The sequence below is a fragment of the Cornus florida genome, unplaced genomic scaffold, assembly GCF_030987335.1.
Source record: "Cornus florida cultivar Cherokee Brave unplaced genomic scaffold, ASM3098733v1 CherokeeBrave_3.0.0_Hap2_Chr08, whole genome shotgun sequence".
NCBI classification, from domain to species: Eukaryota; Viridiplantae; Streptophyta; class Magnoliopsida; order Cornales; family Cornaceae; genus Cornus; species Cornus florida.
In genome coordinates, this window is record NW_026775578.1 from 93,091,315 (window position 1) to 93,163,403 (window position 72,089).

Here is a 72,089-nt window from a genome sequence, read left to right on the forward strand (position 1 = left end):
AGTTTGAGGGTAAGGATGTAATTAATTCTTTAGTTGGCTTAGATAGCAACACATTTGATGCCGGTCCACTCAAAAGGATTCTAGAGTTGTTTTGATTTTCATGATCATTTTCTTAATGTGTGGAGGACTATATTTGTTTGCTTGATGTTGAGATTTTTGGAGATTGCTTGGAAAGGGTTGAAAAATTGCATACTTGAGGTAGTTTTCTCCTAATGCTTGTTTGCAATATTGGTACCTCCTTTGAAAGAATGAGCTTAATGTTTATGGGTACCATTTCTGGAAACCCTCACGAGACTTCACTCATCTACTAGGGGTGACCTAGGGGTTTAAAAGGCTTGCTGCATATGCTAAATGCAATCGTGCTCCCTACGAAAGTGGCGTTATCCATTTATTGTTTTCTAGATTCATACTTGTATAGTTGTTTATTTCATTCCTTTACTTTCTAGTTCATTGCTAGGGACTACCAATATTTAAGTTTGGGGGTGTGATGAGCACTGAAAAGTACGTATTTAAACCCCTTAAGCTTAGGCATTCTAGTACCTTTATCTATCTTACTTTACCGTTTTAGATTGATTTCGTATTATTTTCATTTTCAGGCACTTATCCTGAAAATAAGCTAACTCAGCCAAATAAGAGTTTAATTGAAGCAATTCTGGGATTAAACAAAGAAAGGAACAAAGTGGAGAAAGAAGGAAGCAAATGAAGCCAAAGGTGACAAGCAGCAAAGTTCGATCGATCCAAGTTCAAGGTTCGATCCATCGAACAATGATCGATCTCAGCACTTCTAGATAGATTCAAGCCTTGACCCAAAAGCATAAAGTTCCAAAAGTTCGATCGATCCAACACCATCATTCGATCGATCGAACACTTTTGTCCTTATTCAAATGATTGATCATATCCACAGCTGTACCACCCACTAACCACTTTTGTCCTTTTCCCATAAATATCTCAGATTTTTCTTTTTCCAAAAAGCTCAGCCAGTTAGATCGATCCAGCCTAAGTTCGATCGATCTCACTTACTTTCGATCGATCCAAGTTCAAGGTTCGATCGATCGAACTTCCTCCAGTGCGAAAAAGTTAAAATTCCATCTCATTGAAAGTTGTCCTTTATCCAATCATTAGGGAATATTGTGTGCACGACCCCAGCTCATTTTGGGTGTCATTTTGACCTACCTATATAACGATAAGGATTGCTTTTACAAAGGAGAGCCAACATTTATTTTCATATCATCTCTTGAAGAGCAAGCTTAGAGGAGGGGGAGGCTAGAAACACCATAGGAGTTCTTCATCAACAAGGAGCAGATTTCAACCATGGAGTTAGCCCTTGAGGGTTGGAGCATCATCACCATGAGTGGCTAGACATCCTCTTGGGGCTAGAGTTAGCCCCAAACATGCTTTTTGTATCTTAATCTTGTGTATCATTGAGGAATTAGTGTTGTAATTGATGTTTTGACACTTCGATATATATAGATCTTGTTTATTCAATGATTTATGTGGTTTAATGCTTTCAATTGATCATTTCATTCTATCCATATGTCTATGTATGCTAAAATAGATGTTCATGTGCTTGTCTCTAGATTTTGTGTTATTGATGCATGTCTATGTGTATTGATGCTATAGATTTGGAGATTGTCAAAACATAGTGCTTAAAGGAGTGCTTTTATGATTCTCTTGATGGTTCATGCTTATTGTGACGGTCCAAGTTTTGTAAACCCGGTGCGTCAGTTATGACCAAAAGATGACCCGATAATGGATCCGAAATGCGGAAGCGAAAGGTGAAACAACGGTCTCTAGAGATACAATGCGTCTCTAAGACACCAATGTGACCCTCAATGAGGTCATGGAACCCAAAGGAAAACCAATGCGGAAGAGTCGTTTCAAAAACGGACAAAAAGGAACCTAGGGGCAACGTGGTCATTTTGCAAAAAAAAATGGATTCAAATGCTATCGAGCACACCACAGGGAAGACAATGAAAAATTAATCAATTTAAAAAAAAAACTCACTTGATTTGGAGTCCGGATGAGGGAGAAAGGTCAAAAATAAAATCGACGTCGCGGCGGCCCGACGAAGGCCGTGATAGCTACAGTGCCGTCACCCACTACTACTACAACTGAGAGTAAAAACGGGCATCTAAATGGACTTTTCTGGAAAAACTCAAAGAAGAAAACCCCCCTAAAATCAAGTTTTCTACCCGACACTCAGACGGAAACCAAAAAAATGCATTGCAAAAAGTCCAAAATACCCTCAAGAAAATCAGGTCTAGAAGTCAAAAATCGTTCCAAGCTACTGCCCAAAGAAAGGAAATGGGGCTTTGGAAGGTTTTTAAATTGCCTAAATTGAAAATGCAATCTTAAAATACACCCACAAGACCCTCGGAAGTTTCGGATCGGTCGTCACGCTTTTCAAAAAGAAGTCGATGAATAGTACCAAGTATATTTGCACTAAAGTCGGCAAAAACCTGGCAGCAATGATTTTTTTTAAAAAATCTATTTTTGAGGGCCAAGATGGCAGTTTCTGGAAAAATACAAAGAACAAACCCCCCTCAAAATTGAGTTTTCTATGTGATTCACAAGGAAAAATGAAAAAAACGCATTTTGAAATACCCGAAATTCCCCTAGAACATAATAGGGTAAAACTTCCTAAAAATGCTACTTAGAGTCTTTGTTTCATCAAGGATGTTTTTGTTTGCCAAAGTGAGCATGCAAGCATATGTAATGTGATAAAATAGATGTGTTGCAATGGTCTATGGCCTCATCGCATGTCATATGCAAAATAGAACCCTTCAATGCATTAATCCACATATCTTCCATAGGCAACAATGAAGTTCAAAGTTAGCATACATTTCACATAAGTGTATTTGGCCCTTGGCCTCATTACAACCACATTCTAAGAGTGTCAAAAGGTACACTTAAGTGCATATTACATAACTTAGACAATAAGTACAAGTTTTATCAAAGTAAGCAAAAGTAGGACAAGATATGCTAACATATGCATATTCTATGTCATCAAAATATACTTCAAGAACTCTAGTGAGTCTACGAATGTTGTGCATCCCACACTAAGGCTTCTTTACCTGCAAAACACCCATTAACTTAGGGGTGAGTAAACAAGTTTACTCGTAGGGAATGCATGGGTTTATCTTTGTACCAAGTTACAATTCAATACCATTTAATTTATGCTATCAAGTGACAATAGAACTTTCAACATAACACAATGAGATGCAATTTTACAAAGTTAACAACTTGGAATTTAAATGCAAAATAAAACCAAAGTGGATACTTGGACGTCACGCCGGATCAAACCGACAATGTGGTTACTTTAGGGTTACTAGCCCATGGGTAACCTCCCTATGTGCGCACTATACTTATAGAGGGACTTTCCCCCGTACTAGAACCATGCCCTAGCCATAGTCATAACAACGACATCCCCAAGTTTCCAAAATCAACATTTTGTGCACATTACATATATGTATCAACATAACATATATATATACAATGTAAAGTCATCAACATGCACAAATCAATTTTGGAAACACAATACATGCCCTAAGTTCTCAACTAAAATGGCATGAAGAACATTGAATGATCATTATGCTATTTGCCACTAATTACAACAATATCATTCAACAATAAGAACATAACCTCACAAGTATGATATAAGTTAAAAATCATAATTTAAACAATTTAATAAAATAACTAAATTCCCTAGATTTCACTTCTCATCCAAACATGCTCAATTTAATATATGTTGTAGTACATGTCATGGTTATTATATAAATCACTTCAAAACTTGATTTAAGTCATGGGAGCATATAAATAAAAATTAATTAAATTAATTCATTAATCCCTCTAGATTTTAAAACAACTCTAAATGACCTAAAATTAACATAAGTTATGAATCAAGCCATGGTCATGTTATTTATCAAGTCTAAAGTGAATTACATACAAGTCACAATTAATCATTTATTTCTCATTTTAATACAAGACAAACATATAACTTAGATATCACTATAGGAACAAATAAAATCACTTGGAAGATAAATGATAACACCCCCTACCTCAATAGAGAATTGAATCTCTATAATCCAAGCAACCAAGCTTAAAATGGAAAACAAGTTTAAGGTTAATGAAGAGGGGAGTGAGAGGAAGCTTTTGTCTTCCAAGGTTTTATGTCTAAGGTGAGTGGAAGGAGGCCAAAATGAAGAAAAAAGCTATTAACCAAGCTTTTCTCCAATGGTGGCTAGGTTATGGTTCTTGAAGACAAGTGAAAATGAAAATGATAAAGTGTAAAATGGTGAGTGAAAGGGCTAGAAATCCTCCACTCACTATATGCTCTTACACTACCTCTCTCACACACATAATGCAAGACTAAATGGTGAACCTACACTTGTCATGAATCTATGGTTCATTGCTAGGCTTAATCTTAAGCCTACACTTGTCACCATCCTATGTAAACTTCCAAGACTTAATATTAAACCTACATTTGTCAACCATCCATGCCAACAAGTGTGCCAATCCTAGGCCAACAAGTGGGTGAATCTCCACTCTCCACATGTCATCATCCAACGCATCAAAGTGTTTCCACATAAATGTCAACAAGTGGACCAATGAGAGTGTGACACTTGTTACACTTTTCAGAAATTGCAAACAAGTCCTTTTTGAAAATATCTTCCAAATTAAATTGCAAAATGGTCCCTGAGACGAAAAATAATCACTTTACTTAATTACCCAAAAACCCCTCAAGTTATGCATAATTACAAAAAGTCTTGTTTTCATGGCTTTTACAAAGAAAGTAAGCATTTAATATGCATTTCTACAAAAGTAAAAATGTAGATGTCATGGAATTTAAATACCATGAATGCATGCAAAACCGGAATCAAATCCGAGCACAACAAGTAAGGTTATGCAAGGAAAAATGAAAGAAATGGGAAAAAGACGAAATAGGGAAAAGACAAAATAGGAAAAAGACGAAAAAAGAAAATCGCCAAAAATGGAAAAGGAGGAAAAAGGCCAGGTCATTACACTTATCTCTTGATGGATTGTGCCTCTCCCTTAATTTATTTTCATGCTAGTAGTGTAGATGTAGTGTAATTGTAGTGTAGTGTTAAATGGGAGGACAATCTATGCTGGTTATTTGATGATCCAAGCTTTTGAATGCAATTAGCATATGTCTCTATCCTTGTGTTGTATTTGGATTGTGAGCTTAATGAAAGGATTAATGACTTGTTTTGATTTATTGTGCCTTTCACATGTTGTTTAGACAATATATGCTTCATTGCTTAGATATATTGTGCCTCTCACATGATGTTTAGACAATACATGCTTAACTAGTCATCCTTACTTGTTGAATCAACCAAAAACACACACACCAATATTGCAACACACCATATGCCCTCATTAATCATTTGTCAATGATATAGAAATGCATTGCTTGATGGTAATCTCTAAACCCCAAGATCTCTTTCCCTCTCTCTTACTTACTCTTAATTGAATTATTTTGCTATTACTTAGTTTAAATTAGTTGCTCTTTAATCAACCAACCAACCAATTGTTTGATCACTTGACCTATTAGGCCTAATTGTGATTCCACGACATTGCTCGATCCTCATAATCCCTTGGGACGATCCCTACTCACTCTTGCTACATTAGTAGTAGTGTTGGTGGTGATTTTTATAAATTCAAACTTGACCCAAAAGGCTTTTCTTGAACCGCACATTCACTACATCAATTTGGCATGTAGGAACGGCCACAATAGTCCGTTAATACTCTACCTACCTTTATCTAGTAGAATCATATAAAAGCAGTGTAGCTAGCATGAAAAGTTCATTATTGCACTCTTGTCTTGATATGTTCCTATTGGTCAACACCAGGATTCTAGTTTATCTGCAGTTTCCTCCCTTGTTTCTATTCTTCCAATGACGGTTAGAAGCCAAATGAGGATAAGAGTAGGAGAAGAGAAAAAAGTTGGTAAATCCGGTATGAACAACAACTTTGAAGGTGTAGATTGATAGGAAAATGAAACCCAAATATTCCCTGATTTAAGAGTTCTAGCCTCCCATATGCTTCAAATCATCTTTGTGCGGAAAAAGAAAAAGATAAAAAAAATTGCTTAAATTCATATGCAGATTTCCAAATGGGTATCTGATGAAACAATTTTGTTTGCATTGCATTAACATCACTTTGTCATTGCAGGTCAAGTTATACGCGAAGTTGTGATTAATTCAAGGGAAGAGGTTGCTGAATGCAAGTGGAAAGTTGTGAGACGTAGGGTTATGATTTCAAGTGCAAGGCAGGCTGTTTCTGGAATACTGACTGTTGGTGTTGTTCATGGAGTTAGATATCTTGCAAATAAGATGCACAAGGCTTGGAAATCATGGACATAAACTTGAAATATTGACTGTTGGTGTTGTTCAAGTGCAAGGCAGATTGTCTTTCCTATTTTGGGTTTTTTCCTCCTTCCAAGTGGGTTAATTTCTTGTGGACTAAAACCTTGACAAGAGAAGTACAACATCAGCTTAATCTAAAACTAAGGCTAAATGGGCTTTGTTTAGAAATGCACTGTATTTTTGGCAAACTTTTGAGAGGAAATGAATGATTCCTGTAGGAGTTTTGTATCTTTAATATAAGGATCATTTTTTCTATTTATATCTTTAATATATGAATCGTTTTTTTCTTTTGGGGGTAAGAAGAATCATTTTTTTTCTTTAATTTTGTAAATTATATAAGCTTTTTTTTTTTTTTTTTTTTTTTTTTTTTTTTTTTTTGTTAACCTAGCAATTTATTGAGAAAATACTAACATATTCGGGTTATAATGATTTTTTAATACCGAGAGTGCTTATCTTCTTAGTATCTTAGTCTGAATATTTATTTGGCAAAAAAACATAAAACCCCCCCCTCAACTATCAAAAATCAGTATTTTACCCCTAGACTACAAAATTGGGCAAGTCAAGGCTACAATGGTCATATTGCAGGGTAATTATGGAATTATTAACTAACGCGCTCCATCTGTTAGCCAAAAATGACTGCCAGGGGCAAATTGCAAATTTCTGATAGTTGTAGTACTGACTTGCTCAATTTTATAGTGCAAGGTAGTATAAAATATCGTATAAGCAAGGACTATCATTTCAAAAATTAGAATCACCTCTTAACACATCATTTGTACAAATATTCTTCAAACTTAACTCAAATTTTAGCAATGCTTCAAAGTCGGGTAAATTTTTTTTTTTCTGTAATTGTCCTCTAAAAGTCCGACACGTATTAATAGATACTTGGATATGCTTCTATACTCTTATTCATTGCCCAATCAGTTTATCATCCTATCCGAAGATATTGTATACTATTATATTTATGAGAAAAGCTTCAATTGCAACCAACTATAATAACTACCAATGTCCTCATTGACACAACCTCTCTCCCATCTCTCTTTATCCCTGCAACCTTCACATTCCCTCTCTTCCCTCCAAACCCAGCAACCGACTTCTCAAAAACACACTCCTCAACCCACCACCACCACTTCCATCTCCGCCAAAACCTCTCTAAAACCCAGATCGGAATGGATCGAAGCCCTTTATTCCCACACCCGATTAAATCAATTCCGAGAAGTTGTTTTCACGTATAACGAAATAACCATGGCCGATGTCCAACCAAACAATTTTACTTTTCCGGCAGTATTAAAGGGTGTCACCGGCCTTCAGGACTTGAATTACGGCAAGTAGATCCACACTGCCATTACCAAACTTGATTATTGTTCATCTTCGGTGACTGTGGGCAATACTCTTCTCCATATATATGCAAAATGTGAAGATATTGGTGATGTGCTCAAAGTGTTTGATAGAATTCCACAGAAAGACCAAGTGTCTTGGAATTCGATGATTTCTGCTTTGTGTCGGTTTGAGGAGTGGGAGCTTGCATTGGATGCATTTTGGTAAATGCAATTAGAAGGAATGGAGCCCAGTTCGTTTACATTGGTGAGTATGGCACTTGCTTGTTCTAATTTTAGTGAGAATGATGGGTTGCGGCTCGGGAAGCAAGTGAATGGGTATAGTTTGAGAGTAAGTGATGGGAAAACATTTACGAACAATGCGTTAATGGCTATGTGAAATACCCCTAATTTAAAAGGATAGTCTCGGCATTTATTTATTTTTTTGTTGTATTTTTGCAGGATTATTTGGTTTAATTATTTTATTTAATTGTTTACCTGTGTGACGTGTATTTAATTGGTATCTATTTATTTGTTTAAATTGCATTTTATTTTATTTAATTGATTATTAAAGGTTTTAATTTAGGAAGTAATTTAGGAAGTATTTTAATTAACTATTTTTCATAATTGAGGGTTTAGTTTCTTTAACCGACACAGGATTTAATTAAGTTCTATAGGCCGGTTAGGATTTGGTTAGGGCTTTAATTAATTTAGGGTTTTGGTATAACTCTATAAATATATGGGTATACGTCTGCCGCCTATTCACCATATTCCCGTATACAGTAAAGAGAGAAGTTGAGAGAACAGAGCATCGTAACAGTCTGTCAAAGAGAATAACAGAGAGGACCAAGGGAGGTGTTTGGTGGATTAGATCAGAACCAGAGGAGGCTAGAAGGTAGTCAGTGGTTGTCGGAAAGCTTAGAACAACAGCGACAAGGTTCTGTTTATAAAACTGTACAGGCAAGTTCTTATCTTCCTCTTTCCCTTTGGCTTGTGTTCTGTGCACCTAGACAGTTTCTAGGAGATTAATTGGCCTTAAACTGAACCATGCAATGTTTTGCTTGATCGTTTTAACTGTGCAAAATTTATTTACAAAATAGTTATAGCACGTCTGTTTTCTTGACTCTGTTTTGGCATAACGTCCCACTGTTCTAATTTTTATTTTGAATCTTACTGAAATCAACCAAGGTCTAACTGGTCTGACTGGATACTAGATATAAATTAAGACTTCAAATTTAAATTGGAGAAAAAATAGAGGGGTTGGGATAAAACTGATGTTGCAATTTAGTTTCCGGGCCGTTCTTCAACAACGCTAGTAAATGGCTTGATTAAACTCTGTAATTGCTTTCAAAATTATTGTAAACAATCTTGGGGAATGTTTCTAGATTAAATTAAGACTCCTAGGACTGGTTTTAAAAACTAACAGAGTGTTAGGAATAAGCCGGAGAAGGAGCACAAGAGCTGGAACAACGCACCAGGGACGAAGGCTCTCAAAAGAGGTGAGAGCCGGCTCCATAGAAGTGGGAGCCGGCTCCCACAACAAAGTAGAGCCGGCTCTAGGGAGTCCTAGAACCGGCTCTAGGCTGGAAATAGAGCCTGCTCCAAATCTTGGAGCAGGCTCCCTTTCTATTTTTGATTTATTTTAAGTTTTTTTTTTAATTTTCTACGTATTATGCGCACTGATGGAGCATGGAGACGATTGAAATGAATTTGGAACTTTACAGAGGGATTAAGGAATGAAGTTTGAGTGTTATTAAGACTCTAAATTAATTAAAGTTTACTTCTAAATTGTCGGGACAAACAGGGTAAAATTAAGGCACTTCCTATGTTGTTAACAAATGGAAGTTGAATTAATTGTTGAATTAAATTTCAGCAATTTGATGGAATATAATGTGTTTATAAAACTTGTGTTAGAATGCATTCAAGTGCATGATAAGGTCTTTTAATTATTAATTTTGATCTATGCATGCTTAGGAGGCTAGCTGCTGAGTTATTAAATCGTTTCCTGCAACTATATGGTTAATGCTTGGATTTAAATTGCCGAATTATTAAACAATCTTCTGAAATTGTTATAGCAATTTATTGGATAATAATAGGATTATTTAACCTATTCACATGCATGATGGAGTCCCTGACATATTAAATTTGAACTATGCATGTGTTGGATGTTAATCGTTAGAATAGTTTATTCTTCGATGCATTTACATGGATTACTACTGGGTTTTATTTGCTAGATTGTTAAGATTCCTTCTGCAACTATTGGATGGTGGTTTTTGGTCTATAAATTATTGAACTGTTATATATGTTGTAATTTACATGGATCTGGAGGATTGTATGTACCGGTATGGGACGGTGACATACTAGGGACGGTTTAGCTCAAAACGTATAAACCTAACCTAATGGATTAATGGAATGGATTGAAAGATATCGAATCCTAATTGTGACTAAGTCAGATCAGCTGTAAACAAGTTAGATGACTTCCTGGATTAACGGATGGTAGTTAAGTCATATCAACTGAATAAGTTGAATGACTAACTAGTTGGTTTATTGTATGACAGTTTAATAAATAGTTGAACTGCATACCCTGGATTTGGACGGACTTTATATATATGTTTATGGTACCACGAGTTGAGCTTGAGTCTCAGACTCGTTGGTTAGGGTGCGTATATGCAGTGGATGCGTAGCTGGTTATAATAGGTTGAGGTGTACCCTGTTAGGTCTAGGTACTCATGCCCACCTGTGGGTGCGTATTCGCATGTTGCCTTCTATTCAGGTTGAGACCCCTATTATAGACTAGTGAATGTCCCTTAGTGTGGATATATTTATACGTATGGACTAGATAGATATTGTGAGGTGTCTACGGTGTATCTGCGTATCGGGTCACTGTATGGATTGCAGTTAGATTAGAACTTGCTCGTGGGTCTGACTCACTCCTTTATTATTCTTTTCAGGTACAGGACGGTTCCAGCCTTAGGGCTTGATCGTGCTTGTCGAGGACAGTCTCACTTTCATCTGAACACGTAGGACTTCTCTCGATGTTTCTAGCATTATCTATTTTCAGTTTCATTCTCAGTTGAACTTTTAGTTAGGGGTCCATCAGTGGATTCCCAAGTTGTAACTTTGAAGTTTTAGAGGATTGGAGTTTCAATTTTCAGTTGTACATGGAGGATTTTATAATTAATGTTTCTTTCAGTTTTATTCTATCTTTATTGTTCTTTTTGTCATCTGTGTTCGTTTTAAAATACTTTAATTGTTTGATATTCCCTCGGGTTTGGGCCTGGGCCTGATCAACCCGTGTCTCGGATCCGAGGGGTATCACACTATGTATGCCAAACAAAGGAAATTTGATCACTCGAAGCTATTTTTGAGTTGTTTGAGCATCGGGATATGGTTTCCTGGAATACAATGATAAGCTCATTCTCTTGAAACAACTGCTTTTATGAGGCATTGAATTTGTTGCAGCTTATGGTTTTTGAAGGAATTAGACCTGATGGGGTCACAATGGCGAGTGTTCTCCCTGCATGCTCCAATTTGGAGTTGTTAGATGTTGGGAAGGAAATTCATGCTTATGCCTTGAGAAATGATGATTTGATTGGGAATTCGTTTGTCGGTAGTGCTTTAGTCGACATGTACTACAATTGCCGACAGGTTGAAAGTGGCCGTAAAGTTTTTGATGGTATCTTAGATAGAAAACTTGGGCTTTGGAATGCTATGATTGTTGGTTACACAAAAAATGGCTTTTATGAGAAGGCCTTAATGCTGTTCTTGCAAATGGTGGAGGTCTCAGGACTTTTTCCTAACCCCACAACAATGGCAAGTGTCTTACCAACTTGTGTGCACTGTGAAGCATTCTCTGACAAAGAAGTTATGCATGGGTATGTAATGAAGTTGGGTTTCGAAAGGAACCCGTATGTACAAAATGCACTTATAGACGTGTATTCTAGGATGGGAAAGATAGGAACTTCAGAAAATATATTTAATAGCATGAAGATTATAGATATAGTTTCTTGGAATTCAATGATAACAGGTTATGTTATCTGTGGACGTCATGAAGATGCACTTATTCTGTTGCATGCGATGCAAAGAGTTGAAGAAGTAAAAGAATAAGGAGAAGGATTATGAGGATGAAAAAGGAGTTCCTTGTAAACCAAATTCAATAACACTCATGGCAATCCTTCCTGCCTATGCCACCCTTGCAGCATTAGCTAAAGGGAAAGAAATTCATGCTTACGCCATTCGAAATGCTTTGGCATCAGATGTTGCTGTGGGCAGTGCATTGGTTGACATGTATGCAAAATGTGGTTACTTGAACTTATTTAGGAGAATTTTTTATGGAATGCCAAACAGAAATCTGATCACATGGAACGTGATCATCATAGCTTACGGGATGTATGGGAAAGGAGAAAAAGCCGTAGAACTTTTTAGGAGTATAGAGCCGTAGAAATTTTTAGGAGTATAGTGGCAGAAAGAGCTAGGGGTGGGGAAGTCAGGCCAAATGAGGTTACATTTATTGCAATTTTCGCTAGATGTAGTCACTCTGGGATGGTAAAAGAAGGCCGTAACTTGTTTCATAAAATGAAAAATGACTATGGAGTTGAGCCTACAGCAGATCACTATGCTTGCGTTGTTAACTTGCTTGGTTGAGCAGGTCAGCTGGACGAAGCTTATCAACTCATTAAGTTGATGCCTCCTGATGTTGACAAAATAAGCACTTGAAGTAGCATGCTTGGTGCTTGTCGAATCCATCAAAATGTGGAACTTGGGGAAATTGCAGCGAAGAATATCCTTGAATTTGAGCCAAATGTGGCTAGCCATTATGTTCTACTCTCTAATATCTACTCATCTGCCGGACTCTGGGAGAAAACAACAGAGATTCGAAAGAACATGAAGGAAATTGGAGTACGAAAAAAACCCGAGCGCAGTTGGATTGAGTTTGGCGATGAGGTTCATAAGTTCATGGCTGGGGATGCATCACATCCACAAACCGAGCAGCTTTATAGCTTCATTGAAATGTTGTCAAAGCGAATGAGAAAAGAGGGTTATGTTCCTGACACTTCTTGTGTTCTACACAATGTTGGTGAGGTGGAAAAAGAGAATCTACTATGTGGGCATAGTGAGAAATTAGCAATAGCATTTGATATCCTCAACACGCCTCCCAGCACCACCATTAGAGTTGCCAAGAACCTTAGAGTCTGTAATGATTGCCATGCTGTTACCAAGTTTATTTCAAAGATTGTGGAGGAGGAGATAATTGTGAGGGATGTGAAGAGGTTCCATCATTTCAAGGATGGAACTTGCTCCTGTGGGGATTATTGGTGAGGACGCGTCCAAACCAATGTTTTCCAACATTAAGGGAAAAATTTTCAGGAGATTCAAATACTAGCAAGCTGTAACATAACACTGATCACTTCATTTGTATTATCAAGATTAGTATGTACAAATTTATTTATTGGTAAATAGTTTTTGTAGCTTTAAGTTGTGAAATATAAGGAATATCACATATTGGGAGGGCTATTGGAGTAAATGCTTTGCTATAGCTCTTTGTTTTTTGCAATTTGTGAAATGTGGATGATCAATAATGCTTTTCTCAAAATTTGGATCTCAGGCTCAATTCTTTTTTATTTTTGAATAAATTGAAAGGTAGCAATGGTGAACTGTTCAATAAGTTACTATACAGTAAGTAATAGTCCTTCATATATTTTGTTTGGACAAATTGAAACCCTTGTTGTTGCACGACCACAATATCTACAAAAAATAAAAATTTAGAGTAAAAATATAACTAGTTTTTGTTATATTATTCCTATAAAATCCTTTGATAACATTTTAAATAATATTCGATAGTCGAAATCATGAGTCGTAGTATCGGTCACGGTTACGATATAATGGACGCGGACAAAGTCAGTGTAAACTGGTTGATACAAATCACGTATCAAACTTGAAAAAGGGTCGCGGCGAACCATGGTCCAAATAATTGGTTAATTCTGTTATTACATTTTATAGTTCATTGATACATTCTTGTTATAAAGCACATTCTCTCAAATTCTTAAATAATGAGCATCAGATGTGTGTCGAGATGACGAGTGCCACATTGCCAAGAATCTCGGATACCCAATAATTTATCTTATATCAATTAGTGAATAATGACTAAAAGTGAAGCACATAATACACACACACACACACACACACACACATATATATATTAAAAAAAGAACCCCTTTGATTAAATTTTCAAATAACTACCACTTCTAGCTTCTCCTTTTTCAAGTTGTTCCCTAATGTGGCATTGAAATACGAACTCTTTTTTTTTTTTTTCCAGTTAAGGAATTTCTGAGAATATATTATGAAAAAATAATAAAATTATTACTCCGTCTTTCTTTCTACAAGCGTCAAAAATAAAAATAAATAAATAAAAATAAAATAAAAAACAAGCAGAGGCACTTGTTTGCATCAATCTTATAATTTTTACTTGCGCAAGATGCGAAAAAAATCTCCACAACTATCAATCCCTCTTGTGGCTTTTGACAACTTTTCCAAATAAAAATAAAAAAGTTGGCTTTTGGCCCCCTCAACTTACATAAATACGTGGAGTGGACTATAAAAATATAATTCCCTCGGAACATAAGTGAGTATGAGTGGGACAATAAATGAGTCGAATGTTTGTCTGACAGTTCAAACTTAGTTCGATAAAAGTTCGGGTGGTGTTAGTTTGATTAGTAAACGAACTAATTTCAAACAAATTTTTCAAACTCGCTTCGTAAACGATTTAATCTCAAACAACCATTAGCTCGGCTCGAATACGTTCACAAACAAACTCATTTAAAAACTCGTTGGAACTCTGAGGAATGACACTATATATTTCATGTAGTTAAAAAATATATATATTTTAGCCCAAACCAGTCCAATCTAACTGTTAATTTATCCCTTTTACGTTTAAAACAACCTGTGTGCATCCCATAATAGGCCCGTCTAACTAAAATGCCCATAGCCCATTTTGCAACTAGTTAATCCTATTCCTAAATCAGTCTCGTAACCACGACCTAACCTGAACATTCCCAACCGGCAAAATCGGCGACGATGAGGCAATTCCCACGACGCGCAACATTAACCAATAACCACTGGTCGGCGACCAAAAATCTGACAACACTCAAACAATTGATTTCCATGTACGTTGCTCTATATCTCTTTCTTTTCTTCTCTGTTTTTTCAAATTTAATTATTCATGAATTCCAATATAATTTACAAAACTTTTTTACGGAGGAGTTCAATAAATTTATTTTTTCTTTCAAGGTTAAAATAATAAATAAAACATAAAAATAGATGACAGTTGAAAATTTTAACACATAATTGGGCTTAGGCTTGCGTTCAGTCAGTCACATGAAACTAATGTGCTCAACCTACGGTTCTAAGTACGAGCCCACATGATTTTCCTAAATCCTAACCTAATGGATTTGATTTGGGCTTGGATTGAATAATACTCCACTTTTAAGTTCAGCCCAACTTTGAAGCCCTAGTCCAACCAAATTGAAGGTCGGCTCAACCGACCTTCAAACCCTCTCTCCAACTCCCCAATTCTCAGCGTCGCAACGTCTCTCCCCCCCCCCCCCCCCCCCACACACAATCAATTTGTAGTGATTGAAGAGCGTTTGAACGATGTGAGTGCTTGCTTCTTCACCAACTATTATTCCTTTCTTGAATACTCAAAAGCTACTTTAGAATCACAATACATTACTATTTGTTTTCTCTCTCTAAAACTGAATATAAAAATTTTCTCTGTGAAGGTCTCGAATCTGTGTGAAGAATTTGCCCAAGTACGCTGCCGAAGATCGCCTCAGAGAATTCTTTTCTCAGAAAGGAGAAGTCACTGACGCCAAGCTCATGCGCACCAAGTATATATTCTCCAATTGCTGTTCTGATTTTTCATTATATATATATACACACACACACATATATGTATATATTATGTATATATGTACGGTGTGTTATAGAACTTGTTTGGGTAATAATAAATGTTTGATTTTTGAATTGTGTAGAGATGGAAAGAGTCGGCAATTCGGATTTATAGGGTATCGAACTGAGCATGAAGCTGAGGAAGCTTTGAAATACTTTAACAATTCCTACTTTGATACTTTTAGAATTACTTGTGAGGTGTGAGTCTCAATTCTCGTTGTTATTAATGTAGTTTTGATAAATTTCTTCTATTGTTATTAATGTAGTTTTGATATATTGTTACTGTGAATTTTTTGCTACCCCGGTTCCCACTTTTCTACCCCGGTTCCCACTTTTCTACCTTTTTTAACATTGGAGAAACGAGAATGAATATAGTAAATTGGATGCGTATAGGTACAAACACACACACAAACATATACTTAAAAGACTGTATTTTTCTAATTAAAAGTCTATTAGCGTGATATGGCAATTCTTGAAGCTCAAAGAGATGAACACATGATAGTTGTTTGGTAATGGGTTTAAGTATATAGTGAATATTTGGAAGCACATCAAGTCGGACAAAAAATAGTGACACTCAGCACTCTGTTTGAGTGTTTGTAGCATGCCATGTGAGAACTATTAAAGTCTTTTGTTTGTTGTGATATATTGAGTGCGCAAATAGATGCTGACCCATAAGAGAATGGCTTTGGCTTGAACTACGAGGCTAGTAAAACCCATAAGCTTTCTTTCAAGATAATTTTAATGTACTGAATGTTGAAATGAACTTATATTACACATTCAATATGTATTTTCCTTAACATTTTAGAAGTAAATGTTGTTTGCATATTGCCAGATTGCTCATAAAGTGGGGGATCCAAATATTCCACGGCCATGGAGTCGGCATTCTTTGAAGAAACAAGAGAAATCAACGGAAGAGGGAAAAAAGGTTACTGGCCCTAAAAGTCTAGGCCTTCCAAATTCTAAAGGAGAAAAAAAAGATAGTAAAAATATAAATGAGAATACTGACCCTCAGCTTCAAGAGTTCCTTCAGGTAATGCAGCCCCGAATCAAGTCAAAATTGTGGGCAAATGATTCGTTGACGGCTCCCCCTCTTGAGCAAAAGGGAAAATTAGAAAGAGGGGATGGCAAAGAGGAATCAACTCTTGTGCAGGCTGAGTTAGATGAAACTGATGAAAGAGATGATGGGTCTTCAGATGGTGAAGCAGCTGAGAGACCACACAATTTGGCTCATGATGAAGTTATCTCGGATATGGATTACTTCAAAAGTAGGGTAAAGAAAGAATGGTCAGATTCAGAAAGCGGTGATGATGAGAATGACAATGATGAGGATGATGATGACAACAATCATGGTGGCAACAATTCTCTCCAGAAAAGCCATGGGGCCCAGGATGTTCATAAAATAGATCCTAAGGGACAAAATGATTCCCTTGAAGGAGATGCTTCTGAAGAGGAGGTGGAAAAGGGATCTTCTCAAGAATTTGATGATGAAATGATTGAATTGGATAATCCATCACCAAGTTCAAAAGATGGGAGAGGAAATGTTTTAGAGACTGCCCGTCTTTTCGTCCGTAATCTTCCATATACTGCCACGTAGGCTCCTTGTCTTATGTTACATATTTTCCATACAATGTGAGATGAATTAATTTTTTATTCTGCCAACCAGTGCTGATTGATTATTCTAAGAACTTTGATGGTTTTTTATGTATTTCAGTGAGGATGAGCTTGAAGAGCATTTTAGCAAGTACGGTCAGGTCTCACAGGTACATCTTGTTATTGATAGAGACACCAAACGGTCCAAGGGAATTGCTTATGTTCTTTATGCGCTTCCAGAATCTGCAGCTAGGTATTGCTTCTAGGTTAAAGCTTCAAGATTTGTAATATCCTCATGTTTAGGTTGACGTTTGTGCTTTGATTTGCAACCTTTATGAGCTTATTTCCCTGATATTCATGCCTCAAATTGTGAGGATTTGGATGCTGCACTCTGAGGATCAACTTATTTCAGTATTGAGACTTGGTCCCCAACTCCCTGTAAACCAACCAGAATTTATTTTGCCAAAATGCTGTGTTAATAATAAGCAGCTTATGTGCTATGTATTGGTAAAATACACGAGCCAAGCTGCTTCTTTCCTCATATACTTCTTGATTGATGTGGTCATAGACTTGGTAGTTTGAAAAAATCTTATCTTGTGTTGAGGAATATGAATACAAATGTCTTAAGTTCTTACATGCTTCCTAACATGCTGGACAAGCATGTCTAGATCTTGGCCATTTTCTGATGTGATCTACGTTGTCTGTGCTTTTACAATAATCATCATTGTTTTTTATTTTTTATTTCAGGGCATTAGAAGAGCTGGACAATTCAATTTTTCAAGGCAGGTTATTGCATATTATGCCAGCAAAGCAAAAAAGTGCTCCTGAGAAACAAGAGTAAGTGGGAAATATGTTAACCACTTTTTGCCTTCCAAGGTTGCATTTTTATTTAACCTTTTTTCGCCTTCCAAGGTTGCAATTTTGCTATGTTTGTGTGTGCGTGTGGTTTAATTCAAGCAGGAGCTTATATATATATTTTTTTGATAATTAATAATGAATTAAAAAAAGGCCTTCAAAAGGGGAACGCGTCCCTTAAACAAGCAGGAGCTTATATATAATCCTCAACCACTTTATAGGATCAATTTTTCTGTGAACCAATCTTCGAAGACGTTAAAGCAACAGAGGGAGGAGGAGGAGAAGAAATCTGAAGCCAGTGGAAATACACAAGCATGGAACAGTTTGTTCATGCGCCCTGATACGGTATCTTTCAAGTCAGTTATAGTATTGGGAAGATTAATTTCAATGTATTTCAGATTTTCTTTTACGTTTCCTAGTAATGTCATGTGGAATTGAAACGAAACATAAAATTTGACGAATTGATGGTATTATTTATGGACCAGAACCTCTGTTAGCAATTATCCTTTCAGTTATGGATTTGCCGGTTGTTGCTTTATCACTGTTATGTGGAGTTGAAACAAAACATAAAATTTGACTGTATTATTTATGGACCAGAGCCTTGTTAGCAATTATTCTTTCAGTTATGCATTTGCTTCGTGGCCTGCTCTGAGATTTCAATCATATTTTGATATTATTTTTGGACATTATTAGGTTGTTGAAAACATTGCTAGGAAATTTGGTGCAAGTAAAAGTGATTTACTTGACCGAGAAGCTGATGATCTTGCTGTACGTATTGCTTTGGGAGAAACTCAAGTTATTGCAGAAACAAAAAAGGCTCTTGTAAATGCTGGAGTTAATATATCATCTTTAGAGGAATACACCGCTGGGAAAACTGAAGGTGTGAAAAGAAGCAACCATGTTATTTTGGTAAAGAACTTGCCCTACGGTTCTTCTGAAGGCGAGCTGGCTAAGATGTTTGGGAAATTTGGGAGCTTGGACAAAATTATTCTCCCTCCAACAAAAACATTGGCCTTGGTATGCGAAACTATATTTTTACTTTTCTTCAGATTTATATGACTTGATGTGCATATGCAACATTAAATGTGTATACTGCTACTGAATGGATCCAACAATATATATTAAGCTCTCAACCATCTACTATATGTGAGGCTTCTCTTGCATGTGGAGGGACATACAAGTAGAATACAGTGCAAACAAATACACAGTAAAGGAAAGATCTCCTGCTGGAGAGACTTGAACCTAATACCTTCCAAAACCAGAGCATCGTGATATCATGCTAAACAATAAACCCAATAGCTGAAGCAGCCCAACATATATAATAGAGCTCTGAACAGTAACAATTTGTGTGAAATAGCCTTCAATTAATAGATACTAGTGGACTAGTCGTTTTATTTGAATAATGAACTATTTATTTAGATTTGGATTCACAAGAGTTCTAATCTAGGAAATCCATACCACTACTGAATTCATTTGGAACGGATAATAATTTTGCAAAGTGATTCGTGTTGTTTGACACTGAGTGGATGTGCTTTGCAGGCCTTTACAATTGACATACTAGAGTTGTTTTCTTTGTTTCTTTGTTTATTGTTTTCTTTGTTTATTGTTAAGGGGACATGAGATTAATGCATTTCTCCATTTGAAATTCCAAATCTAACCCTCTAAAAATTTTAGGATATAAATTGTTAATTTAGACAACTGTTCAAATTTGAAAAAATTAGGAGATCCATTTTTGTCACATTGACCTTTCAAAAGAAACACTTCTTTTGGGACATGTCAGGACAGGAGGGGATATTACCATTAGTTGCATAGCTTGAATTGTTTCTTTTGCCATCCCAAAAGGGAGGCATGCCTTTGTTAACTTACTAAAAATGATAAATGAATCTAACATTCTGATATTAAAATGCCATTTGAATCCTGTGAGCAGTCACTAGCAAATAATAATTAAGGTTAGGTTTGTATCCAGTCTATCCCTCCCAACTCTCCCAATTGATGAAGGCCACACTAGGTAATAATGATACTCTTAAAAGTTAAAACCTAATGGTACTTATTAAAAAAAAAAAAAAAAAAAAAAAAAAAAAAAAAAGAAGTTAAAACCTAATAGTATATGATTTTAACATGAAATTTGTAACTCACAAATCTCAAAAATGAATTATCTCTATGCTGCATGGATTAAAACACTTTGAGGACATGACATGTTGAATGTGTTTATGAATGTATTGTTTTTAAAATATGGTCCAATTTCCTAAAAAATCTATATAAACCTTTGGTTTGATTTTTCCATACAATTATATTTTCTATGCTCAAGAAAATCATACGTAAAGATTCATCATTTACGTGTTGACTATGATTATTGATATATGGTAGGCATGGTGGTTGTCTTGGGATGATGTTTAGCTTTGGGTGAAGAACCTTGCTTACCCAACAACCTTACTTACCTAACAACCTTAGTTGACTGATAGTTGATATGTGAGACATACTTGACAATTGCCTAGGAATGTTCAGCTATAGCCTAGGTTTGGTCTAGCAAGCTATGTTTTGGGCCTCTAATTACCAAAAAATAGTAACACCTAGCAATTCATGCTCCATATGCATGTTCCAAAAACATTGAACACTTTCGTATCACAACACAGAGTTTAGCTGTCTGAATTATTTCTTCTTATCTCTTCTATTTGTTTCTCTTTAAGATTAGCATCAAAAGAGCATATAAATCAGGAACTCAACGTAATTAGGATAAACCAACACAATGCTTTTTACATGTCTGAACGTACAATATGTGGACTTTCAACAGTTTTGTTTTACATTCCTCATAACTGGGTAGGAAAAGCTGTAGCTTTTGCAGTAGAACTTTCTCCATTATATTCTGACTTTATATTTGAATAGGCTACCATATCTTACCACATTCCCATTTCCAAAGCATTCCATATACAATAATTATCCGTGTTCCAAGTAACATTGGTTGGCCTTGTAGATCATTAGGGTTGGAGATACTTGGCCTTTGTCCATCTTGCCATTTAAAAAATCAGTGTTGATGTATTGATAATCTGGAAGCTGATTGTAAGAATTCCTTCTATCCTTGTTTCGTTTGGCTAGATTAGGGGAAGGATTTCTTCTTCTTTTTTTGTCTAAAAAGTTGATGTCTGTTTGATGAGTATTTTAATTAATCAACATTTTTATTGCTGCAAAGTGAAAGCAAGTGTCATAACTGGTGGAAATAATAATAATAATAATAATAATAATAATAAAAATATTTGGTATTGATTGTTAAATTGTATGTTTCTATATCTTATGGTATTTTTAAACATGATATATCAGGTTGTATTTCTTGAACCCACTGAAGCACGTGCAGCTTTCAGAGGTTTAGCTTACAAGCGTTACAAGTAAGTTTGTCTTTATTCTAATCACTAGTAATGACCACAAATTGTGGTATATATTATGATTTAGATTTTATGATCTTACAATACAAAAACACGTAATTGATCTAGATTCCATTTAAAGAGTAAAACAAGTTTTAAAAAAATAGTACAGAAATCTTGTGGATTCTCTAAGAGATTACATGAATTGTGGGATCCCAAGTCAAGTCCTGATTCTACAGTTAACTACTAAATGGCCTTAACGTTATATTGATGTTGTGATTCTTTTATTGCTTGCGGGTCATGGACACTTTTAGTACTCTCTTGTAGCCCGATGTATAAGGGCGTTTAGGGTTTGGAGGGGGATAACGAGAGACACTGAAATCCGCAGAAAAGAGTGAGAGTGAGAATTATGGTTTGGGGGCTGAAGCTTGTAATCTCCTGATTTTTGCATAGTGAACCACATAGACTTTGTGTTCTTTGTGTGTCGTGTTTACTTTTTCGTCGTGATTCGTGATTTGTCCTTGGTTCGCTGCATTTGTTGTAAAAGTTATTCTTATATTGGCCGAGTCTTGAAGACTCTCCTAGATGTCTCAAGTTAGACACTTTTGTCAAAATTTTCTACCCATTTTGACTTTTAGCAACTCTTATATACGTTACTTTATAAACCAATTTGGCCAATCAATATCTCAGTCTGACTAGTATGGGTACAGTGTTGTTTCCTTTTCCTTTTTTTTATTTTATTTTATTTTTTATTTTATCTTATAAGTAGTGTCGATGTTTGTGTGTGTGTGTGTGCATATGAAGAGCATACGTTTTTGTGCTCCAAATATTTGTTTTAATGTTACTATATTCATGACTTTTAGTTATTGTTAGTGTATTCTTCACTCTTCAGAATCTTAATATGCAGAAATATTATTAGAGCTTATCCTTGTTGTATTGTAGAATTTTTAGCCCCCCATTAGGAGTGATGATGATATGAAATGTAGATTCCCATTTATTTTCATTTGGAAAAGAACAGCGCATTCATGTAACTGAAATGAGAATGTTAAGATGAATGGTAAGTATGACTAGAATAGGGAAGGGTTACTAATCAAAGTGTGAGGAAGATATTAGGAGGGACTCCTATCAGTGATAAGATTGACTTAGGCAATGTGAACATTTATAACAAAGTCGGGGCAAGTCTCCTCTCAAAACATTCCTCCACCATATCCCATATTGCCTTTGATCGGTATTTAGCGCCTATGGGAGACCAAGATAGGGAGATCGGAGGCAGGCCACCTTGCACCCCAAATCTTCTGCGAGTTCCTCTTTGTTGATCACCGCTCCCACTAAAAAAACTTTTTATAAGTTCATCCCAAGTCTTGAAACTGTTTAAAAGCAACCCAAGATACATTTAAGGATTCTGAGCTGCAAATGATTGGCTGCACATAGGAAAAAAGTGTCATCAGCAACTGAAGGTGAGATTAATTTGCATGGAAGATAAGAGACAAAAAGTTAACATGGGATAAATTTATGAGAAATGATTTTTTTAAATTAAATATAATAAGAGAGAAGGCTTTGTAGTAGTGTTTACACCCCAATTTTCAGCTGCCGCCATCCAATAGGAAAGTGACATGTGGTGAGTTCCATTGGAACTTGCTACAGCGAATTCTTGCATTGATAGCCACCAGAAACTCGACACTTGGCTATACAAGAGTGAATAAATCACCTGCAGCTAGAGTCTCTGGAAAAATTAAAGTCCTAAAGCCAAGAACGACTCAGATGTTGTCACATGGTTTTAAGGATTAATTAGATACGGAAAGGTTTCTGTGAAACGTGGACTACCAAAGGCGAGGCATGTGACATGACCCAAAGGAATCTGAGTCTTCAAGTGCCACGTGGCAAACAAGGGAGTTCATATAAGAGGAAGACTTGAGTCAAAGATCGACTCTGGCAACTTTCATAGATTATGTGTCAACCCCAGAAGGCGGCCACTTACCTTATTCAGCTGTTTAGCTCCTAATATCAAGCAAACATCCCACCAGAGAAGTAAACATGCAGAAATTTTAGGAACCAACCAAGGAAGTTACTCCAAACGGGTCACTAATGGAGAAAATATAGGGAATCAACTGAAGGCTTGCTAAATATCAGCTAGTGATGAAGAACTGCCTTAAACGTGCGACACCCATTAAGGAGTTGTCTGAAACTTAGCCAAGTGTGATATTTTCCATCTGCAGGTTAAGGAAAATGGCTAAGAACGTGCAACATGCTTCAAACCACTAGAGCCACTTCTCAGAAGCTTGTAATCATGAGAGAACATGATCTCACACGAGTAAACACTATGAAAAGACTAAGGAGTTCATGGGACAAATGGCATGATCTGGATGTTCCACATTGAAGATTCCAACTGCTGAGGATAACTGATGCTGGAACTGCTACCTCCAGAGCTCTATATATAGGATACTTTGATGTATATTGCAAACCCTGTTCAACACACACAACTCAACAATACTTTACTTCAATTATCTTTCAATTCCAGCAATTGTCTTTCAAGTATCTTTACATTCTTTCAATGTACTTCAATTATTTCCATTAATGTATTTTACTTTCCAAGCCCTGTACTTTCATTCCTTTACTTTCAGTTCTGCACTTCAATTCCTTTCCTTTCCAGCCAAAGAAAAATTCTTGAAGTACTTTGTTCCAATGGCAAAAAAGAACCTCGAAAGTGGTCATTCCAAACCTTCATTCAATCGCTTGATCCATTCCATCTTCCATTTCGAAAATAGTCTGGATTTTCACTTGTAACTTTCAGAGTTCCTGGCACGCCCGCAGTTCCTCTAGAACTGAAGAGTTTTTTGAGCCCAAACAAATAGGAAAGAATTAAAAAGAGAATTCATGTGGCCAATCCAATTTATATATGATTAAGGCAAGGAAGATGATGATGAAGAATTGTAGACCCCCCATTGATCATACGTAGGTTCCGATTTCAACAACCTTGCCCCTATTAAATTTTTTTTTTTTTTTTTTTTGATAAGTAAGAAATGCATTGAAAGCGTTCAAAAGGGGAACGCATCCCAAGAGAACAAACACAGGGCCAATACAGCCCTTTAAGCCTTCAAAGAGGCCAAGAAAATAACAATATTGAGATCTAAAATCTCTACCCAAAACCTAGCAAAAAAGAGTGGAAAGAATAGAGAACTTAAGACAAGAAATAGGCCTCTCCTTGCCCTCAAAATATCTTTTATTCCTCTCCAGCCAGATGCACCACCACACACAAAGAGGCGTAGCCCTCCAAGCATCACGAATATAGGCCCCCACAGGGCACCCTCTCCAAGCCTCAACCATCTGTCTAGAGGAGCGAGGCATAACCCAATGAAACCCAAACAAACAAAGCATCAAGTCCCAACATTCCTTAGCCACGGGGCAATGAAGAAGAAGATGGTCCACTGTCTCTTCATCCTGATGACACATGTAGCACCGATTGACAACCACCTGATTTCTCCTTCTCAAATTGTCTTGGGTCAAGCAAAAAAAACCACCTTGAGAGGAGCCTTAGAGCGCCAAACAGACTTCCACGGGAAGGATCCTCCAGGCTCAGCTGTAAGACGCCTGAAGAAGGAACGAACATCAAAGCGACCTTGCGAATTTGGCTTCCAAATCCAACAATCAGAATCACCAGCCATGACGCCCTGTCGATACAGCGCCTCCAACAAAAGAGTGACATCCTCGACCTCCCAATCCTGAAAAGGACATCTGAATTGAACATCCCAAACCAGTCTCCCATTATCAAGACAATAACAGTCAACCACCTTGGCCTGTTTATCCGAAGCCGTCCTGAACAGCCGAGGGAAACCGAGGGCAAGAGAAACCACCCCACACCAAACATCCTCCCAAAAATTGATCCTCCTGCCATCCCTAAGTCTGAAACGGACATGAGTGGAAAAGACAGCCCACCTCTTCCGAAGGCACTTCCAAACTCCCACACCCCTCGGGCTACGCACCTCAAGAGAGCACCACCCTCCTCTACCTTCCCCATATCTACTTGCAACAACCCTCTGCTAGAGCTAGTGCCTCTCCACCCCAAACTTCCACAACCATTTCCCAAGGAGAGCTTTATTGAAATGCACCAATTTATGAAGACCCAACCCACCATTACGATTCGGCCTGTACACTTGCTCCCACCAAACCAAATGAAACTTAAACTCCTCCCCTCTTCCCCCCCACAGAAAGTTACGTTGCAACTGTTCAATTCTCTTGGCAACACGGGGGAATCTGAAAAAGTGAGATGAAATAAGTAGGAAGGCAAGAAAGGGTACTCTTAATCAGAGTAACCCGCCCCCCTTTAGAGAGATATTGCTTCTTCCAACCAGCCAATCTCCTCTCAAACCTGTCCACAACAGGATCCCCTCTTCCCCCCCACTGATTTTGTTTAATTATTTAAAAGATAAAACAAAAATTAAGATTGCATTACCATATATAATCTTAAACTTTTGAATATTAAAATGGTATGGGGTGAGCACAGTGAGACTTCAACTGTGAGTGGTAGTAGGAACCTCTACAATTTAAGCGGAAAATAAAAACGATAAAGAAATATAGTTCTGGGGTTGGCTGTGTGCTCAGGTCAAGTGCCTTCTATTTAATTACAGGATTGGCTTGCATATCTGGTGTCAGATTTTGCCAACTGTAATGATGACTTTGTGCTTGTGGAAGCAAATCAATAGTTACTTTGCTCGCTTGATGTGGAGTGCTAGTTAGCTTACACAATGGTCGAGGAACTTTAGGTTAGTATCTTTCTGAATGTATAGATCTCAGTTTAAAGAATTTTATGGCATTCAATATTATTGTGTGAGATATGGACTTATCGTTCCTTATCTAGTAAAATTTGCCTCCTTCAGGGGGGTGATGGATGAATGCTTTAAGAGAGCCCAAATCGGACTGTCTGGAACTTTCTTGTCTTTCACTCTCCTGCAGGCATGCCAACTTGATTCTCTATCTTTCTGAATAGTTAGATCTTGGTTTAAAGAATTTTAGGGCATTCAATATTATTGTGTGAGATACGGACCGTGTATTCTGCTTTGCCTTTGGAAGCCTCATCCTGTGGTTAGGATTGATTCAAGGGTAGAAAAGAGGTTTGAGTGATGATATCTGGTCATAGAAATTAAAGGCTTATGAAGTTCAGTGGAGTAGAAGATCCTCAGACTCACTATCGCAGTCCCGTGGACATGACACCTAGAGTTCGATGCATCGCACAATCCTTGAAAGAGAATTATTTCTGAAAATTTTATCTGATCCTGTTTGCTATTGATTTGGAAAAAATTACCTAATTAGATATAAGCTTTTAGGTAACCCTAACTCTACTGAGACTTGCTCAGTAATTACGATCTAGAAATTGATCTGTAAAACCTATAGAAACCTACTATATTCCAAGCATTAAGATCCAAAAACTTGAGCTTGACTCAAAACTTCACCTATGGACCACCACTATGAACCATGTTCGATAACTCTTGATAATACCAAGATATCCTCAAACTTCAAATTTGAAGTTAACATATATAAACTGAACCATATATGTATTAACTTATAGTTGATATTAAATAAGACTAGGTTCAAACTATATAAGATCTCAAGTGGCTTTTGCTTTCAAACTATCCCGATTGCCCATAATCTGCATTCTCTAATAGAATGCATCAATTCCATTGTCTTGTACTTCAAATTATTTATTTTTTTAAATTTGTTTGCATTTAAAAATCTCCCATCCAATATCTTACTTATCAAAAAAATTAAAAAATCTTTTATCCAATATCTTATTTTGAAAGATAAAATCTTTTATCCAATATCACTTACCATAGATGTATATATGTATATATGTTTGCTTCGAGTCTCTCTCCGTCCCTCTTTGTAACCTTCCTTTCCTTGTTTATATTTTTACATTATTATCTTACTTCTAGATACTTTTATGTCTGCTACTTATCGCATCAACGGTATTTGCTAGTTTAGGAGTTGTGGATATGCGTTATATTTTGTTTTTCATTTTGAATTAGGGATGCTCCACTGTATTTGGAATGGGCACCTGGCAATATTCTGAGTCAAAATTCAACATCTGTGGGTGATGCAAATAATTGTATCATTGTTGGTGAAAATGATGCCAAGAGGGTATTATTAGAGCAACATGTGGAAGGAATAGCAGATGCTGACATTGATACTGACAAAGTTGAGGTTAGACATTATATATCAATTCCATCCATGCATTTCATACTCTGTATCGTTTTACTCCATAAATTTTCTTGAGCAGATTCCTTTATTTATTTATTGTCTTTTATATCTTCATTTCGTTAGGAGTCCCCTCTTAATGGGCATTCTTATGATCTAATTGTTACTAAATAGTGGTATAGTTGGACTGTATAAACAATCACAGTTATGCTTGTATGTTCTTGCACAGATATGGACACTTTTTTCTAATTCTGAAAGATCAGCAACTGTAATTATTGGGCTTCATTCCTTAGTTATCATTATAAACCATTGATTGCTCAAAAATACAGTCTTTTCATATTGTTGTTTATGTACTTGCTAACTAGTAATATTTAATGCTTTTAGCTTCTTGAGGTCTCACCGCTATAAACCTTATTGCAGCCTCTACGCTGTCTTCTTTAGTTTGTTTCAATATGATATCTGCAAGATGACTGGTAACCTAACTAGTAATATTTAATGCTATTGCTTCTTGAGGTCTCACCTCTATAAACCTTATTGCAGCCTCTACACTGTCTTCTTTAGTTTGTTTCAATATGATATCTGCAAGATGAATGGTAAATTTACTTTTCGAATATCTTTATTCAAATTATTCGTTAGTTTATTTATTTTAGTAAGAACTACCTCTTAACTTTATGGTGAAATTTCCTATGACATAAATCTCCACCATGATGTAGCATGATCGAGAATTTGACAGCTATAATCAAATATGGACCCAATAACACTCGGATCAATGCCCAAACTTGCAATAATCTGATTTTCGTCAGAAATCTGTGTTTCCTAAGAAATAGGCTCAGTTTTCCTGAGCCATGGGGCTTAATAACAAACCTTGAGAAAGGGTAGATGAATATAGCCAATATATATATCTGATCTTTTAATTCTCCAAAAATGAATTCATCGATGTCCTCGTTACATCACATGCATGTATAAATAATTCTAGTAAATTTGGTTATCTAGTTGTGGGCTTTGAAGTTATTTCATTACAAATAGTTCAAATTATAGTGTTTTTTAGATCTAACTAAAAGTATAAACTGGGGCTGTGCATTGGGAGGACTTGAGTGGTTTTGGCCCCAGAGAACTCTTTGGTCTTTATTGACACAAACTAGCCTAAGCGTAGCCTGGCCTGTCCTGAACTCGGGCCTCAAACAACCAATCCAAGCTCAGGCAAAGGAGAGTATGTGAGACCAGGCCTGACTTTACATTGAGTATTGCAAGGGTGGGCTGGTCAGAGTTGGGATTTTACATTTTAGAACCCAAGGCAGCCCTAAAAATCTGAACAGGACACGATTCTTTGCCCAGACCGGCCTCATGGGCTTGTATCACAACTCCAAGCCCTCCCAAGATTGGGCTGGGTTTGTAGACCGGCCCATAATTGCATCTAATTGAAGCCTAGTGATAATTAAATAAGATGAAAGAGAACCATCAGAATAAGACTCATAAAACTTAATCCTGTCATTGAATTTTCAAACCTAAAATACCCCTAATCTCTGAATTAACTAAATTGAACAAATCAGCCCTTACTTTTTCTTTTTCTTTTTTTTTTTCTTTTTTTTTTAAAACTAAAAAACAATTACTCTCTCTTTGCACCTAAAATAATCTTGGATCTTGATCGCCATAAGGATGAGTGAGTCTTCTGTTTCTCTTCACAATGTTAACTAAGAATTTCAATGAGGCTATGCTAGGTACAGTGGAAAAGAAAGGAAATGAGAGGACATTGTTAACCATTCATTGTGTTTGGTTCATTTGTAAATGAAAATAAAGGAAATGATAGTAATCATATTTGGAAAGAGAAAGGAAATGAAACTATTTAAATAAAATTACTATACTACCATTTTTCATAGATTTTGTCTTTTATAAAAGTAAGGGCAAATTCGGTATTAACAAAGTTTTATTAAAAATGTTAGCATTTCCTTCTTTTTCCTTCTATTTCCTCCCATTTTTGGAACAATTGAAAAACTAACATTTCATACCTAATTTGTATCATTCCAAACCCCTATATTTCCTTTCTTTTTCCTTTAAAAAATTATATCAAACACACTATTTCATTTCCCTTCATTATCTTTCTTTTCTTTTCCTTCTTTTACCCTTCTACCAAACGGGGCTTGAGAATCCTATTTTTTATCATTAAGATTGCATAAATCCATTATTAGGGATGAATTTTTTCTGTCCTTTTTTTTGTTAACCTCTTGGAAAGTGAGAGTGGATTCTTCAGCCAACAATAATGTGTTATTATTGTTAGAGTCCTTTTATAACATTAGAAAGTAACTAAAAAATAAAAGAAAAAATTATTATTTTTTAGGTAGACCAACCTAATATCTATTTTTTTTTAATATAGTCTAATCATATCTTGATAGTAAGGGTAATATCGTAAGAGGAAATTTCTCTTCGAGACAAGTATTTTTATTTTTTCACTCTGACTTTCCAAATTATTTTGGTTTTTATGAAATATCTTCTTCTTTTTTTTTTTTTTTAAATGCCTAGTAAAATTTTCACTTAAAAAAAATGTGAACTTTTTTTCCACTTTATACTATACTCCGTAATGAGTAATGACTCTTGCTCCTAAGTGAGGAAGAGATCATCCCTGACACACAAAGTGTTCATTGGTTCCCTAGTGAGTAATATACTCACTTTTAATGGTAGTTTTAGGATCTAACACACACACACACACACACACACACACACACACACACACAAAGTGTTCATTGGTTCCCTAGTGAGTAATATACTCACTTTTAATGGTAGTTTTAGGATCTAATTTTACGGTAATTAGTTAATTAATCTTTTCTTTTCCTTATTTTAAGAAAAAAAAATCGAATGTATCCGACTATTTTATGTGAATGATAATGACATTATCACAATGTCACTTACTATAATAATATCATTATAACATCAATGCTAACTAGTATCGAAGTTATTATTAATTTTGTTAAGAAACTACTTTTTATATTCATATTTAATGGTATTAAGCTATGAAGCACCGGCACAATGCTTACCCCCAATGTGCCAGTATTCAACACGTGTCTCAGGCTTGGACACGTATTCGACACCTCAAATCCATATCTTAACTTTTTTTAATAATATATATATATATATATATATATATATATATATATATATATATATATAAACGAACACGTCAACGACACTCTAAACATGGCTTAGTGTGTGTGTGTGTATATTTATAGAAAAAAAAAAAAATATGAGATATAGATTTTTTTTTTTTTTTTCCTGACAATAGAAGCCCTACGGCATCTACAAGAAACAAGACCACAAATACAACCAAAACAAACCACTGACTAACCACAGCACCATAAAAAAAACAACAAAACCCACGACCGCAAACTTACAATGACGATCCTTATCAAATTTACAAATATGAGCAAACACACAAAAGACACCTGACAAAGCAAACCACCATAGGAATAAACCATGTGACCTAGTGTAATAATTCCCATACTGCAACAATAGCCACACAAAGAAGGAAGCAAGTTCCAGAAGCGTATGGTAGCATCTCTGCGTGTCGGCAACGCCATAGACACCTAACCATATTTCTAACCCTATGTTGGACAAGAACATGACATTAGAGGGATTGATATTTTATGGACCCAGCCTTCTAGTAAAAACCAGCCTTGCGTTGTTCCCACACACTAACAAAGAAAAGGTTGACCCAGAAGCCAAAGTCAAACGCTACAGAAGACGACAGAAGAAACAAGGGGGACCAAGGGTTGCACGGCCACCAATCAGACCAACCGTCGGCAAACCACCAGCAGGAAGAGCCATGTCTGGAACAACAAAACACCACAGAGAATGGAAAACAACATAAAACCTATGCTCCGAATGATGTCTAGCCTCATAATTTTTTCCGGCAACAACAATCCATGACCCATAGTCAATAGCGGCTGGAGGAGAGGCAGCATGGAGCAAAGCAAGAGAAAGGAGCAGCCAACCTGCTTCATGAACATGTCCAACGCGCAACAACCCTAAATGTGAGAGAAACTCCGACACGTAGGACCAAGAAAACAACGCACCACAAGAACCGGAAAAACCCTTCCCAAATAGTGAACCCGCCAACAGATAATCAGTATCAATAGCCACCCCTATCCCAGAACCCGTGGCCACTGATGAAAACCCGACACTGACAAACAATTGGCGAGACAAAAATATAACTAACAGAGAAGCCAGAAAAAACAACCAAATACCTAGATCAAAAAGGAAAAACAGTGGAGATCGGCCAAGACACCATTCACCTTTCAAAACACACAAACTAGAAACTCGTAGAACCCAAAAGATCATCGAAGCCGACCATCCACCTGAAATTTGTCCGGACCTAAGTATGGAGTCCATCCCATAAGAACACCACTGTGGAGAGACGATAACATGAGGAAGGAACAAACACCAAAGAAACACCAAAGAAACCCAGTAAGAGTAAGCTACGTAAACAAAGAAAGAGACCCAACAAAAAGAGAGAGAGAATTTATATATACACAATAACGCCTGTAAGTTATTTCAAAAATAGCTAAGAGATTCCACTGTAAGCTAAGATGGTACGTAGTAATCAATAACCTGAGATATAGATAGATTTGTATATATTTGTTCTTAATAAATAATATACAATAAAAATGCTCACGGAGAAGATTCAACTATAAACTGATATAATACAATTAAGTTTAGGACTAAAAAAATAAACCCCCCCCTGTTATTTACAAAAACTACATATAATCCCCTCAAGTATTAAAAAAACCCCTAAACTAATATAAACTATCATGTCGCCCCATTTCCATTACAAAACTGTTAAGTGACTGCGAAATGACAATACTACCCTTTATAGTATATTAATATTTTATTAAAATGAAATTGTGAATTTTAAATGGCAATTATGCCCCCGTATGAAACGATGTCGTGTGGGTTGTATAATCTAATAAAACGATTTTATGCCTAAATTGTTGTGCTGTGTTTGTGTTTGTGCGTGTGCGCTAAGTGTTATGGAGGCGAGTGTTGAGTGTAATCATTGAAAGCGCGAGTGTTGTGTGTGTGTCTTGTGTCTGTAATCGCTTAGTGGTCGAAGATCTTGATGGATTCGAAGTGGTTCATGTCACTTTTCTTGGACAAAATGGTGCCAAGTATAGACAAACTTTCACTCATTGTCCCTTTGCTGTTAAACTCATATGAACATGTCACTTTGACAGCAGCTGGATAGCCACAACCACATATTATGTTGTTATACCTGAGATCTTGCCGTATAACAGATTGTGTGGTGGAAGAAGACATTTGGGCTTCGGCTGATTGTGGTTTAAGGCTTCAAATAATCAACTTAGGGCTGATACGGGCTACGATTTAGGGCTTTAAATCATCAATTGGGGACTTCAATCGATCAATTGCGGCTTCAATGAAGTACTATAACTTCTGTTATTGCCGCTATGGAGGATACCACACCATTGAAACGAGAGAGAAGAAGATAACAAAACTGAAGCTTTGATCTGTAAAGGCCTGTGCAATTTGTTTTATACTGAGAATGGCAATTTCATCATTATGAGAGAACAAGGGTATTTTGGTTAACATAATGCAGTATATGGTGCACGTGATGGTCACGTGATAAGATCCCAATAATTTTAGACGGTCAACTAACGGGGAGGGGGTGATATGATATCCTTTTAAAAACATGAAAGGGTAATATGATAGTTTATGTACTTGAGGGGGTTAGTAGATAGTTTTTGTAAACAACATGGGGTTTTATGTTTTTAGCCGTTAAGTTTATAGATTTGTTATTCTTTGCCAAATATATGTTCTTTTATGCCACCTTTATTTGATAAAAAGATGAAAAACCTCAAGAGTTGCAGGAGATGAGGGTTAGAGAAGGACGACCGAAGAGAGGAAACACATTGAATGGGAGGGCGAAGAAGGGGATAAGTACAATGGAGAAGGATCCTCTACTTGTTCCCCAGTTTGGGATATACAATAACATCTCAACCTTTTTGTAGTGTATATCCCGAATTGGAGGGAACAATATCATTGTTCCACTGGAAGGGATCCGGTCCAAATACAATACAACCCAATATTTTTTTACCACCTGTTTGGTCCTAGATTTAGACCCTTCAACTCGAGTCGTGACAAACTTTGTCACCCCTATAATACAACAATAAACGAGTTCGGGTCATAAACAGTTCGACACTATTAACCCGTTTAGTTAATCGCATCGTGTTTGGATTGAGGTGGTTCAACTCATTAACCCGTTTATATCCATTCAACTATATGTGTCATAAACAAATTTATAATGAAGTTCTCTAAACTTATATTATAATTTACTCTTTTGTAGACTAGAACCTATTTAGTAATTTGATTTGATTGAAACTTATATTTTTTTTAGTATTTATTATTTGATTGACTATTATTAATAATTTAAATAATATAATTTTTTTGTTTTAGTAAATAAGTCATTAACTAGGTTAAAGTGTAACTCGTTTAATAAACAGGTCAAACTAGCGTTGAGGGTTCATGACATGAATATTATTAAACTAACGAGTTGACCTATTTAGTAAAATAGTCAGGAGACAATTATGACTCACAAACACAAATTCCCACCCTACTGCATTGCTAAATTTTTAAGATTTGCCTATCAATTGCTGTCCCTCCTTGCATCGTCCAGTGCTTCTTAGTCGTAGATATTAAGAATAAAACAATTTGGCTACTCTTTGCATCGCTCCTCCTTGTATTCCCTCTTCCGTGGACCCTTGTATGTATTTCAGTTAGTCTGCTGCCACCAGATACTCGAATACAAACCCAACAAAGGTCTAACAAGTTTGGACCCTCCTTCGATTTAATCACAATCGTCAAATTCCAGGTAGATTCCCTCTACTGGGTTTTTGCATAGCATAAACCTCTTTTGATTCAAAAGTTCGATACCCAGATCAAACAAATGCTGACTGTTAAACCCTCTGTAATAACCTGAGATGCAGCTCAAGTGTTTGATAAAATTTCCCTTACAGAGCTTAACTCTCTCTCAGCTCTTGTCTCCCATGTTAATGCATATACATACATAAACAAACTAAAAATTGGATAGTGTTACCAATTGATGCCCAAAAGGTATGATCTCCTCTACAAAGGGGAGCTTGAGTGTTTGAGCCCAACTAGGGGCTATATCGTGGGCGTGTGTACAGTTGCTTGAACTTTTGGGGAAAAAAAAGGGTTAGTGTTTTTTTTTTGCAGATTCTATATGTGCAAGTGTGTTGCCACCCATTGCTTTGTTATTTACTTTTATTTTTTATTTTTGTCTTTTTGTTTTCTTTAAGCTTTAGTCTTGTTTGGAGTTTAGATAGCATAAGAAAGAGGTATGTTCTTTATTTAATATGACTGTTTATTGTTTAAACTTAGTTGGAGCGTTAAGCTTGTCAGGAAGTCTATTTGGGCAGTTTGGCTTATAAAGATGTCAAATTCATGCCGTGACCGTTCACTTGGTCTGATCATTGCTATTTTTAATTAGGATTGTCAATTTCAAAATCATTGGTACATAAAAAATTTTAAAATGTCATTCAGTATGTTGCACTGTGTTTGTTCCATCATTCTATATAGCTTTCACATGCCGTAAAATTTAAATGTCATGTACTTCATGCATTAACTGTGTGCCATTCAACATAGCAAAAATGATTGAATTGCAGTGAAGAGGTGAAGTGCTTCTTCATGGGTCAAGAATGTTGGATATGTTTTGATGGTCCTTATTTTAAGGAGTTACTGGAATTTAGTATTTGTTTGTATTTTTTTGAGAATCTGGGCTCAGAGACGGCCATTGTCATGCAACAAATAATATTCTGCTTATGATATGACTGTTTTCATGCAATTACAGGGTGTTGCAATGGAGGACAAATCTGAAGAGCTTGCGAGTTTGCTGAAAATTCTCCCCCCTGTAGAATTTTGCTGTGTCTATGGCTCAGCTCTCCATCCAAATAATTGTGACAAGGTTATAATTTTTTCTGCATGATTGACTTTATCTTCTAACTATCATAATAAATAAAATAAAATAATAATAAAGAAGAAGAAGAAGAAAAAGAAGAAGATAAAAGGCCTTATCGTCTAATTTAGTTTCCTTTTTCTTTTCTTTTCACTTTATTTTAATAATTTTATGTTTTAACTATCTGAAATTTTACCTCGCTTTTGGTTTTCCAGTCATCGATGGTAGATTACATTCTAGGTGTAGCAGATCCTCTGCAATGGCATGCTGAGGTAAGTTTTGGATTGCATAACTTGTTTTTTTTTTTTTTTTTTTAAAATAAAAAATAAAAATCTTATTTCCGTCATTGAAGAGAACAAAAGTTCCATAGATTCTAATTGTATTTATTTATTTTTATTGGCACCAAGAATCTGAAAATGAATCGAGATCACTATGCCTCCTGGATGGTGCACCTTGGCGGGGCAAGGCTGGTGCTGCTCCCTCTCTCTCTCTCTCTCTCTCTCTCAAATTGGTTCTTTTTTATTCTAAGATTAAATATTTGGTTGGTTGTGTTAGATTACTGATGTTGCAGATGAAATTGGTGTTGGAGTACACTTCAACCCATTTGTTACCAGGAATAACAAGGTATTAAAAATTCAGCAAGTTCAATATCTAGTGTATCTGCATGCACACGCATAAAACCTATTGTACATCAATGATTTCGTTTGTCTGTTATATATCTTGGTATAAATTGTGTTTCAGGGTGTCTTCTTAAAATCCTTCACCCTTGAGCAATTTTTGGCAGATGTTCAAGTATGGGGTTGTTCGAATGGATGATCTGATTCGGGACATACTCAATTGGGAGAGGTTCTATCTTAGTGGTCGATTACAAAAACCTGTATGTCTTCTCTAAGAGTGCTATGTTATCATTTTCTTTCTCCTTTTTAAACTTTGGACTTATCTTGACTTTATTTCTGAGGAAAATGATAGAAAAGAAATGTGTTTTGTTAAACCCTTTTAAAGGAAAGAGTGAAATCATATTATGATGTATTAGTTCCCCCCTTGAATATTTAATACTCTTATGTCTTTACATGATGATACTGTAAGTTCCTTGTGAGTTGTGAATTATATTTCGATATGAAAGAAAATCAGAAATCCTTTCATCTAAATTGATTTGGACTAATCATGATTGTGCCTGCCCCTCCCTCCTTCCTTTCCTGTTTTCAGCCGTTTATTAGAAGCCTTTTTTGGTGTATGGGAAATGCATTATAGGAATAGAATAGTTGAAATATACATAAAGAATAAATAAATTCGTGAGCTTATTATGTGTATGGCATTATATTAATCAAGTATTCACAATTTGACTGAAGATATGCAATTTCTATATTTTCTAAGTTGTGTTTGATAAAATACAACTCAGTAGACATATGCATTGAAATTAAAATGATAATTTTTACATCCATGGATTGCAAAAGAGAGTGAAAAGGAACAAAAAAAAAGGTATCTACAATAATATAAGAATATATAATGTTAATACTAATACCCTTATGATATCGTACGGAGAAATTTATAGTGTTTTGTAATATGCTAAGTGTGCTTGACTTCTTTACATGATCATTCTTTTGGGGCCTTCTAAAATAAGGGCTCACTTAAAAGAAGAATTAGATCTAAGGTTGGGGATGTAAGGTTGAATTAGTTTTTTAATGATGACATCACTCTAAAGCTTAGGTATCTGGGAGATGTAGAATGAAACTTAATGAAAGAAAATAAGCTGCCATCATTCTAAAACTTAGGCATTACTATAGAATGTGAACTTCATGAAAGAAACAAAGCTACCTAAGATCGTAACAATGAACTTGGGTTTATGATTGAGAAGATAAGACTAATTTCTATGGATGGAATAAGGTTTCGATTAGTCAGGTTGAAAACTAATTGAATCAAAAGAAAAACAAAAAAAAATTATACCAAGGGAAAATCAAGGTTTTAGTGCTAGATTGGTGATCGACACCCTCAGAGTACAAGTAGTGATTTAGACTTATTGAAAATAAAGTAAAGAGGAGAGACATAGTTTTACGTGGTAAACCCAACCAGAAATAACCATGGGACCTAGTCTAGATAGGCACAATGAACTATATGAGAAAGAAGTTACAACCTCTTTGACAGTTCCCACACCCTAGAACACCCATAGTTACCTCTTGACACAGACTGACACCAAACTTCCCACTCAAATCTTCAGGCCGTTTGTCTGCTAGTCAATATACTTCACTCCTCACAAATCTACTTCTTTAGTGATTGTCCTCCTTTTGCTCGAAACTTTGATCGGTTGATTGGATTTTAATCGATGAATTCCTCCTTATTGATCACTCATTCACATATAATGGTGTCTATGGAAACCCTAAATTGAGTAATTGGGAAATTCTACTCACTGAAGAATTTTCTCTCTAGATGTCTAGAGACTTCAAAATCATACCTAGTTGACTATAATTCCGTATTTGTAGCCAACATAGGTAGCTCATAGGTTTTGGTTGGTACTCACACACACATGCCTCTACCGAGGCTCGAACCCCTGACCTCCCTTTGGGAAGTCGGAGCCTGGTACCGCTAGACCATTGGCCCATTGGTTAGGTAGCTCATTCGTTTGAGTAAGGTGAATCTGTAAAATTGTGGTTTGAGAGAGTTTCCAAAGATACATGTATGTCAGGTTAAATCAATAGACATCCTCAGGAGTTGCCTCAACGCTCTCAGTATTTGAACCCAACAAAACCAGCAGTTCCTCGATCTTCAGCCTCTAGAATGTGCTCCATCGATCAACCATCATTCTGTTGTTCAATTTCAAATTCAGTTTTGAATAATGCCCTAATCATTACCTTTGAAAGCCATTGATAAAGAACAAAATTAAAATAGAATTGTGAGGCTCACCACGATCAAAGTAAGTCAATTTAGGTCTTTCTAAGGTCAATTTACCTGTTCCCTAGATATGTGATTGAAGATGTGGATTTATCGTCGTGTTCTTTGCAAAATTGTGTATGCCTTGTCTTTTATGGTTGTACTCGAACAACTCAAGACACTTTGACACATTATAGCACAAGTTTTGAAAATGAAATTGCCAGCACATGACTCATATTCCTAATATATATATATATATATATATATATATATATATATATATTCCTAACATGATTTATTGAAGGACCTCCTCTGCCACCATTTAGTCATAGGGTGGATGTCAATGAAGTGGTAAAAAAGACGTGGCTTCTTGATAGGTCAGATCTTATTCTCCACTGACTATTACCCCTCTTTGATGGACGATAGGAAGGCTCATTTCACCTAACTTATTGTTGACATATATGGTTCCTTCTAAAGTGACATTTTCTTTCATGCATTCAATGGCCTAATAAGATCATGTTGTTGCCTATTTAATCATACGTCAAGAGAAGATGACGGGTCACTTACTATTTCATCATCCACCCACTTCTCTCATTTGGAGGTGTTTCTTTAGCCTATTTTATGTATAGCAGGTGATGCTTAGCTATGTGAGAAGCTTTGTCGATGAGTAGGTGTACCAGGCTGGAGGTTTATGGATAAAGTTACTTAGAAAGCATATTTGCTTAAAATTTATGGGCAATGTGGGAAGAGAACATAGGGATACTTAAGGAGGAATTTGTGGTGGATGTGGTCATGATGTCAGTATGGCCTCTTTTTGGGCTTTGTTTGTGTAAATTGTTTGAATTTCAGCCCTGTACTTAGAATTGGCATGTTTGAGGTTTTATCTTTTGAATTGGCAAAAAATTCAAGCACAGGGATATAGGGCGGTTTCTTTCTTTATTTTGTGTGACTGAATTAAGCTGAGAGAGTCTAGATTCTGCTTATGATTTTCTTTGATGTGTGTGGTTCACAAATTCTGCATGCTATTATCTTTAACTTTCTCTGAACTGTTTGCTGTTAGTTATGATCTATCATCCACTGAATGTGCTCATTATCTTTTGTGTGACCGAACTGTTTTCTCTGAACCTTTTTTTTTTAGGTTCATATACTGAAGGATAATCTGGATATTTCAAATGTAAACTCTGTTAATTTGAGAGCTGCAACATCTGCTGCTCTCCTTCTTTTGCCATCCAAATTCAATGAGGTTTGCTTCCTTTCACTTAAATTATTTAATACTACAAACTTATTATGTTATTTGTAAAATAATTTGATGCTCTTCCAGGAAGATCTCTTTGCCAAAATATGTAGCCTGTCATATATGGGTGATCTACGTATGCTTTTTGCAGAAGATAAAAATAAGGTAAGGTTGATTACAACTTACTTAGATCTTAGGCAAAGAATATGACTTGTAGTTGTAGCTTCTGATAGTGTTAGTGTGCTTTGGGCTTTCTGATATTATACATATAACTAGTGGCTATCATGATAAATAGATAAATTGAAATGATAAAGGATGCGTAAGATGGAGTTACAACTATAGTTAGAACAACAAGTAGAACAAGCGAATTTTCAATTATCGTAAACGTATATCAAGGATTGATGTTAAGCCTCTATCTTTTTTACTTGATTATACATGAATTAACAAAAAAACGTAAAGGATGAAGTTCATGGTCTAGGCTACTTATTGATGATGTTTTTCTGATTAATAAAATTAAAGAAGGGACAATGTTAAATTAATTGTTCGGAGTGACGGTGTAGAATCAAAAGAGTTTAAGATAAGTAGGACTAAACTGAATGTATTAATGCAACTTTAGTTAAGTGAATGCGAGTAAGAAAATAGTGAAATAAAGAGTGGGGAGATACCAAAACTAGAACAGTTTTGTCAGCTAGTCTTGATTATTGAAGACAGGGAAAGATTGGAGATATTTTTGCTTATAAAACCAAAGCATGATGGGTTAAATGCATAGTGCTCCTAACAGATTGTATGATCAACATATTACTTTAGACTAAAAGGCAAATTCCATGAAACAGCGTTTAGACCTATTATAGTTTATGACATGCCAAATGAGTAGAGAAAAGCAATATAGTTAATTTACAATTATGAAAGAGATAAACAACATTGTGGCAATTATCATACAATGAAACTATGAGAATGGATAATAAAACAAAGATTAAGGTTTCCACGGTGCTTGTACCTGACAGACGTACCCGAGTTCAGTTAACGTAGGTCATAAACAAATAATGGAAAGTTTGATATTGCCAAGATATGGCTTCTGAATTATCTTAGGAATAATGTAACTATTATAATAGAATGTTCTGAAATCTAGATATTTCCTGGATGCAGTTACATGTTCTTTTACATAACTGTTCATTTTTATCTTTGTTGTTTTGGAGATTTTATTAGTGCCTAACATCCGTATGGCACTTCCTTGACTTTGGAGGTGAAATCGGCATGATCTATTCTTCTGTTCTCTGGTATTTTCCGTTGACATCTTTATTACCTGTCAGGTGAAGAATATTGTGCAAGGGCAGTTTGGTTTATTCCAAACAATGTATAAGCCATATCTAGAAGAACATGCAACCAATGACTTGTTGAGATTTTCATCATCTGGTGGTCACCAAGTAAATATATCTCAGGTCCATTCAAATCCTTGAGTTCTCAATTCCCAGAACAGATTTAATCTTGTATCTTTTCTTTTTCTATTGTTATGAAAGGGTCCAATATTTCCTTATCAATTATTCAAACATTCACTTTTATTTGGGGACTCCAGTGAGGCCACACATATATTTGTAATTTCAGTGTTGAAACATGATACTCTACTTACCTTTATCTAGTAGAATCATATAAAAGCAGTGTAGCTGGCATGAAAAGTTCATTATTGCACTGTTGTCTTGATATGTTCCTATTGGTCAACACCAGGATTCTAGTTTATCTGCAGTTTCCTCCCTTGTTTATATTCTTCCGGCGACGGTCAGAAGCCAAATGAGGATGAGAGTAGGAGAAGAGAAAAAAGTTGGTAAATCTGGTATGAGCAACAACTCTGATGGTGTAGATTGATAGGAAAATGAAACCCAATTATTCCCTGATTTAAGAGTTCTAGCCTCCCATATGCTTCAAATCATCTTTGTGGGAAAAAAGAAAAAGAGAAAGAAAAAAAAAAAATTGCTTAAATTCATATGCAGATTTCCAAGTGGGTATCTGATGCAACAATTTTGTTTGGATTGCATTAACATCACATTGTCTTTGCAGGTCAAGTTATACGCGAAGTTGTGATTAATTCAAGGGAAGAGGTTGCTGAATGCATGCGGAAAGTTGTGAGGCGTAGGGTTATGATTTCAAGTGCAAGGCAGGCTGTTTCTGGAATACTGACTGTTGGTGCTGTTCATGGAGTTAGATATCTTGCAAATAAGATGCACAAGGCTTGGAAATCATGGACATGAACTTGAAATATTGACTGTTGGTGCTGTTCAAGTGCAAGGCATGCTGTCTCTCCTATTTTGGGTTTTTTCCTCCTTCCAAGTGGGTTAATTTCTTGTGGACTAAAACCTTGACGAGAAGTACAACATCAGCTTGATCTAAAACTAAGGCTAAATGGGCTTTGTCTAGAAGTGCACTGTATTTTTGGCAAACTTTTGAGAGGAAATGAATGATTCCTGTAGGAGTTTTGTATCTTTAATATAAGGATCATTTTTTTTTATTTGTATCTTTAATATATGAATCGTTTTTTTCTTTTGGGGGTAAAAAGAATCATTTTTTTTTTCCCCTTAATTTTGTAAATTATATAAGCTCTCTTTCTTTCTTTTTTTTTTCTTTTTTTCTTTTTTTCTTTTTTTTTTTTAACCTTGCAATTTATTGAGAAAATACTAGCATATTGAGTTATAATGATTTTTTTAATATCGAGACTGCTTATCTTCTTTGTATCTTAGTCTGAATATTTGTTTGGCAAAAAAACATAAAACCCCCTTCGATTATCAAAAATCAGTATTTTACCTCTAGACAACAAAATCGAGCAAGTTAGGGCTACAACGGTCATATTGCAGGGTAATTATGGAATTATTAACCAACGCGCTCCATTTGTTAGCCAGAAATGACTGTTAGGGGCAAATTGTACATTTTTGATAATTGTGGTATAGATTTTCTCGATTTTGTAGTGCAAGGTAGTATAAAATATCGTATAAGTAAGGACTATCATTTCAAAAATTAGAGTCACCTCTTGACACATCATTTGTACAAATATTCTTCACATCAAACTTGTTTTTGAACTCAAATTTTAGCAATGCTTCAAAATCGGGTAAATTTTTTTTTTCTGTAATTGTCCTCTAAAAGTCCAACACGTATTAATAGATATTTGGATATGCTTCTATACTCTTATCCATTGCCCAATCAGTTTATCATCCCATCCGAAGACATTGTATACTATTATATTTCTGAGAAAAGCTTCAATTGCAACCAACTGAAATAACTACCAATGTCCTCCTTGACACAGCCTCTCTCCCCTCTCTCTTTATCCCTGCAACCTTCACATTCCCTCTCTTCCCTCCAAACCCAGCAACCGACTTCTCGAAAACACATTCCTCAAACCAGCACCACCACTTCTTTCTTCGCCAAAACATCTCCAAAACCCAGATCGGAATGGATCGAAGCCCTTCATTCCCACACCCGATTGAATCAATTCCGAGAAGTTGTTTCCACGTATAACGAAATGACCATGGCCGGTGTCCAACCCGACAATTTTGCTTTTCCGGCAGTATTAAAGGCTATCACTGGCCTTCAAGACTTGAATTACGGCAAGCAGATCTACGCCGCCATTGCCAAACTTGATTACTGTTCGTCTTCGGTGACTGTGGGCAATACTCTTCTCCATATGTATGCAAAATGTGGAGATATTGGTGATGTGCTCAATGTGTTTGATAGAATTCCTCAGAAAGACCAAGTGTCTTGGAATTCGATGATTTCTACTTTGTGTCGGTTTGAGGAGTGGGAGCTTGCATAGGATGCATTTTGGTTAATGCAATTGGAGAGTATGGAGCCCAGTTCGTTTACTTTGGTGAGTATGGCACTTTCGTGTTCTAATTTGAGTGAGAATGATGGGTTGCGGCTCGGGAAGCAAGTGCATGGGTATAGTTTGAGAGTATGTGATGGGAAAACATTTACAAACAATGCGTTGATGGCTATGTATGCCAAACAAGGGAAATTTGATTACTCGAAAGCTGTTTTTGAGATGTTTGAGCATCGGGATATGGTTTCCTGGAACACAATGATAAGCTCATTCTCTCAAAGCAACTACTTTTATGAGGCATTAAATTTGTTATAGCTTATGGTTCTTGAAGGAATTAGGCCTGATGGGGTCACAATGGCGAGTATTCTCCCTGCATGCTCCAATTTGGAGTTGTTAGATGTTGGGAAGGAAATTCATGCTTATGCCTTGAGAAATGATGATTTGATTGGGAATTCGTTTGTCGGTATTACTTTAGTCGACATGTACTGCAATTGCCGACAGGTTGAAAGTGGCCGTAAAGTTTTTGATGGTATCTTAGATAGAAAACTTGAGCTTTGGAATGCTATGATTGCTGGTTACACAAAAAATGGCTTTTATGAGAAGGCCTTAATGCTATTCTTGCAAATGATGGAGGTCTCAGGACTTTTTCCTAACCCCACAACAATGGCAAATGTCTTACCAGCTTGTGTGCACTGTGAAGCATTCTCAGACAAAGAAGTTATCCATGGGTATGTAATGAAGTTGGGTTTCGGAAAGAACCCGTATATACAAAATGCACTTATAGACGTGTATTCTAGGATGGGAAAGAAAGGAACTTCAGAAAATATATTTAATAGCATGAAGATTAGAGATATAGTTTCTTGGAATTCAATGATAATAGGTTATGTTATCTGTGGACGCCATGAAGATGCACTTATTCTGTTGCATGCGATGTAAAGAGGTGAAGAAGCAAAGAATGAGGAGAAGGATGAGTATGAGGATGAAAAAGGTGTTCCTTGTAAACCAAATTCAATAACACTCATGGCAATCCTTCCTGGCTGTGCCACCCTTGCAGCATTAGCTAAGGGGAAAGAAATTCATGCTTACGCCATTAGAAATGCTTTGGTATCAAATGTTGCTGTGGGCAGTGCACTGGTTGACATGTATGCAAAATGTGGTTGCTTGAACTTATCTAGGAGAATTTTTTATGGAATGCCCAACAGAAATGTGATCACATGGAACGTGATCATCATAGCTTACGGCATGCATGGGAAAGGAGAAGAAGCTTTAGAACTTTTTAGGAGTATGGTGGCAGAAGGAGCTAGGGGTGGGGAAGTCAGGCCTAATAAGGTTACATTTATTGCAATTTTCGCTAGATGTAGTCACTCTGGGATGGTAAAAGAAGGCCGTAACTTGTTTCATAAAATGAAAGATAACTATGGAGTTGAGCCTACAGCAGATCACTATGCTTGCGTTGTTGACTTGCTTGGTCGAGCAGGTCAGCTGGACGAAGCTTATCAACTCATTAAGTCGATGCCTCCTGATGTTGACAAAATAAGCACTTGGAGTAGCATGCTTGGTGCTTGTCGAATCCATCAAAATGTAGAACTTGGGGAAATTGCAGCGAAGAATCTCCTTGAATTGTAGCCAAATGTGGCTAGTCATTATGTTCTACTCTCTAATATCTACTCATCTACCGAACTCTGGAAGAAAGCAACAGAGATTCGAAATAACATGAAGGAAATGGGAGTACGAAAAAAACTCGAGTGCAGTTGGATTGAGTTTGGCGATGAGGTTCATAAGTTCATGGCTGGGGATGCATCACATCCACAAACCGAGCAACTTTATAGCTTCGTCGAAACATTGTCAAAGCGAATGAGAAAAGAGGGTTATGTTCGTGACACTTCTTGTGTTCTACACAATGTTGGTGAGGTGGAAAAGGAGAATCTACTATGTGCACATAGTGAGAAACTAGCAATAGCATTTGGTATCCTCAACACGCCTCCTGGCACCACCATTAGAGTTGCCAAGAACCTTAGAGTCTGTAATGATTGCCATGCTGCTACCAAGTTTATTTCAAAGATTGTGGAGAGGGAGATAATTGTGAGGGATGTGAGGAGGTTCCATTATTTCAAGGATGGAACTTGCTCCTGTGGGGATTATTGGCGAGGATGCGTCCAAACCAATATTTTCCAACATTAAGGGAAAAGTTTTCAGGAGATTCAAATACCAGCAAGCTGTAACATAATACTGATCACTTCATTTGTATTATCAAGATTAGTATGTACAAATTTATTTATTAGCAAACAGTTTTTGTAGCTTTAAGTTGTGAAATATAAGGAATATCACATATTGGGAGGGCTATTGGAGTAAATGCTTTGCTGTAGCTCTTTGTTTTTTGCGATTTGTGAAATGTGGATGATCAATAATGCTTTTCTCAAAATTTGGATGTCTCAGGCTCAATTCTTTTTTATTTTTGAATAAATTGAAAGGTAGCAATGGTCAACTATTCAATAAGTTACTATACAGTAAGTAATAGTCCTTTGAATATTTTGTTTGGACAAATTGAAACCCTTGTTGTTGCATGACCACAATACCTACAAAAAATAAAAATTTAGAGTAAAAATATAACTAGTTTTTGTTAGATTATTCCTATAAAATCTTTTGATAACATTTTAAATAATATTCGATGGTCGAAATCATGATAAGCAGTATCGGTCACGGTTGCGATATAACAGACGCGGATAAAGTCAATATAAACTGGCCGATACAAATCACGTATCAGACTTGAAAAAGAGTCGCAGCGAACCATGGTCCAAATAATTGGTTAATTCTGTTATTACATTTTATAGTTCATTGATACATTCTTGTTATGAAGCACATTCTCTCAAATTCTTAAATAATGAGCATAAGATGTGTGTCGAGATGACGAGTGCCACATTGTCAGGAATCTCGGATACCCAATAATTTATCTTATATTAATTAGTGAATAATGACTAAAAGTGAAGCACATAATATATATATATATATATATATATATATATATTAAAAAAAGAACCCCTTTGATTAAATTTTCAAATAACTACCACTTCCAGCTTCTCCTTTTTCAAGTTTTTCCCTAATGTGGCATTGAAATACGAACTCTTTTTTTTTTTTTTTGGGTAAAGTACACTCACACTCCATGGGGTTTGCTAAAAGGACACACCGATGAAACTTACTCTTTTTTTGGACAAAGACACCCCCTCATACAAAACTCCAACCAAATAAAGCCTTAAATCCTCTGAAAAGACGAAATTACCCTTAATATTAAAATAAGATTTATTGTAAAATATCAAACATATTAGAAGGACACAATTACCCCCCTAACACCTCCCTCTCTCTCCTCCCCCGCCTCCTCTCTTGTAAAGTCTTTTTTCATTATATATATATATATATATATATATATATATTGTGATGACCCTGGTTTTTAGGCCAGCGTGTCCTATGATGAACCGTAAGGATGATCCGATAACGGATCCGAATGCGGAAGCGAAAACAGAAAACAAGACTCTAAGAAGTCAAGTGACCTTCCATGAGGTCGTGGAACTCAACAAGAACTGATGCGGAAGCAAAAGATCGAAAAAATGACAAATAAGCCCCTAGGGGCAAAATAGTCATTTCTGAAAAATGTGGATTTGGGTGCCACCGAGCACACCGTTGGAAAGATAGTGAAAAATTAACAAATCTAGACTCAAGAATCACTTGATTCAGAGTCCGGATGAAGAAGATATGAAACTCCAAAGTTTCATAAAAACCAACTTTCGGGTTTCAAAACAGTGCGGTAAGGGTAATTGACAAGGGGTAAAATGGTCTTTTTAGACAAATTTGGGTGTAACTGAGCATACCGATAGATAGACTAGGAAAAATTAATGAATCTAGACTCAAGAATCACTTGATTCGAAGTCTGGATGTAAAAGATAAGAAACGTCAAAGTTTCAAAAAAACCAACCTTTGAGTTTAAAATCAGTGCGGCAAGGGTACTTTACAAAGGGTAAAATAGTCCTTTCAGATAGAATTAGATGCAACCGTGAATACCGTTGGCTAGACAAGCAAAAACTAATAAACTTAGACTCAAAAATGACTTAATTTGGAGTCGGGACGAAGAAGATATAAAGCTTCAAAGTTTCAAAAAATTAGACTTATTTTCCGGGTAAGAAATCTGGGCAGGAATAGTGTTTTAACAGCAAGCACCAATTAAATTTTTTTCCAGAACCGAGGCTAAAAACGGACCCTTAAACGAGTTTTTCTAGAAAAACACGAAGAAAAAACCCCCCTTAAAATCACGTTTTCTGCCCGACTATGCAGAAGAAACCAAAAAAAATACGATGTAAAGTCCCTAAAATGCCCCTTGAACTGCCTAGGTCAAGATGGACCCAAAAAGCTGCTAGAAGCATTTTTTTTCCATAAATAGCCAGAACAGAGAGTAAAAACGGGCTAGTAGATGAATTTTTCTAGAAAAACACAAAGAAGAAACCGCCCTCAAAATTGAGTTTTCTACGTGAAACGCGAAAGAATTAAAAAAAAACGCAATGTAGAATGCCCGAAATGCCCCTCCATGAAATATGGTCATGGAGGTCCAAAAAGCTGCTAAAAAAAAACAGAAAGCTGAACTTTGCGATCGATTTTCGGTACCAAGACGACATTTTCTGAAAAAATACGAAAAAGAAACCCCCCCTAAAATCACGTTTTCTAAGCGACCATATTGAAAGAAGAAAATAAAACCACCGTGAAAAGTCTATAATGCCCCTAGATCAGAATATGCAAAAAAAATGCGAAATGAATTCACAAGAGGCTCAAAACACAAACGATAAGGTTTACCCCGGAAATGACCATGCACATAAACGTAACTTACCTATTTGGACGTGCTACAATGGTCCACGACTTAAAAATACCACCGATACAAAATCCGACCCCCCAACGGGCAAAAAGACAAAAAATGAAATTTGGAATGAAAACTCGGAATCCAAAAATACAAAACGGGGTCAAATGACCGTTTGGCCCTTGGCCACACTTCATACAAGATTAATAAGACCCTATGAAAGAATGATAATGGAATTCCCACACCCAATGCAACCATGGTGAAGCAATGACTTGCGATTTTTCAAGATTTTCACAATATGTCATGAAGTTGAAAAGTACATAGAATACAATACACATGTCATTGGCCTCGGGCCTCATCTCATACATGTCAAATACATTGAAAGGAGTGCACTTATGTACACATTACATACATAGAATCAAATATACATATTTTGACATATAAGTCTACAAATTGACATTTCATGCTAACATTCGCATGAAATGGAAACTTGAAAGCTACACGATATCCAAGGAATGCTAGGCGTCACGAACCAAGTCTCCGTACCTGAAATATGTCCCAGTATCGTAGGGGTGAGTAACATAAAGCTACTTGTAGGAAATGAGCATGCATCGACCTAGCATTTTACAAATTTATCACGTTAAGGTGAAACATGTTAAAGGGGCTCATGCCACCTAATGTCTATGTCCAAATGAGACTTGGGGAGCATCCTAAGCTACCTTAGAGTCTAAGCAACAAGAATCATGATATACATACATGTATGAAACGAATCATAGTTGGGATAATCCAAAGAACACGACAAGAAGGATGCTTGAGCATAGATTAACATAAATTGCATTTTCAATACAATTGAACTAGGTCTAAAGTAATCCATACAACATGACAAAAGCATATTTGAATACAAGTTAACAAGAATTACATTATCCATGCAATTCAACAACAAAAGAGCATGTTATACAATGCAACAAGGTTTAAGTTCTCAAAGCTATCAACTTAGAATCTAAAGCACAAAATAACAGTAGTGGTTCATGCCACCTAGCGTCTATATTATAAATGAATCAATAGGATCAATCTTAAGCTTTATTAGAACGTCAAAACACGATTTTAATTATCGATGCAATTTATCCAACATTGGAAGTTCCAATATATAATATCCCTAATTTTAAAAAGGATATTCCTGGTATTCAATGGTATTTAATTTATTATTTAAGTGCATTTTATTTGATTATGTGTCATTATTTTTTCTTTTTTAGGTGCTTAATTGTTTTCTTTTGTGGTGATTTAATTTATTTAAATGATGTTTATTTTTAGTTATTTGATTGGAATTACTTGTTAGTGTTTTAATTATTTAATTGGCATTAATGGTTTAAGTGTAATTGGTTTAGTTATTCGATTGGAATTACTTGTTAGTGTTTTAATTATTTAATTGGCATTAATGGATTAAGTGTAATTGGTTTAATTATTCTATGTGTGTCTTATTTAGTTTAATTGGGTTTACTAATTAATATTTTATTCAATTAGATTATTTGTTAAGTATTTAATGGTGAATAGGGTAATTAGGTAAATGCATCTTACTAGGGTTTTAATTATAGTATAAATTAGGGTTTTATATTATAGCCGTCGTAGGTTTCTACGTTAATTGGATGGGCCGGTTAGGATTGTGAGTTGGACTTAAATGAACCTAGGGTTTAGGAAAACTCTATAAGTATAAGGTAGACGTCTGTGTAGGGTTTTTTTAAACAAAGCACACGTTTTGTGGAAGTGGAGAAGGAAAAACGCAGTTTTTCACATTTTGCCAAGGTTTGATCAAAGCTCCGATCCCACTTCGTCCATGGTCCGATCGAGCTGAATTTTGGAGGAGAGGTTCACGACTCAGTGACGCACAATCTGAACGGTGAAGATCAGAGTTTGACCTCGGGAACAGTGATTTGTACTCGTGAACAGTAACTGGGTCGCATAGTTTTTTTTTCCATTCTGCCCAGATTTCATCAAACATCCGATCCTGCTTTGTCCGTGGTCCGATCGAGCTGAAATTTGGAGGATAGGTTCATGACTCAGTGTCGCACAATCTGAACGGTGGAGATCAGATTTTGAGTTCGGGAATAGTGTTTCGTACCCGTGAACAGTAACCGGGTTTTGGAACTCGCCGGGATTTTTTAAGAAGACGACGTTGAAACTTTGAACAAAAGTTTCTGAGGCAAGATTATATCCTTACTCTTTCCCTTAGGCTTCATACTCTTTGCACTCTTAAATGATTCCAGGATTAATGAAGATTAAACCAAACTAAAATGATATCTGTTTTGTTATGAAACTGGTAGTTACAGTAGTGTTGTATGCTTGTTCAACCTAGACTAAGCATGTTTGTGGATGCATTGTGGTTCTGTGGTTCACGTTTTTCCTTACCACTGCGAGTATAAATTATTGGAAGGATGGGTCTAGATGATAGCTATCTTAACTTCTGTAATAGCAACTGTTGGAACTTAAATACTAGGAGGATTTGAGTTTTAACACTAGATCGGTTTTGTGGAACACTATAATTTGAGCATGTCTACATACATACTGTGAATATTGTTTTGATGCTTACATTATCACAGTTAGTATCAACTGTGGAGGTTAGGGTTTTGTGATACATACCCTACATATCTGTATGTCATTTGTAAGGTGTTAAATGGAAGTTTTAATTAATTCTGTCTTTATATCAGACTAAAGGGAACAACTTAAATTGGGCATGTATATGTTGTTGTTGTGACCCTGTTTATTAATGCTTATTTTATCACTGCTAACATTGAATGTTGGATGTTGGAATTTAGTTGATATATACTTGATTTATTGGTATTATTGACTACTGGAGGATTGGAAAGTAGGCACCGGTATGGGACGGTGGCATACTAAGGATGGGTTTGGTTTTTAAAAAAAAACCATTACCCACCTACTTGGAATAAGGATGGGATTAACTAAAAGTTAAGTCCCGTGGATTTGTATTGTCATGACAACTACTTGCTGAGCGGCAATACCAGGGATTTTGGATGGATTTTATATATGTACTGTTATGGTGCCTCGGTATGAGCTTGAGCCTCAGGACCGATGGCTAGGGAGCGTATATGCATCGGGATGTGTAGCTGGCTACGATGGTTGGAGGTGTACCCTGTTTAGGTATAGGTACATATGCCCATTTCGTGTGCGTTTAAGCATGTTACCTCTATTTAGGTTAAGACCGGCCTGTAGTCCAGTGAGAGTCCTTTAATGTGACTATATATATATTTACGGACTATTAGCTATTGTTGAATTGTTTAGGATGTACATGCGTATCGGGCCTCTGTTTGGATTGTAGTAGTATAGAACTTGCGCGTGGGCTTGACCCAATTCTATTTTTTTCAGGTACACGACAGTTCCAGGCTTAGACGTGCTCGTGCTGAGCAGAGGTCTCTATTCACTCTTCCGACGATGTAGGGCTCTCTCTATAGTTTTATTTCTGGACGTTTATTACAGTTGTTCTATCTTCCGTTTGGATGTTTAATAGGGGTCCACTAGAGATGAATTCCCAAGTTGTAAACTGATGGAGTTTTGGAGTTTGGGTTTGATGAATTTTAATAATTATAATATTTTGCGGATTCTATTTTTAGTTCCTTCCAGCTTTAATTTCATTTCTTAATTTATGTTGTATTCCGTGTTAATTATAAAATATTAATTGTTTGATATTCCCTCGGGTTTGGGCCTGGGCCTGATCAACCCGTGTCTCGGATCCGAGGGGTATCACAGTTGGTATCAGAGCACTCCAGGTTCAAGTGTCTCTAGGATGTTTTCGTATTAAGTCTTCCGCATAGCGTTTTCTCTTGAATAGAGCTTAAGTTAGGATTCATTGTATTCCTTATGGTTCGTATAGAAAGGGTACTGACGTCTGTCTTTTCGTGTTAACAGATGGTTAACACTAGAAATGGACAGAACATGCAAGGAACTAGGAAGGAAGGGAGAACGGCACGTAGGCAACAATATCTCCTACGGCGTCAGCAAATGGAGGAAGAGCAGCAAAGGCTTGGGTTTCATGATGACATGGATCAGTTTCAGGAGGAACAGGAGAATGTTCAACAGACTCTGGACCAGGTCAAAGATCCAGAGATTCCTCCTCACCTCAATGACCTCGTTGCTCGGGCTATGGAGGCTGGGGTAACAGCTACACTTCGGAATCAGCCTCAGGTACAGCCGGCACCTGTACCAGCACCAGTGGTTCAGACGGATTCTTGGGGAAAGGCTAGGAGCTCTTTCACAAAGGGGAGTCCACCTGTGTTCTCAGGCTCAACCGATGCGAGAGCAGCTCACAAGTGGAAACAGGACATTGAGCGTCATCTTCGTTTGGTTCAGTGCACGGAGGTTCAGAAGCAGATGCGTGCTACTTTCAAGCTAGTTGGGGATGCACTATAGTGGTGGGAGTCAGTTACCACTTCAGAGGAGAGGATGACATTGTCTTATGATGAGTTCAGTGCACGCTTTGATGAGAAATATTTTCCCTATACAGTCAGGGCAGCTATGAAGACCGAGTTTCTAAGTCTGCAGCAGGGAAACATGACAGTGGCGGAGTATGAGCAGCAGTTCACACGTTTGTCTCTCTTTGCACCGGAGGAGGTGGATACAGAAGAGAAGAAGCGCAACAGTTTTGTCAAGGGACTGATGTGGTCTATCAAGAGAGCTATTACAGGTAGTCCAGCCTATACTACCTATGCTCAGGTGGTAGACGCCGCTCTACAACAGTATCAGTTGACTGTGGACATCAGACAGGCTCGTGGTGAGAAGCGGGGAGATAAAGACTCTACTAGTCAGTCAACTGAAAAAGGGAATGGCAATGGTCACCGGCAGAATGACAAAGGCAAGTTCCAAGGACAACAGCCTTAGAAGAAGCACAAAGGTGGTTTAGATGCTCACCGGAATGGGGCACCTATTCAGAGGCAACAGAATGGGGGACCACAGGCAGGACAGGGTCAGCCACAGGCTAACCGACAGAGGAGGCCATTTGGTACTTTCCAGGGTAGTTGTTACACTTGTGGAGAGTATGGTCATACCACCAGGCAATGTCCTAAAGCAGGACAAGGACAGGGACAGAGAAAGTATGTGCAGCAGGGACAGAGGGCGCCAGTGCCTCTACCAGCTCCACAGGTTCCACGGATTAAGGGACAGACACATCTGGCTTTACCGGCACCGCCTCAGACTCAGGGACAGACACCACAGCAGTTGCACTATGGCAGGGTGTATAACCCCATGCCACGGGATGTTCAGGCACTTCAGACTATTGAGGGTAAGTTTCTTATTCATGGTTTGCATGGACGTGTTTTATTTTATACGAGTGCTACACACTCATTTGTAGCTAGGACTTTTGTTGCTTTGTCTGGGATAAGGACGAGGGTATGCACTAGACCTCAAGGTATTTTTACACCATTGGGTGATACAGTTATTATACATGAGAGTGATGGGCCTGTGACACTAGATATTGGCAGACTCAGATTTCTAGCCAATCTATTGGTCCTGGACATGCACACTTATGATGTGATACTTGGGATGGATTGGTTGTCTCACTACCATGCCCAAGTTGTTTGTTTTGATAGATCTATTATTTTTACCATACCTGGTCAGGATATGTATGTAGTAGCTATGCCACGTTCTAAAGGGGGCGGTAGTACCTATTTGTTCCATGTGGAGGAGGAAAATGAGGAGGGGATTACTGTGTCATTGGATAACATACCGATTGTACAGGATTTCCCGGATGTATTTCAGGAGATTCCAGGGTTGCCACCTAGTCGCGAGATCGATTTTATGATAGACTTAGCTCCAGGCACTGCGCCAATTGCTAGGGCACCCTATAGGATGGCACTGGTAGAGATGAGAGAGCTGAGGGATCAGATTCAGCAGTTACTCAGCCAGGGTTTTATTCGTAGGAGTACATCACCTTGGGGAGCACCGGTTCTGTTTGTAAAGAAGAAGGATTGTTCGCTTCGTCTGTGCATAGATTACAGGGAGTTGAACAAGGTTACGATTCGTAACAAGTATCCTTTGCCCATGATTGATGACTTGTTTAATCAGTTAAGGGGAGCCACATATTTCTCCAAGATTGATCTGCATTCTGGGTATCATCAGCTGAGGGTCAGGGAGCGGGATGTTCCTAAGACAACATTTCTCACGCGATATGGTTCTTATGAGTTTCGAGTTATGCCGTTTGGGACGACTAATACACCTGCAGTATTCATGGACTTAATGAATAGAGTCTTCTGGGCTTATTTGGATCAGTTTGTTATTGTCTTTATTGATGACATCTTGATCTATTCTCGGTCGGAGGACGATCATGCTAGACATCTTCGCATAATCTTGCAGATGCTTCGTGAGCACCAGTTATATGCCAAGTTCGAGAAGTGTGAATTTTGGCAGCAAAAGGTGAAATTTCTGAGTCACGTGGTGTCAGAAAAGGGGATAGCTGTGGATCCGGCCAAGGTTTCAGCGGTGGTTGAGTGGGGACAGCCTACATCACCTACTGAGATTCGGAGTTTTCTCGGTCTGGCAGGATATTACAGGAGATTCATCCAGGGGTTTTCCAAGATAGCAGGACCACTCACTCGTCTGACCAAGAAGGGTGTACAGTTCGTGTGGGATGAACACTGTCAGCGAGCTTTTGATGAGCTGAAAAGGAAGCTGACTTCTGCACCGGTTCTGGCTACTCCGCAGAGCGGGATAGAGTATTTTGTTTACACGGATGCTTCGTTACAGGGTCTTGGATGTGTATTGATGCAGGAGGAGCGACCGATTTCTTATGGATCTCGGAAACTTAAGCCTCATGAGCTTAATTATCCAACACATGATTTGGAGTTGGCAGCAGTAGTCTTTGCCTTGCGTATTTGGAGGCATTATCTGTTCCTTCAGATTATTCAGTGATCACAAGAGTCTGCAGTACTTGTTCACTCAGCGGGAGCTAAATATGAGACAGCGCAGGTGGTTGGAGTTTGTAAAAGACTATCATTTTTCTATACAGTACAATATAGGGAAAGCGAATGTAGTGGCGGATGCACTCAGTCGCCGACCTGTTGGTTGTCTTTCTGCTCTATTCACTACTGAGTGGAATGCTTTAAAGAGTGTGGATGAGTTATCGGATGCTTTTATGGCTTGCATGGTGGTTACACCTTCCATCATTCGCAGGGTTTTACAAGCACAACTCACCGATCAGCAGTGTGTCGACAAGGTCGCAGAGATAGCTTCCGGAGAGGTTCCATTCTACTATGTTGGGGCTGATGGAGGTTTAAGGTACAAGGGACGGTTAGTAGTACCTTCTGCTGATAATTTGAGGAAGGATGTGATGACTGAGACTTATCACTCTGAGTTCTCTGTTCATCCAGGAGGCGATAAGATGTATCAAGATATGAAGCGGCAGTTTTGGTGGGCCGGTATAAAGAGGGACATTGCTCTTTTTGTTTCTCAATGTAGTACTTGTCAGATGGTTAAGATTGATCATCAGAGGCCGCCAGGAGCTCTATAGCCACTACCAATTTCGGAGTGGAAATGGGAGAGCATATCTATGGATTTTGTGGAAGGGTTGCCAAATTCTTTCAAGGGGCATAATTCCATATGGGTCATTGTGGATAGGTTGACCAAGTCAGCTCATTTCTTGCCTATTTGCACTGACTACACTTCGGAGCAGTTGGCGAGGCTTTACATTTCAGAGATTGTGAAGCTACATGGCATTCCATTGTCTATTATATCGGACAGGGATTCGAGCTTTGTATCTGGATTTTGGAAGAGTTTTCAGCAGGCTTTAGGTACGGAGTTACACCTTAGTACTGCTTATCATCCTCAGACTGACGGACAGACTGAGAGGGTGAATCAGATTATGGAAGATATGCTTCGGTCGTGTGTTCTGGATTTCAAGGGCCACTGGGAGGAATATTTGCCACTTGTGGAGTTTGCTTATAACAATAGTTTCCAGAAGACTATTGGTATGGCACCATTTGAGGCATTGTACGGTCGACCGTGTCGGTCACCTGTTTGTTGGATAGAGGTTGGAGAGAATCAATTCTTAGGTCCTGAGTTCATCAAGGATACCTCTGAAAAGATTGCTCTTATTCGAGATCGCATGCGTACTACCCAAAGTAGGCAGAAGAGCTATGCTGATCGTCGTACTCGGGCTTTGGAGTTTCAGGTTGGGGATCAGGTTCTACTCAAAGTGTTTCCTATAAAGGGTGTTATGCACTTTGGGAAGAAAGGGAAGTTGTCACCGCGATTTGTTGGTCCATTCATGATTACGGATCGCACTGGAGCTGTTGCTTACCGGTTGGCACTTCCGGATACTTTGGATCGCGTCCACAACGTGTTTCATGTTTCCATGTTGCGGAAATTTCTTCGAGATGAGGATCGGTATCAGCATATCGATGTTGGGCAGATTGCGTTGCAGCCGGATGCAACTTATTTAGAGCCACCGTGTCGTATTGTCGACCGACGAGATCAGATTCTTCGTAATAAGGTTATTCCTTTGGTTCGTGTTCAGTGGAGTCATCACAATGAATCTGAGTCCACTTGGGAACGAGAGGATGTCATTCGCTCACGGTTTCCTGAAATATTGGAAGAAGGTAAGAGTGAATTCCGAGGACGGAATTCCTTTTGTTTGGGGGGGAAAATGTAATACCTCTAATTTTAAAAAGGATATTCCTGGTATTTAATGGTATTTAATTTATTATTTAAGTGCATTTTATTTGATTATATGTCATTATTTTTTTTTTATTAGGTGCTTAATTGTTTTCTTTTGTGGTGATTTAATTTATTTAAATGATATTTATTTTTAGTTATTTGATTGGAATTACTTGTTAGTATTTTAATTATTTAATTGGCATTAATGGTTTAAGTGTAATTAGTTTAGTTATTTGATTTGAATTACTTGTTAGTGTTTTAATTATTTAATTGGCATTAATAGTTTAAGTGTAATTGGTTTAGTTATTTGATTGGAATTACTTGTTAGTGTTTTAATTATTTAATTGGCATTAATGGTTTAAGTGTAATTGGTTTAATTATTCTATGTGTGTCTTATTTTATGTGTGTCTTATTTAGTTTAATTGGGTTTCCTAATTATTGTTTTGTTCAATTAGATTATTTGTTAAGTATTTAATGGTGAATAGGGTAATTAGGTAAATACATCTAACTAGGGTTTTAATTACAGTATAAATTAGGGTTTTATATTATAGCCGTCGTAGGTTTCTACGTTAATTGGATGGGCCGGTTAGGATTGTGAGTTGGACTTAAATGAACCTAGGGTTTAGGAAAACTCTATAAGTATAAGGTAGACGTCTGTGTAGGGTTTTTTTAAACAAAGCACACGTTTTGTGGAAGTGGAGAAGGAAAAACGCAGTTTTTCATATTTTGCCAAGGTTTGATCAAACCTCCGATTCCGCTTCGTCCGTGGTCCGATCGAGCTGAGTTTTGGAAGAGAGGTTCACGACTCAGTGACGCACAATCTGAACGGTGGAGATCAGAGTTTGACCACGGGAACAGTAATTCGTACTCATGAACAGTAACTGGGTCGCACAGTTTTTTTTTCATTCTGCCCAGATTTCATCAAACATCCGATCCTGCTTTGTCCGTGGTCGGATCGAGCTGAAATTTGGACGATAGGTTCATGACTCAGTGTCGCACAATCTGAACGGTGGAGATCAGATTTTGAGTTCGGGAATAGTGTTTTGTACCCGTGAACATTAACCGGGTTTTGGAACTCGCCGGAATTTTTTAAGAAGATGACGTTGAAACTTTGAACAAAAGTTTCTGAGGCAAGATTCTATCCTTACTCTTTCCCTTAGGCTTCATACTCTTTGCACTCTTAAATGATTCCAGGATTAATGAAGATTAAACCAAACTAAAATGATATCTGTTTTGCTATGAAACTGGTAGTTGCAGTAGTGTTGTATGCTTGTTCAACCTAGACTAAGCATGTTTGTGGATGCATTGTGGTTCTGTGGTTCACGTTTTTCCTTACCACTGCTAGTATAAATTATTGGAAGGATGGGTCTAGATGATAGCTATCTTAACTTCTGTAATAGCAACTATTGGAACTTAAATACTAGGAGGATTTGAGTTTAACACTAGATCGGTTTTGTGGAACACTATAATTTGAGCATGTCTACATACATACTGTGAATATTGTTTTGATGCTTACATTATCACAGTTAGTATCAACTGTGGAGGTTAGGATTTTGTGATACATACCCTACATATCTGTATGTCATTTGTAAGGTGTTAAATGGAAGTTTTAATTAATTCTGTCTTTATATCAGACTAAAGGGAACAACTTAAATTGGGCATGTATATGTTGTTGTTGTGACCCTGTTTATCAATGCTTATTTTATCACTGCTAACATTGAATGTTGGATGTTGGAATTTAGTTGATATATACTTGATTTATTGGTATTATTGACTACTGGAGGATTGGAAAGTAGGCACCGGTATGGGATGGTGGCATACTAAGGATGGGTTTGGTTTTTAAAACAATACCATTACCCACCTACTTGGAATAAGGATGGGTTTAACTAAAAGTTAAGTCCCGTGGATTTATATTGTCATGGCAATTACTTGTTGAGCGGCAATACCAGGGATTTTGGATGGATTTTATATATGTACTGTTATGGTGCCTCGGTATGAGCTTGAGCCTCAGGACCGATGGCTAGGGAGCGTATATGCATCGGGATGTGTAGCTGGCTACGATGGTTGGAGGTGTACCCTGTTTAGGTATAGGTACATATGCCCACTTCGTGTGCGTTTTAGCATGTTACCTCTATTCAGGTTGAGACCGGCCTGTAGTCCAGTGAGAGTCCTTTAGTGTGACTATATATATATTTACGGACTATTAGCTATTGTTGAATTGTTTAGGATGTACATGCGTATCGGGCCTCTGTTTGGATTGTAGTAGCATAGAACTTGCGCGTGGGCCTGACCCACTTCTATTTTTTTCAGGTACACGACAGTTCCTGGCTTAGACGTGTTCGTGCTGAGCAGAGGTCTCTATTCACTCTTCCGACGATGTAGGGCTCTCTCTATAGTTTTATTTCTGGACGTTTATTACAGTTGTTCTATCTTCCGTTTGGATGTTTAATAGGGGTCCACTAGAGATGGATTCCCAAGTTGTAAACTGATGGAGTTTTGGAGTTTGGGTTCGATGAATTTTAATAATTATAATATTTTGCGGATTCTATTTTTAGTTCCTTCCAGCTTTAATTTCATTTCTTAATTTATTTTGTATTCCGTGTTCATTATAAAATATTAATTGTTTTATATTCCCTCGGGTTTCGGCCTGGGCCTGATCAACCCGTGTCTCGGATCCGAGGGGTATCACAGTTGGTATCAGAGCACTCCAGGTTCAAGTGTCTCTAGGATGTTTTCGTATTAAGTCTTCCGCATAGCGTTTTCTCTTGAATAGAGCTTAAGTTAGGATTCATTGTATTCCTTATGGTTCGTATAGAAAGGGTACTGACGTCTGTCTTTTCGTGTTAACAGATGGTTAACGCTAGAAATGGACAGAACATGCAAGGAACTAGGAAGGAAAGGAGAACGGCACGTAAGCAACAATATCTCCTACGGCGTCAGCAAATGGAGGAAGAGCAGCAAAGGCTTGGGTTTCATGATGACATGGATCAGTTTCAGGAGGAACAGGAGAATGTTCAACAGACTCTGGACCAGGTCAAAGATCCAGAGATTCCTCCTCACCTCAATGACCTCGTTGCTCGGGCTATGGAGGCTGGGGTAACAGCTACACTTCGGAATCAGCCTCAGGTACAGCCGGCACCTGTACCAGCACCAGTGGTTCAGACGGATTCTTGGGGAAAGGCTAGGAGCTCTTTCACAAAGGGGAGTCCACCTGTGTTCTCAGGCTCAACCGATGCGAGAGCAGCTCACAAGTGGAAACAGGACATTGAGCGTCATCTTCGTTTGGTTCAGTGCACGGAGGTTCAGAAGCAGATGCTTGCTACTTTCAAGCTAGTTAGGGATGCACTACAGTGGTGGGAGTCAGTTACCACTTCAGAGGAGACGATGACATTGTCTTATGATGAGTTCAGTGCTCGCTTTGATGAGAAATATTTTCCCTATACAGTCAGGGCAGCTATGAAGACCGAGTTTCTAAGTCTGCAGCAGGGAAACATGGCAGTGGCGGAGTATAAGCAGCAGTTCACACGTTTGTCTCTCTTTGCACCGGAGGAGGTGGATACAGAAAAGAAGAAGTGCAACAGTTTTGTCAAGGGACTGATGTGGTCTATCAAGAGAGCTATTACAGGTAGTCCAGCCTATACTACCTATGCTCAGGTGGTAGACGCCGCTCTACAACAGTATCAGTTGACTGTGGACATCAGACAGGCTCGTGGTGAGAAGCGGGGAGATAAAGACTCTACTAGTCAGTCAGCTGAAAAGGGGAATGGCAATGGTCACTGGCAGAATGACAAAGGCAAGTTCCAAGGACAACAGCCTTAGAAGAAGCACAAAGGTGGTTTAGATGCTCACCGGAATGGGGCACCTATTCAGAGGCAACAGAATGGGGGACCACAGGCAGGACAGGGTCAGCCACAGGCTAACCGACAGAGGAGGCCATTTGGTACTTTCCAAGGTAGTTGTTACACTTGTGGAGAGTATGGTCATACCACCAGGCAGTGTCCTAAAGCAGGACAAGAACAGGGACAGAGACAGTATGTGCAGCAGGGACAGAGGGCGTCAGTGCCTCTACCAGCTCCACAGGTTCCACGGATTAAGGGACAGACACATCTGGCTTTACCGGCACCGCCTCAGACTCAGGGACAGACACCACAACAGTTGCACTATGGCAGGGTGTATAACCCCATGCCACAGGATGTTCAGGCACCTCAGACTATTGAGGGTAAGTTTCTTATTCATGGTTTGCATGGACGTGTTTTATTTGATACGAGTGCTACACACTCATATAGGTTATGTTATCTGTGGACGCCATGAAGATGCACTTATTCTGTTGCATGCGATGTAAAGAGGTGAAGAAGCAAAGAATGAGGAGAAGGATGAGTATGAGGATGAAAAAGGTGTTCCTTGTAAACCAAATTCAATAACACTCATGGCAATCCTTCCTGGCCGTGCCACCCTTGCAGCATTAGCTAAGGGGAAAGAAATTCATGCTTACGCCATTAGAAATGCTTTGGTATCAAATGTTGTGGGCAGTGCACTGGTTGACATGTATGCAAAATGTGGTTGCTTGAACTTATCTAGGAGAATTTTTTATGGAATGCCCAACAGAAATATGATCACATGGAACGTGATCATCATAGCTTACGGCATGCATGGGAAAGGAGAAGAAGCTTTAGAACTTTTTAGGAGTATGGTGGCAGAAGGAGCTAGGGGTGGGGAAGTCAGGCCTAATAAGGTTACATTTATTGCAATTTTCGCTAGATGTAGTCACTCTGGGATGGTAAAAGAAGGCCGTAACTTGTTTCATAAAATGAAAGATGACTATGGAGTTGAGCCTACAGCAGATCACTATGCTTGCGTTGTTAACTTGCTTGGTCGAGCAGGTCAGCTGGACGAAGCTTATCAACTCATTAAGTCGATGCCTCCTGATGTTGACAAAATAAGCACTTGGAGTAGCATGCTTGGTGCTTGTCGAATCCATCAAAATGTAGAACTTGGGGAAATTGCAGCGAAGAATCTCCTTGAATTGTAGCCAAATGTGGCTAGTCATTATGTTCTACTCTCTAATATCTACTCATCTACCGAACTCTGGAAGAAAGCAACAGAGATTCGAAATAACATGAAGGAAATGGGAGTACGAAAAAAACTCGAGTGCAGTTGGATTGAGTTTGGCGATGAGGTTCATAAGTTCATGGCTGGGGATGCATCACATCCACAAACCGAGCAACTTTATAGCTTCGTCGAAACATTGTCAAAGCGAATGAGAAAAGAGGGTTATGTTCGTGACACTTCTTGTGTTCTACACAATGTTGGTGAGGTGGAAAAGGAGAATCTACTATGTGCACATAGTGAGAAACTAGCAATAGCATTTGGTATCCTCAACACGCCTCCTGGCACCACCATTAGAGTTGCCAAGAACCTTAGAGTCTGTAATGATTGCCATGCTGCTACCAAGTTTATTTCAAAGATTGTGGAGAGGGAGATAATTGTGAGGGATGTGAGGAGGTTCCATTATTTCAAGGATGGAACTTGCTCCTGTGGGGATTATTGGCGAGGACGCGTCCAAACCAATATTTTCCAACATTAAGGGAAAAGTTTTCAGGAGATTCAAATACCAGCAAGCTGTAACATAATACTGATCACTTCATTTGTATTATCAAGATTAGTATGTACAAATTTATTTATTAGCAAACAGTTTTTGTAGCTTTAAGTTGTGAAATATAAGGAATATCACATATTGGGAGGGCTATTGGAGTAAATGCTTTGCTGTAGCTCTTTGTTTTTTGCGATTTGTGAAATGTGGATGATCAATAATGCTTTTCTCAAAATTTGGATGTCTCAGGCTCAATTCTTTTTTATTTTTGAATAAATTGAAAGGTAGCAATGGTCAACTATTCAATAAGTTACTATACAGTAAGTAATAGTCCTTTGAATATTTTGTTTGGACAAATTGAAACCCTTGTTGTTGCATGACCACAATACCTACAAAAAATAAAAATTTAGAGTAAAAATATAACTAGTTTTTGTTAGATTATTCCTATAAAATCTTTTGATAACATTTTAAATAATATTCGATGGTCGAAATCATGATAAGCAGTATCGGTCACGGTTGCGATATAACAGACGCGGACAAAGTCAGTATAAACTGGCCGATACAAATCACGTATCAGACTTGAAAAAGAGTCGCAGCGAACCATGGTCCAAATAATTGGTTAATTCTGTTATTACATTTTATAGTTCATTGATACATTCTTGTTATGAAGCACATTCTCTCAAATTCTTAAATAATGAGCATAAGATGTGTGTCGAGATGACGAGTGCCACATTGTCAGGAATCTCGGATACCCAATAATTTATCTTATATTAATTAGTGAATAATGACTAAAAGTGAAGCACATAATATATATATATATATATATATATATTAAAAAAAGAACCCCTTTGATTAAATTTTCAAATAACTACCACTTCCAGCTTCTCCTTTTTCAAGTTGTTCCCTAATGTGGCATTGAAATACGAACTCTTTTTTTTTTTTTTGGGTAAAGTACACTCACACTCCATGGGGTTTGCTAAAAGGACACACCGATGAAACTTACTCTTTTTTTGGACAAAGACACCCCCTCATACAAAACTCCAACCAAATAAAGCCTTAAATCCTCTGAAAAGACGAAATTACCCTTAATATTAAAATAAGATTTATTGTAAAATATCAAACATATTAGAAGGACACAATTACCCCCCTAACACCTCCCTCTCTCTCCTCCCCCGCCTCCTCTCTTGTAAAGTCTTTTTTCATTATATATATATATATATATATATATATATATATATATATATTGTGATGACCCTGGTTTTTAGGCCAGCGTGTCCTATGATGAACCGTAAGGATGATCCGATAACGGATCCGAATGCGGAAGCGAAAATAGAAAACAAGACTCTAAGAAGTCAAGTGACCTTCCATGAGGTCGTGGAACTCAACAAGAACTGATGCGGAAGCAAAAGATCGAAAAAATGACAAATAAGCCCCTAGGGGCAAAATAGTCATTTCTGAAAAATGTGGATTTGGGTGCCACCGAGCACACCGTTGGAAAGATAGTGAAAAATTAACAAATCTAGACTCAAGAATCACTTGATTCAGAGTCCGGATGAAGAAGATATGAAACTCCAAAGTTTCATAAAAACCAACTTTCGGGTTTCAAAACAGTGCGGCAAGGGTAATTGACAAGGGGTAAAATGATCTTTTTAGACAAATTTGGGTGTAACTGAGCATACCGATAGATAGACTAGAAAAAATTAATGAATCTAGACTCAGGAATCACTTGATTCGAAGTCTGGATGTAAAAGATAAGAAACGTCAAAGTTTCAAAAAAACCAACCTTTGAGTTTAAAATCAGTGCGGCAGGGGTACTTTACAAAGGGTAAAATAGTCTTTTCAGATAGAATTAGATGCAACCGTGAATACCGTTGGCTAGACAAGCAAAAACTAATAAACTTAGACTAAAAAATGACTTAATTTGGAGTCGGGACGAAGAAGATATGAAGCTTCAAAGTTTCAAAAAATTAGACTTATTTTCCGGGTAAGAAATCTGGGCAGGAATAGTGTTTTAACAGCAAGCACCAATTAAATTTTTTTCCAGAACCGAGACTAAAAACGGACCCTTAAACGAGTTTTTCTAGAAAAACACGAAGAAAAAACCCCCCTTAAAATCACGTTTTCTGCCCGACTATGCAGAAGAAACCAAAAAAAATACGATGTAAAGTCCCTAAAATGCCCCTTGAACTGCCTAGGTCAAGATGGACCCAAAAAGCTGCTAGAAGCATTTTTTTTTTCCATAAATAGCCAGAACAGAGAGTAAAAACGGGCTAGTAGATGAATTTTTCTGAAAAAACACAAAGAAGAAACCCCCCTCAAAATTGAGTTTTCTACGTGAAACGCGAAAGAATTAAAAAAAAACGCAATGTAGAATGCCCGAAATGCCCCTCCATGAAATATGGTCATGGAGGTCCAAAAAGCTGCTAAAAAAAAACAGAAAGCTGAACTTTGCGATCGATTTTCGGCACCAAGACGACATTTTCTGAAAAAATACGAAAAAGAAACCCCCCCCTAAAATCACGTTTTCTAAGCGACCATGTTGAAAGAAGAAAATAAAACCACCGTGAAAAGTCTATAATGCCCCTAGATCAGAATATGCAAAAAAAATGCGAAATGAATTCACAAGAGGCTCAAAACACAAACGATAAGGTTTACCCCGGAAATGACCATGCACATAAACGTAACTTACCTATTTGGACGTGCTACAATGGTCCACGACTTAAAAATACCACCGATACAAAATCCGACCCCCCAACGGGCAAAAAGACAAAAAATGGAATTTTGAATGAAAACTCGGAATCCAAAAATACAAAACGGGGTCAAATGACCGTTTGGCCCTTGGCCACACTTCATACAAGATTAATAAGACCCTATGAAAGAATGATAATGGAATTCCCACACCCAATGCAACCATGGTGAAGCAATGACTTGCGATTTTTCAAGATTTTCACAATATGTCATGAAGTTGAAAAGTACATAGAATACAATACACATGTCATTGGCCTCGGGCCTCATCTCATACATGTCAAATACATTGAAAGGAGTGCACTTATGTACACATTACATACATAGAATCAAATATACATATTTTGACATATAAGTCTACAAATTGACATTTCATGCTAACATTCGCATGAAATGGAAACTTGAAAGCTACACGATATCCAAGGAATGCTAGGCGTCACGAACCAAGTCTCCGTACCTGAAATATGTCCCAGTATCGTAGGTGTGAGTAACATAAAGCTACTTGTAGGAAATGAGCATGCATCGACCTAGCATTTTACAAATTTATCACTTTAACGTGAAACATGTTAAAGGGGCTCATGCCACCTAATGTCTATGTCCAAATGAGACTCGGGGAGCATCCTAAGCTACCTTAGAGTCTAAGCAACAAGAATCATGATATACATACATGTATGAAACGAATCATGGTTGGGATAATCCAAAGAACACGACAAGAAGGATGCTTGAGCATAGATTAACATAAATTGCATTTTCAATACAATTGAACTAGGTCTAAAGTAATCCATACAACATGACAAAAGCATATTTGAATACAAGTTAACAAGAATTACATTATCCATGCAATTCAACAACAAAAGAGCATGTTATACAATGCAACAAGGTTTAAGTTCTCAAAGCTATCAACTTAGAATCTAAAGCACAAAATAACAGTAGTGGTTCATGCCACCTAGCACCTATATTATAAATGAATCAATAGGATCAATCTTAAGCTTTATTAGAACGTCAAAACACGATTTTAATTATCGATGCAATTTATCCAACATTGAAAGTTCCAATATATAATATCCCTAATTTTAAAAAGGATATTCCTGGTATTTAATGGTATTTAATTTATTATTTAAGTGCATTTTATTTGATTATGTGTCATTATTTTTTCTTTTTTAGGTGCTTAATTATTTTCTTTTGTGGTGATTTAATTTATTTAAATGATATTTATTTTTAGTTATTTGATTGGAATTACTTGTTAGTGTTTTAATTATTTAATTGGCATTAATGGTTTAAGTGTAATTGGTTTAAGTGTAATTGGTTTAGTTATTTGATTGGAATTACTTGTTAGTGTTTTAATTATTTAATTGGCATTAATGGTTTAAGTGTAATTGGTTTAATTATTCTATGTGTGTCTTATTTAATTTAAGTGGGTTTACTAATTAATATTTTATTCAATTAGATTATTTGTTAAGTATTTAATGGTGAATAGGGTAATTAGGTAAATGCATCTAACTAGGGTTTTAATTACAGTATAAATTAGGGTTTTATATTATAGCCGTCGTAGGTTTCTACGTTAATTGGATGCGCCGGTTAGGATTGTGAGTTGGACTTAAATGAACTTAGGGTTTAGGAAAACTCTATAAGTATAAGGTAGACGTCTGTGTAGGGTTTTTTTAAACAAAGCACACGTTTTGTGGAAGTGGAGAAGGAAAAACGCAGTTTTTCACATTTTGCCAAGGTTTGATCAAACCTCCGATCCCGCTTCGTCCGTGGTCCGATCAAGCTGAATTTTGGAGGAGAGATTCAGGACTCAGTGACACACAATCTGAACGGTGGAGATCAGAGTTTGACCTCGGGAACAGTGATTTGTACTCGTGAACAGTAACTAGGTCGCACAGTTTTTTTTCCATTTTGCCCATATTTCATCAAACATCCGATCCTGCTTTGTCCGTGGTCCGATCGAGCTGAAATTTGGAGGATAGGTTCATGACTTAGTGTCGCACAATCTGATCGGTGGAGATCAGATTTTGAGTTCGGGAATAGTGTTTCGTACCCGTGAACAGTAACCGGGTTTTGGAACTCGCCGGGATTTTTTAAGAAGACGACGTTGAAACTTTGAACAAAAGTTTCTGAGGCAAGATTATTTCCTTACTCTTTCCCTTAGGCTTCATACTCTTTGCACTCTTAAATGATTCCAGGATTAATGAAGATTAAACAAAAGTAAAATGATATCTGTTTTGCTATGAAACTGGTAGTTACAGTACTGTTGTATGCTTGTTCAAACTAGACTAAGCATGTTTGTGGATGCATTGTGGTTCTGTGGTTCACGTTTTTCCTTACCACTGCGAGTATAAATTATTGGAAGGATGGTTCAAAATGATAGCTATCTTAACTTCTGTAATAGCAACTGTTGGAACTTAAATACTAGGAGGATTTGAGTTTAACACTAGATCGGTTTTGTGGAACACTATAATTTGAGCATGTCTACATACATACTGTGAATGTTGTTTTGATGCTTACATTATCACAGTTAGTATCAACTGTGGAGGTTAGGATTTTGTGATACATACCCTACATATCTGTATGTCTTTTGTAAGGTGTTAAATGGAAGTTTTAATTAATTCTGTCTTTATATCAGACTAAAGGGAACAACTTAAATTAGGTATAGGTACATATGCCCACTTCGTGTGCGTTTTAGCATGTTACCTCTATTCAGGTTGAGACCGGCCTGTAGTCCAGTGAGAGTCCTTTAGTGTGACTATATATATATTTACGGACTATTAGCTATTGTTGAATTGTTTAGGATGTACATGCGTATCGGGCCTCTGTTTGGATTGTAGTTGTATAGAACTTGCGCGTGGGCCTGACCCACTTCTATTTTTTTCAGGTACACGACAGTTCCAGTCTTAGACGTGTTCGTGCTGAGCAGAGATCTCTATTCACTCTTCCTACGATATAGGGCTCTCTCTATAATTTTATTTCTGGACGTTTATTACAGTTGTTCTATCTTCCGTTTGGATGTTTAATAGGGGTCCACTAGAGATGGATTCCCAAGTTGTAAACTGATGGAGTTTTGGAGTTTGGGTTTGATGAATTTTAATAATTATAATATTTTGCGGATTCTATTTTTAGTTCCTTCCAGCTTTAATTTCATTTCTTAATTTATTTTGTATTCCGTGTTCATTATAAAATATTAATTTTTTGATATTCCCTCGGGTTTGGGCCTGGGCCTGATCAACCCGTGTCTCAGATCCGAGGGGTATCACAGTTGGTATCAGAGCACTCCAGGTTCAAGTGTCTCGAGGATGTTTTCGTATTAAGTCTTCCGCATAGCGTTTTCTCTTGAATAGAGCTTAAGTTAGGATTCATTGTATTCCTTATGGTTCGTATAGAAAGGGTACTGACGTCTGTCTTTTCGTGTTAACAGATGGTTAACGCTAGAAATGGACAGAACATGCAAGGAACTAGGAAGGAAAGGAGAACGGCACGTAAGCAACAATATCTCCTACGGCGTCAGCAAATGGAGGAAGAGCAGCAAAGGCTTGGGTTTCATGATGACATGGATCAGTTTCAGGAGGAACAGGAGAATGTTCAACAGACTCTGGACCAGGTCAGAGATCCAGAGATTCCTCCTCACCTCAATGACCTCGTTGCTCGGGCTATAGAGGCTGGGGTAACAGCTGCAATTCGGAATCAGCCTCAGGTACAGCCGGCACCTGTACCAGCACCAGTGGTTCAGACGGATTCTTGGGGAAAAGCAAGGAGCTCTTTCACAAAGGGGAGTCCACCTGTGTTCTCAGGCTCAACCGATGCGAGAGCAGCTCACAAGTGGAAACAGGACATTGAGCGTCATCTTCGTTTGGTTCAGTGCACGGAGGTTCAGAAGCAGATGCTTGCTACTTTCAAGCTAGTTGGGGATGCACTACAGTGGTGGGAGTCAGTTACCACTTCAGAGGAGACGATGACATTGTCTTATGATGAGTTCAGTGCTCGCTTTGATGAGAAATATTTTCCCTATACAGTCAGGGCAGCTATGAAGACCGAGTTTCTAAGTCTGCAGCAGGGAAACATGACAGTGGCGGAGTATAAGCAGCAGTTCACACGTTTGTCTCTCTTTGCACCGGAGGAGGTGGATACAGAAGAGAAGAAGTGCAACAGTTTTGTCAAGGGACTGATGTGGTCTATCAAGAGAGCTATTACAGGTAGTCCAGCCTATACTACCTATGCTCAGGTGGTAGACGCCGCTCTACAACAGTATCAGTTGACTGTGGACATCAGACAGGCTCGTGGTGAGAAGCGGGGAGATAAAGACTCTACTAGTCAGTCGGCTGAAAAGGGCAATGGCAATGGTCACCGGCAGAATGACAAAGGCAAGTTCCAAGGACAATAGCCTTAGAAGAAGCACAAAGGTGGTTTAGATGCTCACCGGAATGGGGCACCTATTCAGAGGCAACAGAATGGGGGACCACAGGCAGGACAGGGTCAGCCACAGGCTAACCGACAGAGGAGACCATTTGGTACTTTCCAGGGTTGTTGTTACACTTGTGGAGAGTATGGTCATACCACCAGGTAGTGTCCTAAAGCAGGACAAGGACTGGGACAGAGACAGTATGTGCAGCAGGGACAGAGGGCCCCAGTGCCTCTACCAGCTCCACAGGTTCCACGGATTCAGGGACAGACACATCTGGCTTTACCGGCACCGCCTCAGACTTAGGGACAGATACCACAGCAGTTGCACTATGGCAGGGTGTATAACCCCATACCACAGGATGTTCAGGCACCTCAGACTATTGAGGGTAAGTTTCTTATTCATGGTTTGCATGGACGTGTTTTATTTGATACGAGTGCTACACACTCATTTGTAGCTAGGACTTTTGTTGCTTTGTCTGGGATGAGGACGACGGTATGCACTAGACCTCAAGCAATTTTTACACCATTGGGTGATACAGTTATTATACATGAGAGTGATGGGCCTGTGACACTAGATATTGGCAGACTCAGATTTCTAGCCAATCTATTGGTCCTGGACATGCACACTTATGATGTGATACTTGGGATGGATTGGTTGTCTCACTACCATGCCCAAGTTGTTTGTTTTGATAGATCTATTATTTTTACCATACCTGGTCAGGATATGTATGTAGTAGCTATGCCACGTTCTAAAGGGGGCGGTAGTACCTATTTGTTCCATGTGGAGGAGGAAAATGAGAAGGGGATTACTGTGTCATTGGATAACATACCGATTGTACAGGATTTCCCGGATGTATTTCAGGAGATTCCAGGGTTGCCACCTAGTCACGAGATCGATTTTGTGATAGACTTAGCTCCAGGCACTGCACCTATTGCTAGGGCACCCTATAGGATGGCACTGGTAGAGATGAGAGAGCTGAGGGATCAGATTCAGCAGTTACTCAGCCGGGGTTTTATTCGTAGGAGTACATCACCTTGGGGAGCACCGGTTCTGTTTGTAAAGAAGAAGGATTGTTCGCTTCGTCTGTGTATAGATTACAGGGAGTTGAACAAGGTTATGATTCGTAACAAGTATCCTTTGCCCTTGATTGATGACTTGTTTGATCAGTTAAGGGGAGCCACATATTTCTCCAAGATTGATCTGCGTTCTGGGTATCATCAGCTGAGGGTCAGGGAGCAGGATGTTCCTAAGACAGCATTTCTCACGCGATATGGTTCTAATGAGTTTCGAGTTATGCCGTTTGGGACGACTAATGCACCTGCAGTATTCATGGACTTAATGAATAGAGTCTTCTGGGCTTATTTGGATCAGTTTGTTATTGTCTTTATTGATGACATCTTGATCTATTCTCGGTCGGAGGACGATCATGCTAGACATCTTCGCATAATCTTGCAGACGCTTCGTGAGCACCAGTTATATGCCAAGTTCGAGAAGTGTGAATTTTGGCAGCGGGAGGTGAAATTTCTGGGTCACGTGGTGTCAGAAAAGGGGATAGCAGTGGATCCGGCCAAGGTTTCAGCGGTGGTTGAGTGGGGACAGCCTACATCACCTACTGAGATTCGGAGTTTTCTCGGTCTGACAGGATATTACAGGAGATTCATCCAGGGGTTCTCCAAGATAGCAGGACCACTCACTCATCTGACCAAGAAGGGTGTACAGTTCGTGTGGGATGAACACTGTCAGCGAGCTTTTGATGAGCTGAAAAGGAAGCTGACTTCTGCACCGGTTCTGGCTACTCCGCAGAGCAGGATAGAGTATTTTGTTTACACGGATGCTTCGTTACAGGGTCTTGGATGTGTATTGATGCAGGAGGAGCGACCGATTTCTTATGGATCTCGGAAACTTAAGCCTCATGAGCTTAATTATCCAACACATGATTTGGAGTTGGCAGCAGTAGTCTTTGCCTTGCGTATTTGGAGGCATTATCTGTTCCTTCAGATTATTCAGTGATCACAAGAGTCTGCAGTACTTGTTCACTCAGCGGGAGCTAAATATGAGACAGCGCAGGTGGTTGGAGTTTTTAAAAGACTATCATTTTTCTATACAGTACAATATAGGGAAAGCGAATGTAGTGGCGGATGCACTCAGTCGCCGACCTATTGGTAGTCTTTTTGCTCTATTCACTACTGAGTGGAATGCTTTAAAGAGTGTGGATGAGTTATCGGATGCTTTTATGGCTTGCATGGTGGTTACACCTTCCATCATTCGCAGGGTTTTACAAGCACAACTCACCGATCAGCAGTGTGTCGACAAGGTCGCAGAGATAGCTTCCGGAGAGGTTCCATTCT

General features: G+C 37.6%; 2 protein-coding genes and 2 pseudogenes across 4 annotated transcripts; all 4 read left to right on the forward strand.

The window, feature by feature from the left end:
- The first annotated feature begins 7,628 nt into the window (after positions 1-7,628).
- LOC132270592 (pentatricopeptide repeat-containing protein At3g57430, chloroplastic-like) lies at positions 7,629-13,153 on the forward strand (annotated as a pseudogene).
- A 2,148-nt stretch (positions 13,154-15,301) lies between these two features.
- On the forward strand, positions 15,302-42,245 carry LOC132268271 (uncharacterized). Of its 3 annotated transcripts, XM_059769100.1 has the most exons (20): positions 15,302-15,351; positions 15,478-15,585; positions 15,730-15,844; positions 16,479-17,236; positions 17,358-17,489; positions 17,984-18,073; positions 18,313-18,436; positions 18,785-19,108; positions 21,407-21,471; positions 27,468-27,642; positions 35,510-35,623; positions 35,830-35,886; positions 36,022-36,084; positions 36,170-36,238; positions 36,399-36,491; positions 39,618-39,722; positions 39,801-39,878; positions 41,024-41,152; positions 41,436-41,541; positions 41,766-42,245. In XM_059769100.1, coding segments are annotated over exons 1-20 (2,898 nt in total). In that variant the 5' UTR covers positions 15,302-15,349; the 3' UTR covers positions 41,957-42,245. The 3 variants fall into 3 exon arrangements, with proteins under 3 accessions (XP_059625083.1, XP_059625084.1, XP_059625085.1); XM_059769101.1 differs by lacking the exon at positions 41,436-41,541 and having other exon boundaries at positions 41,766-41,944; XM_059769102.1 differs by lacking the exons at positions 15,302-15,351; positions 15,478-15,585; positions 15,730-15,844; ... (8 more) ...; positions 35,830-35,886; positions 36,022-36,084 and having other exon boundaries at positions 36,127-36,238; positions 36,356-36,491.
- A 639-nt stretch (positions 42,246-42,884) lies between these two features.
- On the forward strand, positions 42,885-45,696 carry LOC132270594 (pentatricopeptide repeat-containing protein At3g57430, chloroplastic-like; annotated as a pseudogene).
- Positions 45,697-61,734: 16,038 nt separating this feature from the next.
- On the forward strand, positions 61,735-62,902 carry LOC132268715 (pentatricopeptide repeat-containing protein At3g57430, chloroplastic-like). Its single transcript, XM_059769511.1, has one exon. The coding sequence runs from the start codon at positions 62,124-62,126 to the stop codon at positions 62,589-62,591; it is 468 nt and encodes a 155-aa protein (XP_059625494.1). The 5' UTR covers positions 61,735-62,123; the 3' UTR covers positions 62,592-62,902.
- The last annotated feature ends 9,187 nt before the right edge of the window (positions 62,903-72,089 follow it).

Excerpts from the sequence above, each read along its gene's own strand:
- LOC132268271 (XM_059769100.1), top strand. Across the intron at positions 15,586-15,729 it reads GCCAAGCTCATGCGCACCAA|AGATGGAAAGAGTCGGCAAT; the intron begins GTATATATTCTC and ends TGAATTGTGTAG. Across the intron at positions 36,492-39,617 it reads GTGGTCGATTACAAAAACCT|GTTCATATACTGAAGGATAA; the intron begins GTATGTCTTCTC and ends TTTTTTTTTTAG.
- LOC132268715 (XM_059769511.1), top strand. The coding sequence starts at position 62,124 with ATGAAGGAAATGGGAGTACGAAAAAAACTCGAGTGCAGTTGGATTGAG.